This window comes from Uloborus diversus, chromosome 4 (genome assembly GCF_026930045.1).
Source record: "Uloborus diversus isolate 005 chromosome 4, Udiv.v.3.1, whole genome shotgun sequence".
Classification (NCBI taxonomy): domain Eukaryota; kingdom Metazoa; phylum Arthropoda; class Arachnida; order Araneae; family Uloboridae; genus Uloborus; species Uloborus diversus.
Window position 1 is genome coordinate 191316935 of NC_072734.1, and position 72089 is coordinate 191389023.

Genomic DNA, 72089 nt, shown 5'->3' on the forward strand with positions numbered 1-72089 from the left:
GAAATTAAAACTTTACCCCAACATCCTTATTCTTTCCGTATTGAAATCACTTTCCTTTCCAAAAATGCGTTTCCCTCCTCCCTTTAATAGTAAATATTTTTGAAAAACATTCAACTAAGCATTCCGTAGGGGAGGGGGCACGGGGCGGTGCAACCATAAGGGTGCCTCTTTCTTTAATTTGATACATAAATAGTTGAAGAAAAATGCTCAACCTTGTGACATTACAGACATAGCAAAATAAAATTCATGGCTCCACACATGAAGAAAAATGCTAATGTATGCATTTATTAGTATCATGTGCTTTCAGTGTAAAAGATTGCGCTTTTGAATAGCATATTTAGACACAACAAGGCAATAATTTTTTCCTTTAAATAGGCAGCAAGAAGGATTTCTTGTTTTAATGAGCAGTATAATTCCACTGCTACCTGTTTTCCGAAAAGTTCATTTTTATTTTTTTAGTTGGAGATTTTTTTCTTCCATTTGGAGCATTTTTGATTGGTAGAGCTCGGCGCCTTTTTGAATCTGGCGCCGCTATGCGCCGCACGACCTTACACATAGGGACGGCGCGGCCCTGGACCTCCCCCCTACCCCCTGCATTCTTTGCGTTTGTGGTATAAAACGAATAAAGGAGTTGTTATCGCAGGGTCACTCAAGGTCACTGTCCAGTCTTAGAAGTTGAAGGAAGAGATGGATGACTTCCAGTGCCGTGATGGTTCCCAACCGTGATGGTTGAATTAGAATAATTTTTGAGATTTTTTCATTTTTTTTGTTTTTTCAATTTTGGTTCTTATTTTCTGCTTTATAACATTTGAATAGATAAGCAACAAGATGCTGTAGAAATTAGAATTTTTAGTGAAAATGAAAAATAAAATTCAAATCAAGGACATTCACTACCTTTGATTTTTTTCTTTTTTTTTTCCAAAAAAGGAAAGAACGCGGTTTTATTTTAAAACGAAAAAGTATTAGTTTTTCGTATGGAGTATGGAGTTGTTTTTCAGTGGTTTCAAGACGAACTTTAATGTAATTTGGTGAAATCAAACCAGTTTATACAAAAATGTTTGATTGAAGAGTTGAATAAGGGGGAAATCATAAAAACAGGGTTTTCTTTAAAACGCTTAACATACATAATTTTAAAAATGCAGTAAAATGTATTTAAAGTAGTACACTAGCGCAGCCAGAATTTTCCATCGGGGAAGGTCATGTCAAGTCTTTACACAAAGTACTAGGATTGAGATTTGAGAATATATCTGAAAATTTTTAGTTCTGCATGGTCACAGATCCTATCCTATCTTAACCCCTTCTTTACCGTTTACCGTAAAATGAATGTGACTCCAAGACTTCTATTCCGACTCGGCAGTCGTGGCTATACGCAGAATTGTTGAATACATTAGTACATAGCAACGATATACTAAGCAAACCAATTAATTCACAATATTAATTGCATTACCTAATCTTCTTAACAATTAAGAGCGCATACATAGGCGGCTCGTAGTCGTAAGGGAGAGGGGGGCAAACACAGACTTTCAAAAGAAAAGGGGCAATGCCACTTGCAACAGATACTGAAGTAGGGAAAAAAAATGTTTAAACTTATCCACAGGTCAGAAAAAATATCCTTCAAATTCGTGTTAGAAATATGAGAATTTAAATTTAGGTGTCATGATGGATGCCTAAGTGGGCGCTATTTTCAATGAGTCAATTACATGTCACATCCAAACATAAAATTTGTTGTGAAACACGCTGCCGATAGGATATTTGTAAAATAATCAAATGGAAATGATTTTCAAGGACAAAATTGATTTGCCTTTGAAAATTACTTTTACAAATTCATCAATTGAGTCAGTCACGGGTATTTTTATCTTAATCACAATAAGACAGGAAATAAAAGCTTCAACGTGATCCAAAACGCTCTGGCCTGGCACATAGAATTAGAAATCTAGGCATCAAGTCAAAATTTTTGGTCTAAAAATGAGACTAACAACCGCTTATTTCAAAAAATGCTTCAAATTGATTTTATCAACGAACTTTAAGAAATTGATCAGACATACATTTTCTTAAGATAAAAATGTCTGATTTGCAAAATTTCTTTAAAGCTAGGGCACAGAGTGCAGTTTAAATTTCCATTATAGGTACCGTTTTAAAAGAGTTTGCACCAACCAATAATAATAATTTAATAAATAAATAAATACAATAATAATCTTAATATATAAAAATCAATGTCCTGAGATAACATAATATATATATATCAACGCACAGCCAATACTGCTGAAGCCTCAGACTTGAAATTTGGCAGGCATCTCCACATGATTATGAAAGTATCCACTAAGAAAGGTTTTTTCGAAATATCGATTAGTTCAGGAGAAATTAATTAAAATCCCTTAATTTCTGTGGAATTAAAACCTGTCATTGAAATTTAAATCCCTTATTTTCGGAGGCTTTCCTCCATTCAAATCATTATTCAGTACTTCATCTCAACTTTTGGCCGAAAGCGAATTTTAAATTTGATATTGTTTTTGTTTCTCACGTGATTCTTCGAGGCTTTTCTCAAGTCAAATAATAATGATTTTGTCTTTTGCTTTCATTTTTTCAAAACTAGAAGCGAAGTTTTTAAGAACATCATCACAGGCGGACTATTCTGTTGAATTTAGAAGAGTGCAGTTTCCTGTAATAAGTCACACGGACAGACATTAAAAGTAGCAGGTATCGATTTTGGAGACTACTTTTTTTCAAACTCGGCCAATTTTATGTAGCTTACTCCAAAGTCAGTTCATCAAGCAGCTTAATAGTTTTAGCACCAGGAAAAAGAAACTAAAAATGTTGTATACAAAGACGTTCTTGCTTAAACATAGGTATAACAATAAAATGTGGATGGCCTGTGTTTGCAAAGATAGTCAATACTTTAAAAAGATCGTTAATAACAGTTGAAGATCGGTTAAGGACAAAGGCATATATATATGGAGTAAATTAGAAAATTAGAAAAAATTATAGGTAATAAGTAATTATTATTTTCGAAACTAGGTGCACCAAGCACTGTTAACCCCTGCTAATTCCATTACCCTAGCAATGCCGGGTATGGGAATGCTAATAATAAATAAATAAAGTCTAGCTATAATTTTATTCCTAACTCTAATGTAAATTTTTATTCTCCCTGATCATTAGCATTTATAAAGTAAAAATTGACCACCAAATTTTTATTTAAAGAAAATGAAATTTTAAGGAAATATAAACTAACAAAATTCTCACCACCATGTCTTTTTTCAGAAAGAGCTGAACTCATTCCCTTATCCCACAGTTTAACTTTTTTCCCCCTTATATAAGAATTTTTATTCACAGAGCTTTACCCATCAAAAAATTCAACAAGAATAATAGAAAAATATCAAAATGTATTTTTCAAACAAAATATTTCTAAACAATATAACGTGCAGCGGCTCATGCGGGGGATAAAGGGGCGACTGCCCCGTTACTTTTTCCAACAACAAAAGGCCCTTGCTCCTCCACTTTTTAAGTTAAAAATTATCGATCGATCAATTAATGCTAGTATTGGTGAATTCACGTGTTGAAATAAAGAATTGCCTTATAAGTGTGTGTCGGTGGCGCAGAGGGGAAAGGGGGGGGGTACACCCACCAGTGGTGTGTATTGTTGTGAGCTTTGATCCAAAAAAAAAACCCTCCAAAAGAAATTCTGGCTGCGCTAATGGTGTGCGTTTTATATATTTTTCTCACGTTATTATTTTCATAAAAATTGCCAACTTAGCCCAATGGAACTTTGAATTGGGAGGAGGAAGTCTACTGTGGCCATCTGTTTCGATTTTTGAGAGATCATTTTAGTGAATAATTGCGTTGAAACTCTCTCTCTCTGACCGTCTATGCATCCAGCATTTGTATGAATTTAAAACCTTGAGTTCAAATTATGTTTTTCGCAATCACGAATTGCGACAGCACCCTACTCGTTGAGTTTCTTTTTTCTACAAATAGAATGAAATGGAAACGGACAAAAAATGTACACCCTTCTTGTTACGATTGGTGATTTGCTAGAATAGGGCATGAGGCATATCCATAAAATGAGATACAGCAGTCACAATTGACGACAAAAAACGTTCTATAGCTCAACCCCCGTTTGAGTTATTGACACCAAAATTGAATCAGCACCTGTTCCTGTTAATGGCAACATAGGGACCAAATTTTGTTTGATTCCGCCAGTTACTTCCTGAGGAATAGCAAGCACGCATAACTCAAAAAAGTCCCATTCCTCCACCCCCCTTGGAGGAATTCGCGCCAAAAACCAATGGGCACAAGTTCACATAGGAGCACATATATGTACCAAATTTCGTTCGATTTCGTGCGGTAGTTTTTGCTGTAGAGCGGCCACAAAAAACTGGTCACACACAGACGTGACACACACACGGACACACACACACACGAACACACACACACACGAACACACACACACACGAACACATACACACAGACAGAGAGACATTTTCCAAAAATAATCGAAATGGACTCAGCACACCTCAAAACGTTCAAATCCGTCAAAATTCGAAAATTTGCACGAATCCAATACTTTTTTCTATATATTAGATATAGAAGAAAGTAAGAAGAAATAGTGATTAGGATGCGGGGAAAAAAATAGAGATTTTATGGCCGATATCCACGAGTACACTTATCATAAAGATTATTTACAGGGTATAACGTGTGTATTTTTATTTCTTATCAATCATAAATGATGAGAATAAGTCATTTAAAAATTTTGTATTTAGATGAAATTTATTTGTTTAAAGTTCATCTAGGTGCTTTTCTCTAAAACAAAAAAACTTAATTTCACACAAAGAACCCTTTTTACTTTCTTCTATATCTAATATATAGAAAAAAGTATTGGATTCGTGCAAATTTTCGAATTTCGAATTTTGACGGATTCGAACGTTTTGAGGTGTGCTGAGTCCATTTCGACTATTTTTGGAAAATGTCTGTCTGTCTGTGTGTGTGTGTACGTGTGTGTGTATGTGTGTGTGTGTATGTGTGTCACGTCTGTGTGTGACCAGTTTTTTGTGGCCGCTCTACAGCAAAAACTACCGCATGAAATCAAACGAAATTTGGTACACATATGTGCGCCTATGTGAACTTGTGCCTATTGGTTTTTGGCGCGAATTCCTCCTAGGGGGGTGGAGCAATGGGACGTTTTTTGAAATACACGTGCTTGCTATTCCTCAGGAAGTAACTGGCGGAATCAAAAAAAATTTGGTCCATATGTTGCCATTAACAGGAACAGGTGCTGATTCAATTTTGGTGTCAATAACTCAAACGGGGGTTGAGCTATAGAACGTTTTTTGTCGTCCATTGTGACTGCTGTATCTCAAGAAATAATGAACGGAATGAAAGAAAAATTTATCGGCAAGTAGCCCTTAGTGGGTATAAGAGCTGATTTTATTTTGGTGTCAACAGCTAAAAAGGGGGTAGCGCTATCGGGCCAGTTCTTTTTTTCCATTGTGAGTGCCCTATCTCAAGAAATAATGCTACGTTCTGGTTGAAATTTGGAATATATGTTAATCCATATGTAAACAGGCTTTGGTTTAATTTTGACGCCAATCGCTCCAAGAGGTGTTGATTTTTTTTTTTTTTTTTTTTTTTTTTTTTTTGCGAATAAAAATAGCTTTATTAATGCAACAATAAGAAAGATAAATCGTAATAGATTGTCGTCTGCGTATTTCTCGTGATTTTAATTGTATGGAAATGATAGGAACTATTATCTCAATGATTTAAAATTTTTAACTGTTGCCATCTTATGTTTGTTAACAAACAAAATATTTGTAATTAATTCAAGCAAGGCTTTTAAAATAACTTTCAATTTTCGCTCTTTGCTTTGCTTTTGCAATAATTCAGACATTGGGATGGTCGTCTAGTTTTTGCATGTGTAATTTTGTTTTTGTTGGGAATATTGCATATTGTCAAACATGGGGAGGGATCAGAAAAATATAGAAGAAAGTTTCGTGATGGCCACAACATACTAGTTTTTGGTCCGGATTTCAGTCAGCACCTTCTGCAAAAACTCGCATGAATATGGGCGATCGACGACCCCCAAGCTTTCTTCATCTTTTCTTGCCTCTATTTACAATAAATAACATGAAAAAGGACAAAAGTATCCCTACAGAGAATAAAATGAAGCTCCAAGCCACTAAAAACCGTAAAAAATTGGTGGCCCATTGTTGTACCCCAACATTCCCATTTCTGATAAATGTTGAGAGCTTGTGAAAACTATAACACATTTTAAGTCAGCAAGCGGCTTAATTCATTACTGAAAAAATAGTTAAGCAAATCTGAACTTACCAGATCTTGGAAAAAAGTATGCAGAAATTTTCGGAGCTTCCAAGAAGCTCCGTCTAGAACTAAACGAGCCTACTTTCCCGTATACCCATACTACTTTCTAGTACCTGACCAATATTCTCAAAAATAGCTAAAGTCGCAAATTGTGTCAAACATTTTTTTTTTAAATACTTTAAGCTGATTTCTAGAAATAAAATATTCCTTACTCATCTTTAAAAAAAAAGCAGCACTTTTTAAACAAAGCAGCTAATACACTTTTTTCCATTAAAAAAATTCTTTAACAGCTTTCAAAACGAAAAAATAATAATTAAAATTAATAAGCTCATTAAAATAAATACATCATATCAAAAAAAAATCGTTTTTTCCCCTGTTGCCCCCCCCCCCCCCAATCCCAGATATCATTTCACATTGTTCTTTAACTTGAATTTGCAATAATTAGTTTTATATTTTAAAGAAATTGTCTGCTTGTATTTTTACATTTAAATGAAAATTTGTTTAACATCTTTTATGTGCCTCTCTTTTTTCAAAAAATACTTGCCTTTTGCTTTAGGCGGGGGATGGGGGTGCAAGCCCATTATTTCGTTCTTTTTCCAGTTGTGGAAGAAGGTGTATACTCTTCAGAAATTTTATAGAAAACCAACTAAAACCACGGCCTTTCGTATGTAAAGACATAAATGTTCTTAAATCGGGGGGGGGAGGTCAACCCCCATGAATGCCCCCCGTAAATGACGGGCCTGTGAGTGTGACTATACGCATCAAAGTGGGAAATTATGGTGGTAAGATTCTGAAGTAAAGTAAGATTTGACTAAATCTTATAAAATACAGTCGAACCTCGTTAAAACGAACTTTAACGGATCATTAAAAAATAGTAAAGCAAATCTGAACTTACCAGATCTTGGGGAAAAAAGTATTCGGTCTGCCCAAAGGAGACTTTTGGCTCTTCCACGGGCGAGTCGAATCACGCATACGACAACAACGGCAATCTCGGATAAAGCGTATTCAGCTACCTAAATGGTTACACTACCTGGTGAAGTTTTCGGAGCTCGTAAGTTCAGAAAGATGCCACTAGGGAGCAAAGTAGTCACCATGGCAACGGTTGCCCATTGTTGCCCACTTGGCACAAAATTGTACCATTTTACGGTATTTGCATTGCATTTGTAATATTTTTCCAATAATGAAGCAAAACTTATGTTTTTTTTTTTTAATAAATGATTTGATTAATTTTCCTTTTATTTTTTGTATCACGTCATTTGAAGCCCTCTCCTACGTTTGCTTTGGAAGAGAGAACATCGTCTGTATTCATTGAGGCGTGTGCCTAACCCATACTTGCCAACTCTACTGTTTTTAACGGGAGACTCCCGTTTTTTGCTTCCATCTCCCGATTTCCCCTTTTTTACGATTTTCTCCCGTTTTTTCAGGCAATCATCAAAAAGTTTCACTTTTGTCTCAATAGATGGCGCCCCTTTCTATTCCACCAATGTCAGGGAATAAGAATTTTTCCAATCAATAACTCCTTTAGTAAAAATTAATTTTTTGGAAGCTTTCCACATACATGTTCAACGAAGCACGTGCTCTGCTGAAAATTGCAGCAGATTTCAATCTTTTTGTATCTTGAAAATATTTCAATTATTGTGAAAGTTTGAAGTTATTTTAACATGTGCTACCGTATATCTACTTATTATATATATTATTTTCATCTTAATATATAAAAATCTTCTGTGCGGACGTTTGTCACTATAAGGCTTTTAAACGGCTGGACCGATTTTGATCAAATTTTTGTGTCTAAATAAGTTGTAGCAAGCATGGTTTTGAAGCGCGATGGATCGAATCGGAAACGTTTCTGTTGATTAATTAATTAATTTAAACATTGGATGGTTATATCTCCCAAATGATTAATATTTATTTTAATCTATTGTTGAGCGAGAACTGAAATAAATATTTAACTCGTTGCCAAAGGACAATAAGAAAGCCAGCTCTGCTTTTTGTAATGAAATTTCCTACTGTGATAATGACAGAGAGTGAAGCCTTCATTTCATCATTTCATGAAAGCAACGATTTTAGGTCCAGTGATATTTCAAAGTAAAGTACTGAAAGAAATCGGGTTTCTTTCACAAGGTTCACGCAAAACGTGTGTTTTTCGTCGTAGTTAAACCATGTGACCGGATCGGTGCTTTAGGTTTTCCTAACTAAAATGATCGGAAAGTAACGTACATAACAACATTTGTTTCTCGATTCAAATCCATCTGAGTTTTGGCACCAATGGCAGGAATACTTTAAGGATTATCAAACTAATTAGTACATTATGAAAAGGAAAAAATGGTGGAATTTGAAGACGAAACAAATTTTATTTTCGTCCAGATAAATTACAACAGGGTAATTCTGTACAAACAAGATCAGTGCAGTGGAAGATTTTTAGTTTTGGTGGAAAGAACAAATTAGGCAAATATATGAAGTTTTCGTTCAAAAGATGGGACTGCTAATCGGTCAGAGTTTGCTTCGCTCACTGATCGGCTGGATTACAGGAACGTGGTGGCTTGGCGACATTGGCCATAACAATACAGTTGCGTGATTATTTGCTTACTACTGTTAATGTAATTTATTGTATTTTTTGTTCATTTGGTGAACTATTTCAAATTGCAAAGAATTGTTGTTTGGGTTTTGAAGAGTGTTTAGTCATTTTAGTTGAAGAACGTGTTTATTTTACATTTTAAGGGAGGAGGGGTGATTTTCGCTTATTCAGGGAACTGTTTTTACATTTATAATTTTTTTTAAACGATATCAATTGGATTGTTTTATTCTTTTTCATATGGGGGACGTTGCAGCTGGATTTCCCGTTTTTTCTAGATGGGTAATTAGTTTTTTATACTTAATATCTGAGGATTATTTTTATCCTTTGAGTATGTCTGAAGGAACAAACCATACAATCTACGAAGATCTTTCAAGTTCGTGAGGAAAAATAGTTGATAAAACAACTGATCAGTGGGCACTAGATAAATCAAGTTGTAATAAATATACGCATTCTGACACCAAGCAGCTTAAAATATTTTCTATTTATTTATTTTTTTCAACAAAACGGTTCAAATACTTGGTAGTTTACTGAAATTTTTCAACTTTTCAATTTACAAAGTTTGAACAGAACAACGTCTGTCGGGGTCCTCTAGTTATTTATATATATGTATTGATTTTTTTTTTTTTTTCGGATTTTAGGAATTAAATTTTGGTAGCTACTTTTCTGGAAGAGACTGGGGAATGTATAAAACTTTTTAAGCAAGTTCACTACTTATTATTAGGTTTTTCTTTGCAGTATGTTTTTCTTACCAATTAGCTTACATCTGCGAAAAATCCCCATTTCACTTTAAATTTAGTATTCATGTTATTTAAAAGCACAATTAATAATTACGTTGTGAAGATATGTCGCTGGTGAATCACCTATATACCTCTAGTGGAATCTCCTGTTTTTTTTTTTCTTCGAATGTTGGCAAGTATGCTAACCCTTTTTGTTTTGATATTAATTAGCTTTAGACTTCATTAATAAATTTATTTTAATTTTAATGGCCTGAATTCATTGCCCATTCACCACCACATTCGTTTTCAATAAAAAAATCAAATACTTCAAGGGATTCAACCCCCGCTCCCCAACTACAGCTCTTACTATGTAAACAGAGCTGTTGACTGTTGACCATTTCGCCAGGAACCTGAGAGACCATTTCGCCAGGAACAATGTGCTGGAATATCTCCTTTAGCGCAGCTTCATTCAATAACCGCCCCATCATAGTTCACACGATTTTTGTCAGTATTCTAGATTCAGAGCAAGGTTTGATTTTTTTTTGTTCTAATTCTAAGCAAATATAATTACAAATTTGAAACTTGCGTTGTGTTATCACGATTTAAAACAAGCTCAGCAAGGTGAGGGAATCCATCAAACATTTATTTTCTTTTATACATTGACTACAAAAAAAGACAATGAGGGTTCAACGCTACACAAATTTTACAAAGGGGGCAATAATTCAGGATTCAATTGAAGGCAGTTCAGTTTTTCAAGCAGTTCATTGTTCTTAATATTATAATTGGCAAACCTCATACCTCTTGAGGAGGGTTCCGGTCGTGTAAGGAGGTAACATATGTGGATACACCAGAGCACGTGACACATTCCACTCTATGGCCATTCTAGCTTCCAGCGTTCCACTCCGCAATCAGACTGCATCTGGATAATTATCTTGCAAGGGGGCCTTTCAGATTCTTGTTCAACCCTCTTATGCTTTATATCTCCTAGCTTCTTGCATATTTTTCTCTTGGCTAGGACACTTATCCTTTTCAAGCCTTCTTGGGATTCTCATACAACACCCCACATCGCCTTTTTTCTCCTTTTTTTTCCAGCCTCTATCCACCTTGTTGTTTCTCCTCTTTTTTCTGTTTCCAAAACCAAAAAAGAAAACCCTTTCCCAAAAATATCACCCTCAGACCAACCAGTGCAAAGTTGAGTTGAAGAGAGTGGATGGGGAAAGATATGTTAGAATTTGATATCAATAAATCCCACAAGTTGCATAGCAAAATATAATTGAGGAACAATTTCCTACAGCACAAAATAATTAAAGTCTTAAAAGAGGTCAAATAATGCTCTAATATCTAAATTTTCAAATGATTCAGTGTTATAGCTAACTGTAACTGTCAATTCACTGTTTACCCATAGTTGCTACCTTAAGACATACCAACAATTTAAAAAAAATAAATTTTTTTATTTAAATCAGATTTTTTTTTTTTTTTTTTAATTTTCAAAAGTTTGTAGATATGAATTACTTTACATTCATTAACATAATATATTTCTTACATTGGTGAAAAAACAATTTTTTAGCTATTTTTATTTCATGGCAGTTGTTTTTTGTTTTTTTTTTTTAATAATAGCTATAGGTAAACCAGTTTTAATACAAATGAATGATTCAAATTAATTTATTGTCCCCCCCCCTTCCCTTCGCCCAGATACAACCACCAATCCTTGAACTATAATTCTAGAAACCTGGGGGTACCACTATTTCATTGAAGAAAAATTCTTTAAATTTGGCAGTTTTCTATGTTTATCGCCTTAGAGTCAACAAAAGTTCTGAAATGGATACAATTGTTAAATAGGGATGAAGAAGGCAAAATACCTTGATAATAAAGCAATCTGAACTAATGAATCCATTAAGCTTTCTCTTAAAAATACGAGGGCAAATCAAAAAGGCTTTGTGCCTATTTTTTATTTGCCAAAAACAGGTACATACAGGTATTTACAAATATACGTAGTGCACTACGTACCTTACGTTATTTCTCCACATAGTCACTATCCCGGTTCAGATATTTGTCCCATCGCAGCACTAAATTAGTGATCACCTTTTGGTAGAATTCTTCTGGCTGCCTGAGGAACAGCCCTCGAACCTCACTCTTCGCTTCTTCGGAACATATGAATCTCTGTCTCACCAGAAACTTCTTCTGTGAAGTGAAAATCATTGGGACAAGGTCTGTACGGGGCCAGATTTAGGGGAGGGCAGGCGGGGCTACTGCCCCTGGGCCTCCACAACAAAGGGGCCCCATTATGCATTTTTTTTCAAAATGTCCTAACTTTCACGGGTCAGCAAATTTTACGTTTTTTCTCCCCTATTAATTATAATAATTATAATATAAAAAATAAATAGCAGTAATTTCAGGATGTATTTACTATTAAAGTGCTGATCTAAAATATCGGTTATGTACATATATATCAAAATATTCGGATATATATCAAAGTATCGGATATTTTCGAAAATAGGATGATCTTTTCGAAAACTGATTAGGGGCCTCCATTCCTTCGTTGCCCCGTGGCCTCCACACTTCCAAATCCGGCCCTGAGTTTGTAGGAGCATTTCCCTGTGAATTGCTATGGCTTTTGTCCATTGCTCTATAGAAAAGGAATAACACTTCTCTGCTCGTGAGCTGTGGACGTCTAAAGAACGACCGCCATCTTAAATGACTGATTGCAGCGCCGCACGTCGGAGCAAAGGGCAGACGTGTGGTTCAAGGGACGTTCAACTGCTGGGAATGTATATGTTCGCTTTGTACTCACAGCCTTGTTTTGGCCTTAGAAAACTAGACACAAAGACTTTTTGATTTGCACTCGTAGAATAAATTCTCTTATTATTTTATTCAATAATTTTTTTAAAGATTTTTAAATATGTTATAATGTTTAGATAGGATGTGATTTTGTTTTATGCTTTTCTTAAAAATAAGGTTTCCATCATCATTGAACGTCTTTTTTTGTGAAATACAGTAGAATACCTTTATAACGCCAAACTATATAACGCAATTCTCTATAAACCGCACAACTTTTCAGAAGTAAGCAATAGGTTTTTAAGTTGAAAAAATCCCTCTGTTTTGCTCGGCTAACATAAAAATTGTTAGGAAAATTAAATTTTGAAACAGTTTTTCATCTTTCCAGCTTAATTCAAAGCTTTTAATTGAAAATCAATATTCACAGTAAAGAGAAAATATCAGATGACTCTTGAAAATGCAGCTGTTATGCAAACTAATGAAGCTGGCAGAAGTGAAGAATAAATTCACTTTCTTTTAATTGTAAAGCATATTTATTTACGAATGATTAGTTTTATAATTACTGTTTTAAAACTCATTGCAGATAGAACTCATTCTGAAGTGCTAATATATGTATATTCTGAATATTAGTTTCAAAATTTGTGAAATGACCTATATAATGCCAAAACCTGTATAACGCAAAAGCTCTTGTTCCAAGGTGTGCGTTATAACGGTCTTCCACTGTCATAGTGTATGAAAAAAACTGCAAGTTTTTATTCTGTTCTGAACTAATTTTGGAGAAAAAAGCAATATTGCAAGAGTCTAAAAATCTGTTACACACACAGAAAGAGGAATCTATGTGAAGTTTTTCCAGTTGAAGAGAAGATTGTATGATGCAGTAGGGGAAGGTGGAGCACCTTGGGACATGGCCCACCATGGGACACCATAAATTTCAGCTTTAACACTAGAACCGCGGAAATTTCCGTATACCTAAAACCGCGGGCAGGGGTCAATTTGACCCACAGCTTAAAATGGGTTCGTTGATGTTTAAAAAGAGTCAAAAAAATATTTTTTGATGAACAAGAGTAATACTACTAAGATTATACAATATAATAGTAACAGCTCTTGCATGTATTTAAGAGCTTCCTTGACCGAAAGCAAACGACGTTTTCTTGGCATTTTTCTGCCGAGACAAAGAATAGCAACTAGCAGTATAAACGCAAGTCTGTCAGATAAACAAAAGGAAGAGAAAAAGCTAATTTTACTTATCAGTAACCTGTCTTGTTCTATGACCTTGACCCATTTAACCTTCAGTGTCTTGTCTACTGTAGGTCCTTTTCATACCGATTCGGGAGCAGTTTTGACTGTTACCGATTCCAAGAATCGTTTCGTTTTGCATCTACTAAGCCAAGGGTCATTCTGACCCTTACCGCGGTTTCATGTATAAGAACTAATGCCTCGGAAATAAAAAATTCTGAATGGCTAATTCTTTTACAGGTTAATATTTATACAATTTAAGAAAGAGTCAAAAAGTTTCAAGTCATTCCGCTTGTAAAATCTCTGAAAAAATGAAAATGAAATTTGATTTGGGTTAGATTGACCCCTACCGCGTTTCTAGAGTCAATTTTGTAAACAAAAATTAGTTCTCTTAGGACATCATCAATGACAGCAGGATTTATGCTTTAGCGTACTTTGGAATTTCTCACATGAAAAGGAAAAGACTGATCTAATTTTCTTCGTTTTGAAAGGATAGGTGTTAACATTAATATGTGGTTTCATTATTAAATATTTTTTTAAACTAAGAAATGGAATAATTTCAATCATAGCAAGTGGGAATTAAAACATGGCCTTTCACAATAATTTTAAGGTTAAAAAATGTATTATGCTGCTAAGTATAACTTTTAAAAAGTTGATATTCTTACCGATCCGGTGCGACTTCCAACTTTCTTGAAAGGACGACACAGTTCTTGAGAAAAAAACACAGGAGATTTATTTACACTATGTACAGGAAAGATCCTTAACAACTGCTAAATTAATCATCAGCAATTAAGCAAATATCAATCGACACCGTAAACTCAACGATTACACACGTCTTTACTTCCAAATACGAAAAACAACACAGCGAAATGCCTCGCAATAAACAGAACTAATACGCTCTCAGTACAACTTCCCAATCGAGACTGACTTTTTATGCCGCAGAGGCTATTTATAAATCCTTGAAAAGTTTCCACAATGTTCCATTGAGAAGTTTCGATAACATTCTACAAATATCTCCTACTTTCTTTTTATTCATTCACAAATTTTATGAATGAAAAAATAGGGGGACCTTATACTTCAGTCGAATATCAGGGGGTTGTATATTCATTACAAGAAACTATTTACAGGTTACGTTACTAAAATAATTTTAGATGAAAGACAGTGGAATGAAAGACAGTGGCCCAAATTTAGCTAGTTTACGACAAATTAAACACAAAAATAATTAGAATACAGAATTTGTAACAATATATAATAACAATCTTAAATGTGGCAGGTTGGGACACTGTCTCAAGCTGCTCCACAAATGTACAGTGCAGAAAAAGCTCATTTCAAAAGTATTACAATAATAAAATTACAGAAATTGTGAGATCTAGAAAAGAAAATAGGAAGTTCCCTGCGGCTGATGCGACTGTTGTTGAAACTGCAGCAGAGAATGTTATTAGTAACGAGATTTCAATTATTTAAGATGACACTTATTGGGATTATTGCTTGTGTTCCAAGGTGCGCCTCACCTACTGGGGTAGGTTGAGATGGTGTAACGACTTTTTAATTTTTTTAATGAACATTTAATTTGATGAAATAATGGAGTAAAATTAATTTTTATTGAAGCAAAAATTTCTAAATTGCATGTTTAGCTAAGTTTGGTGCAAATTGGGTTGAAAGTAAAATTTCTAAAAATCTTTACCGAAAACGTGTCCCAAGGTGCCCCACCTTCCCATAGTTAGATTTAGAGCAACACATTCTAACTAGTATGTTGTGGCCATCACGAAACTTTCTTCTATATTTTTCTTTTTTTTCTCTGATCCCTCCCCATGCTTGACGAGGAAGCAATATTCCCAACAAAAACGAAATTACACATGCAAAAACTTGACGACCATCCCAATGTCTGAATTATTGCAAAAGCAAAGCAAAGAGCGAAAATTGAAAGTTATTTTAAAAAGCCTTGCTTGAATTAATTACAGATATTTTATTTGTTAACAAACATAAGATGGCAACAGTTAACTAGTATGTTGTGGCCATCACGAAACTTTCTTCTATATCTTTCTTATAATTCTGATCCCTCCCCATGCTTAACGAGGAAGCAATATTCCCAACGAAAACAAAATTACACATGCCAAAACTTGATGACCATCCCAATTCCTGATTTATCTCAAAAGCGAAGCAAAGAATGAAAATTGAAAATTATTTTAAAAGTCTTGCTTAAAATAATTACAAACATTTATCTGTTAACAAACACAAGATGGCAACAGTTAAAAACGAGCTGAACGCAGAGGACAGTCTGTTACGATTTATCTTTCTTATTGTTGCAATTAAAAAGCTATTTTTATTCACACAAATAAAAAAAATCAGCCCCCCCATGAAGCGATTGGCGCCAAAATTAAACCAACGCCTGTTTACATATGGATTCATATTTATTCCAAATTTCATCCTGAACGTAGCATTACTTCTTGAGATATGGCACTCACAATGGAAAAAAAAAAACGTTCGATTGCGCCACCCCCTTTTTAGCTGTTGACACCAAAATAGAATCATTTCTTATACCCTCTAAGGGCTACTTGTCGAGAAATTTTTGTTTGATTACGTTCATTATTTATTGAGGTAAAGCAGTCACAATTGACAGCAAAAAACGTTCTATAGCTCAACCCCCGTTTGAGCTATTGACACCGAAATTGAATCAGGATCTGTACCTGTTAGGGACAACATATGGACCAAATTTTGTCTGATTCCGCCAGTTACTTCCTGGGGAATAGCAGTCACGCAAAACTCAAAAAACGTCTCATTGCTCCACCCCCCTTGGAGGAATTCGCGCCAAAAACCAATGGGCACAAGTTCACATAGGGGCACATATGTGTACCAAACTTCGTTCGATTTCATGCGGTAGTTTTTGCTGTAGAGCGGCCACAAAAAACTGGTCACACACAGACGTGACACACACACACACACACAGACAGACAGACATTTTCCAAAAATAGTCGAAATGGACTCAGCACACCTCAAAACGTTCGAATCCTTCGAAATTCGAAAATTTGCACGAATCCGATACTTTCTTCTATATATTAGATATAGAAGAAAGTAAAAATGCGAAATTAATTTATAAAAAAAAATCAACTGATTTAAATCAACGTTCCCTGATTTAAAGCAGGTCCTTCGGTATGACACGGGGCAAGTACATAACAGTCAGAATGTTTTAGAGGAATGTGTTTTTCTCAAGGCATTTTAAAAGTTAGCTTTATGAAGGATAAAAATTTTATTTGTTTTGAAAACTGAAAGCATTTTGCTTTTTTTTCCATTAGAATAAAATAGTTTTCTATTTTTAGATTGAAGTTCAATCAAGGGAATGCATGTGAGCTTAAAGTTAAGTAGTGCAGTCTTGTGAATCCAAACTTAAAGCTTAAAATGCAAATGAACGTCCAAGACAAATCAGTCTTCCGAATATTGTGAAAAAACATTTAATTACATTTCACATCTGAAAGTACATTTGAGGACTCATACTAAAGAGAAACCATATTCTTGTGAAATTTGTAAAATGTCATTTTCTGAGCGTGGAAGTCTAAGGAAGCATTTGAGGACACATACAAAAGAAAAACCACATTCTTATGAAATTTGTGGAAAGTCATTTTCTCAGAGTGGACATTTCAAAATTCATTTGAGGACACATACTAAAGAAAAACCATATTCTTGTGAAATTTGTCAAAAGTCATTTTCTGAGAGTGGAAGTTTAAAGAAGCATTTGAGGACACATACAAAAGAAAAACCATATTCTTGTGAAATTTGTAAAAAGTCATTTTCTCATGGTGAAAGTTTAACGGTGCATTTGAGGACTCATACTAAAGAAAAACCATACTCTTGTAAAAGTTGTCAAAAGTCATTTTCTGAGAGTGGAAGTTTAAAGAAGCATTTGAGGACACACACAAAAGAAAAACCATATTCTTGTGAAATTTGTAAAGAGTCATTTTCTGAGAGTGGAAGTTTGAAACGCCATTTGAGGACACACACTCAAGAAAAACCCTATTCTTGTGAAATTTGTCAAAAGTCTTTTTCTGAGAGTGGAAGTTTGAAACGCCATTTGAGGACACACACAAAAGAAAAGCCATATTCTTGTGAAATTTGTAAAGAGTCATTTTCTGAGAGTGGAAGTTTGAAACGCCATTTGAGGACACACACTCAAGAAAAACCATATTCTTGTGACATTTGTAAAAAGTCATTTTCTCTTGGTGGAAGTTTAAGGGTGCATTTGAGGACTCATACTGAAGAAAAGCCATATTCGTGTGAAATTTGTAAAAAGTCATTTTCTCAGAGTGGAAATTTGACAAACCATTTGAGGACACACACAAAAGAAAAACCATATTCATGTGAAATTTGTAAAGAGTCATTTTCTCAGAGTGGACATTTAAAAATCCATTTGAGGACACATACAAAAGAAAAACCATATTCATGTGAAATTTGTAAAAAGTCATTTTCTGAGAGTGGAAGTTTGATGAAGCATTTGAGGACACATACAAAAGAAAAACCATATTCTTGTGAAATTTGTAAAGAGTCATTTTCACAGAGTGGAAGTTTAAAAATGCATTTGAGGACACATACTAAAGAAAACCCATATTCATGTGAAATTTGTAAAGCGTCATTTTCTCAGAGTGGACATTTAAAAATCCATTTGAGGACACATACTAAAGAAAAACCGTATTCTTGTGAAATTTGTAAAGAGTCATTTTCTGAGAGTGGAAATTTGAAACGCCATTTGAGGACACATACAAAAGAAAAACCATATTCATGTGAAATTTGTAAAGAGTCATTTTCTCAAAATGGAAGTTTAAGGAGCCATTTGAGGACACATACAAAAGAAAAACCATATTCATGTGAAATTTGTAAAAAGTCATTTTCTCAGATTGGACATTTAAAAATCCATTTGAGGACACATACTAAAGAAAAACCGTATTCTTGTGAAATTTGTAAAGAGTCATTTTCTGAGAGTGGAAATTTGAAACGCCATTTGAGGACACATACAAAAGAAAAACCATATTCATGTGAAATTTGTAAAAAGTCATTTTCTCAGAGTGGACATTTAAAAATCCATTTAAAGGGTCATTCAAGAGAAAAACCACATTTTTGAGAAATTTAAAAAGGCATTTCCTCAGAATAGAAATTTAAAGAGCTTTTCGAGGAAGCACACGAAAGAAAATCGGTATTCGTGTGATGTTTGGATACTTCACATTTGTAATACCATTCGATTACACATGCTAAACAAAAAACATATTCTTATTATTACTGTACAAATAATTTAAATTCCAGTTACTATTTAAAAATACCCAGGAAACGCGTTGACAAACAAAAAAAAATTAATTAATTAACCTTGTGATCTTTTCGAGGAATAAAAAAGTTTAAGACATTTATGAATGCTTACTAAAGGACCAGATTTGTGTTTTTCTTTTCTTATTAATTATTTTATAAGAGCACATGTTGAAAAGATGTTTCAGAATAAGCACCAACGCAATAGCAGAGTGTTGTGATTTTTGTCACATGACCTTTGTGAGTTTTTTTTTACTGAAAACTACTCTTGAGAATGCTTTCTTCAAAGAAGCCATTATTGTTGTGATAAAATGAGCATTGCTGTAAATTTAACTATGAAAGTATGTCCGTGGATTATCATAAAGAAAGATCTTGTTCCTACTGATGATTGTTACACATCATTTACTTAGTATGCGTATGAAATGGCAAATGATATCGGAGGAGATCCCAGCGGCCTTAAAGACCCTTTGCCTGTTTTCCCGAATTAAGTTCCGGCAACGCAAAAGAGCCAATTTGGAAATTCCCGATCGGAGGTCCGGCAATTGTATAGTTTGTGTTTCCATTTTGTGAAGCCCAAGCTCGGTTCGTCCTACGTACAATATGTGACTAACCATTTTCTTCGCCGAGATTACCCTTCCATCAACCACCAGTGGGTTTAACAGTTGGAACTTCTACTTTAATGGGAGAAGAACAATATTTTGAACGACTTTTTGATGACAATTTGATTCACACCATCATGGAAGAGTCGAATAGATACGCGCGATAACGAATTGAAAATGAACATTTGAATTCAAAAATTGCATCAAAACTTGCTGCCTACAAAGAGGTAATGAGTTGAAATGAAAGAATTTCTTTCACACACTCCATGTTTTGATCAGGACAGAGCAGTCTTGAAACACCATTCTTGGACAATTTTCTGACCTGTGACAGACTAATGTTGATGATAAAACAAATATTAAAAACTGATTTTTTTTTTTGACGTGCTATTCTCAAATCTATTTCACAGGCATGCAAATAAATAAATTTGCACAAAAGCTTTCGGCAACACTGTTGGTTCATTAGAACATGATCTCCTTTCTGTGATTCCTGCATGGAGGAAAAGGAAGGTTTGCAATCGATGTAAAAAATACTAAAAATGACAAGTGGTGCAAAGTTGCTCCAACAATTAAGGAGTTTACTTTCAAAACAGATTATATCCACTTTTTAAAAAAAAACCTTTATTTTATTTTTTATTTTGAGCAATCACGATTGCTTATTGTTCTCACTTGACTGTTTTTGGCGTTCCTATGATTTTATCTTCCCACCAGCACCCTCCGCAGCAACACTGTCGACCGGCTCATCACGATGCTGCACCTCTAGCGAAAACCGTCTCCAGGTTGCATCCATGTCTACACACATGCGCATACATACACACACACATACCCACATCCACTCATGCCTGCACACAGACAGAAACACAGGCCTGTCGAGCGGTTTGAAGGCGAGGGTGTTTCGTATTTCATTGAAGACTAATAATGTAAGCACATAGATGTTTTATTACTGGACGGAGTTACAGCAACACACAAGTACACGGAAGCGCGAAAAACAGAACAACAGTATAGCCACGCACTCAGATAGCCTGAGCATACATAACACAGAGCGGGGCGCCGTCTAGCGGCCAAAGCTCCCGCGACATCCCCCCCGACGAAGTTCGGAAAAAGGGATTTAAAGATCTAAACGTTCTGGTGGTTTGACAACACTATCAGAACGAGTTTGTTTATGGGTAATAGTCTTTGGTGTAGGACAGTCCTGAATTGGAGGAGACAGACGGGGAACGCAGCTATCTATGTTTTTACCTCCCGCGATAATTGCGTTTAATACATTGATATCTAAGATTAATCAGAAAATGTCAGGTTTCGTCGACCGGCCCGTGGTCAGTGTCTCCGAGTGGTCTAAGGCGCCAGATTTAAACTCTTGTTCTCATCTGAGAGCGTGGGTTCGAATCCCACTCCTGACAGACGGGGAACGCAGCTATCTATGTTTTTACCTCCCGCGGTAATTGCATTTAATACATTGATATCTAAGATTAATCAGAAAATATCAGGTTTCGTCGACCGGCCCGTGGTCAGGGTCTCAGAGTGGTCTAAGACGCCAGATTTAAGCTCTGGTTCTCATCTTCAGTGTCTTGTCTACTGTAGGTCCTTTTCATACCGATTCGGGAGCAGTTTTGACTGTTACCGATTCCAAGAATCGTTTCGTTTTGCATCTACTAAGCCAAGGGTCATTCTGACCCTTACCGCGGTTTCATGTATAAGAACTAATGCCTCGGAAATAAAAAATTCTGAATGGCTAATTCTTTTACAGGTTAATATTTATACAATTTAAGAAAGAGTCAAAAAGTTTCAAGTCATTCCGCTTGTAAAATCTCTGAAAAAATGAAAATGAAATTTGATTTGGGTTAGATTGACCCCTACCGCGTTTCTAGAGTCAATTTTGTAAACAAAAATTAGTTCTCTTAGGACATCATCAATGACAGCAGGATTTATGCTTTAGCGTACTTTGGAATTTCTCACATGAAAAGGAAAAGACTGATCTAATTTTCTTCGTTTTGAAAGGATAGGTGTTAACATTAATATGTGGTTTCATTATTAAATATTTTTTTAAACTAAGAAATGGAATAATTTCAATCATAGCAAGTGGGAATTAAAACATGGCCTTTCACAATAATTTTAAGGTTAAAAAATGTATTATGCTGCTAAGTATAACTTTTAAAAAGTTGATATTCTTACCGATCCGGTGCGACTTCCAACTTTCTTGAAAGGACGACACAGTTCTTGAGAAAAAAACACAGGAGATTTATTTACACTATGTACAGGAAAGATCCTTAACAACTGCTAAATTAATCATCAGCAATTAAGCAAATATCAATCGACACCGTAAACTCAACGATTACACACGTCTTTACTTCCAAATACGAAAAACAACACAGCGAAATGCCTCGCAATAAACAGAACTAATACGCTCTCAGTACAACTTCCCAATCGAGACTGACTTTTTATGCCGCAGAGGCTATTTATAAATCCTTGAAAAGTTTCCACAATGTTCCATTGAGAAGTTTCGATAACATTCTACAAATATCTCCTACTTTCTTTTTATTCATTCACAAATTTTATGAATGAAAAAATAGGGGGACCTTATACTTCAGTCGAATATCAGGGGGTTGTATATTCATTACAAGAAACTATTTACAGGTTACGTTACTAAAATAATTTTAGATGAAAGACAGTGGAATGAAAGACAGTGGCCCAAATTTAGCTAGTTTACGACAAATTAAACACAAAAATAATTAGAATACAGAATTTGTAACAATATATAATAACAATCTTAAATGTGGCAGGTTGGGACACTGTCTCAAGCTGCTCCACAAATGTACAGTGCAGAAAAAGCTCATTTCAAAAGTATTACAATAATAAAATTACAGAAATTGTGAGATCTAGAAAAGAAAATAGGAAGTTCCCTGCGGCTGATGCGACTGTTGTTGAAACTGCAGCAGAGAATGTTATTAGTAACGAGATTTCAATTATTTAAGATGACACTTATTGGGATTATTGCTTGTGTTCCAAGGTGCGCCTCACCTACTGGGGTAGGTTGAGATGGTGTAACGACTTTTTAATTTTTTTAATGAACATTTAATTTGATGAAATAATGGAGTAAAATTAATTTTTATTGAAGCAAAAATTTCTAAATTGCATGTTTAGCTAAGTTTGGTGCAAATTGGGTTGAAAGTAAAATTTCTAAAAATCTTTACCGAAAACGTGTCCCAAGGTGCCCCACCTTCCCATAGTTAGATTTAGAGCAACACATTCTAACTAGTATGTTGTGGCCATCACGAAACTTTCTTCTATATTTTTCTTTTTTTTCTCTGATCCCTCCCCATGCTTGACGAGGAAGCAATATTCCCAACAAAAACGAAATTACACATGCAAAAACTTGACGACCATCCCAATGTCTGAATTATTGCAAAAGCAAAGCAAAGAGCGAAAATTGAAAGTTATTTTAAAAAGCCTTGCTTGAATTAATTACAGATATTTTATTTGTTAACAAACATAAGATGGCAACAGTTAACTAGTATGTTGTGGCCATCACGAAACTTTCTTCTATATCTTTCTTATAATTCTGATCCCTCCCCATGCTTAACGAGGAAGCAATATTCCCAACGAAAACAAAATTACACATGCCAAAACTTGATGACCATCCCAATTCCTGATTTATCTCAAAAGCGAAGCAAAGAATGAAAATTGAAAATTATTTTAAAAGTCTTGCTTAAAATAATTACAAACATTTATCTGTTAACAAACACAAGATGGCAACAGTTAAAAACGAGCTGAACGCAGAGGACAGTCTGTTACGATTTATCTTTCTTATTGTTGCAATTAAAAAGCTATTTTTATTCACACAAATAAAAAAAATCAGCCCCCCCCATGAAGCGATTGGCGCCAAAATTAAACCAACGCCTGTTTACATATGGATTCATATTTATTCCAAATTTCATCCTGAACGTAGCATTACTTCTTGAGATATGGCACTCACAATGGAAAAAAAAAAACGTTCGATTGCGCCACCCCCTTTTTAGCTGTTGACACCAAAATAGAATCATTTCTTATACCCTCTAAGGGCTACTTGTCGAGAAATTTTTGTTTGATTACGTTCATTATTTATTGAGGTAAAGCAGTCACAATTGACAGCAAAAAACGTTCTATAGCTCAACCCCCGTTTGAGCTATTGACACCGAAATTGAATCAGGATCTGTACCTGTTAGGGACAACATATGGACCAAATTTTGTCTGATTCCGCCAGTTACTTCCTGGGGAATAGCAGTCACGCAAAACTCAAAAAACGTCTCATTGCTCCACCCCCCTTGGAGGAATTCGCGCCAAAAACCAATGGGCACAAGTTCACATAGGGGCACATATGTGTACCAAACTTCGTTCGATTTCATGCGGTAGTTTTTGCTGTAGAGCGGCCACAAAAAACTGGTCACACACAGACGTGACACACACACACAGACAGACAGACATTTTCCAAAAATAGTCGAAATGGACTCAGCACACCTCAAAACGTTCGAATCCTTCGAAATTCGAAAATTTGCACGAATCCGATACTTTCTTCTATATATTAGATATAGAAGAAAGTAAAAATGCGAAATTAATTTATAAAAAAAAATCAACTGATTTAAATCAACGTTCCCTGATTTAAAGCAGGTCCTTCGGTATGACACGGGGCAAGTACATAACAGTCAGAATGTTTTAGAGGAATGTGTTTTTCTCAAGGCATTTTAAAAGTTAGCTTTATGAAGGATAAAAATTTTATTTGTTTTGAAAACTGAAAGCATTTTGCTTTTTTTTCCATTAGAATAAAATAGTTTTCTATTTTTAGATTGAAGTTCAATCAAGGGAATGCATGTGAGCTTAAAGTTAAGTAGTGCAGTCTTGTGAATCCAAACTTAAAGCTTAAAATGCAAATGAACGTCCAAGACAAATCAGTCTTCCGAATATTGTGAAAAAACATTTAATTACATTTCACATCTGAAAGTACATTTGAGGACTCATACTAAAGAGAAACCATATTCTTGTGAAATTTGTAAAATGTCATTTTCTGAGCGTGGAAGTCTAAGGAAGCATTTGAGGACACATACAAAAGAAAAACCACATTCTTATGAAATTTGTGGAAAGTCATTTTCTCAGAGTGGACATTTCAAAATTCATTTGAGGACACATACTAAAGAAAAACCATATTCTTGTGAAATTTGTCAAAAGTCATTTTCTGAGAGTGGAAGTTTAAAGAAGCATTTGAGGACACATACAAAAGAAAAACCATATTCTTGTGAAATTTGTAAAAAGTCATTTTCTCATGGTGAAAGTTTAACGGTGCATTTGAGGACTCATACTAAAGAAAAACCATACTCTTGTAAAAGTTGTCAAAAGTCATTTTCTGAGAGTGGAAGTTTAAAGAAGCATTTGAGGACACACACAAAAGAAAAACCATATTCTTGTGAAATTTGTCAAAAGTCATTTTCTGAGAGTGGAAGTTTAAAGAAGCATTTGAGGACACATACAAAAGAAAAACCATATTCTTGTGAAATTTGTAAAAAGTCATTTTCTCATGGTGAAAGTTTAACGGTGCATTTGAGGACTCATACTAAAGAAAAACCATACTCTTGTAAAAGTTGTCAAAAGTCATTTTCTGAGAGTGGAAGTTTAAAGAAGCATTTGAGGACACACACAAAAGAAAAACCATATTCTTGTGAAATTTGTAAAGAGTCATTTTCTGAGAGTGGAAGTTTGAAACGCCATTTGAGGACACACACTCAAGAAAAACCCTATTCTTGTGAAATTTGTCAAAAGTCTTTTTCTGAGAGTGGAAGTTTGAAACGCCATTTGAGGACACACACAAAAGAAAAGCCATATTCTTGTGAAATTTGTAAAGAGTCATTTTCTGAGAGTGGAAGTTTGAAACGCCATTTGAGGACACACACTCAAGAAAAACCATATTCTTGTGACATTTGTAAAAAGTCATTTTCTCTTGGTGGAAGTTTAAGGGTGCATTTGAGGACTCATACTGAAGAAAAGCCATATTCGTGTGAAATTTGTAAAAAGTCATTTTCTCAGAGTGGAAATTTGACAAACCATTTGAGGACACACACAAAAGAAAAACCATATTCATGTGAAATTTGTAAAGAGTCATTTTCTCAGAGTGGACATTTAAAAATCCATTTGAGGACACATACAAAAGAAAAACCATATTCATGTGAAATTTGTAAAAAGTCATTTTCTGAGAGTGGAAGTTTGATGAAGCATTTGAGGACACATACAAAAGAAAAACCATATTCTTGTGAAATTTGTAAAGAGTCATTTTCACAGAGTGGAAGTTTAAAAATGCATTTGAGGACACATACTAAAGAAAACCCATATTCATGTGAAATTTGTAAAGCGTCATTTTCTCAGAGTGGACATTTAAAAATCCATTTGAGGACACATACTAAAGAAAAACCGTATTCTTGTGAAATTTGTAAAGAGTCATTTTCTGAGAGTGGAAATTTGAAACGCCATTTGAGGACACATACAAAAGAAAAACCATATTCATGTGAAATTTGTAAAGAGTCATTTTCTCAAAATGGAAGTTTAAGGAGCCATTTGAGGACACATACAAAAGAAAAACCATATTCATGTGAAATTTGTAAAAAGTCATTTTCTCAGATTGGACATTTAAAAATCCATTTGAGGACACATACTAAAGAAAAACCGTATTCTTGTGAAATTTGTAAAGAGTCATTTTCTGAGAGTGGAAATTTGAAACGCCATTTGAGGACACATACAAAAGAAAAACCATATTCATGTGAAATTTGTAAAAAGTCATTTTCTCAGAGTGGACATTTAAAAATCCATTTAAAGGGTCATTCAAGAGAAAAACCACATTTTTGAGAAATTTAAAAAGGCATTTCCTCAGAATAGAAATTTAAAGAGCTTTTCGAGGAAGCACACGAAAGAAAATCGGTATTCGTGTGATGTTTGGATACTTCACATTTGTAATACCATTCGATTACACATGCTAAACAAAAAACATATTCTTATTATTACTGTACAAATAATTTAAATTCCAGTTACTATTTAAAAATACCCAGGAAACGCGTTGACAAACAAAAAAAAATTAATTAATTAACCTTGTGATCTTTTCGAGGAATAAAAAAGTTTAAGACATTTATGAATGCTTACTAAAGGACCAGATTTGTGTTTTTCTTTTCTTATTAATTATTTTATAAGAGCACATGTTGAAAAGATGTTTCAGAATAAGCACCAACGCAATAGCAGAGTGTTGTGATTTTTGTCACATGACCTTTGTGAGTTTTTTTTTACTGAAAACTACTCTTGAGAATGCTTTCTTCAAAGAAGCCATTATTGTTGTGATAAAATGAGCATTGCTGTAAATTTAACTATGAAAGTATGTCCGTGGATTATCATAAAGAAAGATCTTGTTCCTACTGATGATTGTTACACATCATTTACTTAGTATGCGTATGAAATGGCAAATGATATCGGAGGAGATCCCAGCGGCCTTAAAGACCCTTTGCCTGTTTTCCCGAATTAAGTTCCGGCAACGCAAAAGAGCCAATTTGGAAATTCCCGATCGGAGGTCCGGCAATTGTATAGTTTGTGTTTCCATTTTGTGAAGCCCAAGCTCGGTTCGTCCTACGTACAATATGTGACTAACCATTTTCTTCGCCGAGATTACCCTTCCATCAACCACCAGTGGGTTTAACAGTTGGAACTTCTACTTTAATGGGAGAAGAACAATATTTTGAACGACTTTTTGATGACAATTTGATTCACACCATCATGGAAGAGTCGAATAGATACGCGCGATAACGAATTGAAAATGAACATTTGAATTCAAAAATTGCATCAAAACTTGCTGCCTACAAAGAGGTAATGAGTTGAAATGAAAGAATTTCTTTCACACACTCCATGTTTTGATCAGGACAGAGCAGTCTTGAAACACCATTCTTGGACAATTTTCTGACCTGTGACAGACTAATGTTGATGATAAAACAAATATTAAAAACTGATTTTTTTTTTTTGACGTGCTATTCTCAAATCTATTTCACAGGCATGCAAATAAATAAATTTGCACAAAAGCTTTCGGCAACACTGTTGGTTCATTAGAACATGATCTCCTTTCTGTGATTCCTGCATGGAGGAAAAGGAAGGTTTGCAATCGATGTAAAAAATACTAAAAATGACAAGTGGTGCAAAGTTGCTCCAACAATTAAGGAGTTTACTTTCAAAACAGATTATATCCACTTTTTAAAAAAAAACCTTTATTTTATTTTTTATTTTGAGCAATCACGATTGCTTATTGTTCTCACTTGACTGTTTTTGGCGTTCCTATGATTTTATCTTCCCACCAGCACCCTCCGCAGCAACACTGTCGACCGGCTCATCACGATGCTGCACCTCTAGCGAAAACCGTCTCCAGGTTGCATCCATGTCTACACACATGCGCATACATACACACACACATACCCACATCCACTCATGCCTGCACACAGACAGAAACACAGGCCTGTCGAGCGGTTTGAAGGCGAGGGTGTTTCGTATTTCATTGAAGACTAATAATGTAAGCACATAGATGTTTTATTACTGGACGGAGTTACAGCAACACACAAGTACACGGAAGCGCGAAAAACAGAACAACAGTATAGCCACGCACTCAGATAGCCTGAGCATACATAACACAGAGCGGGGCGCCGTCTAGCGGCCAAAGCTCCCGCGACATCCCCCCCGACGAAGTTCGGAAAAAGGGATTTAAAGATCTAAACGTTCTGGTGGTTTGACAACACTATCAGAACGAGTTTGTTTATGGGTAATAGTCTTTGGTGTAGGACAGTCCTGAATTGGAGGAGACAGACGGGGAACGCAGCTATCTATGTTTTTACCTCCCGCGATAATTGCGTTTAATACATTGATATCTAAGATTAATCAGAAAATGTCAGGTTTCGTCGACCGGCCCGTGGTCAGTGTCTCCGAGTGGTCTAAGGCGCCAGATTTAAACTCTTGTTCTCATCTGAGAGCGTGGGTTCGAATCCCACTCCTGACAGACGGGGAACGCAGCTATCTATGTTTTTACCTCCCGCGGTAATTGCATTTAATACATTGATATCTAAGATTAATCAGAAAATATCAGGTTTCGTCGACCGGCCCGTGGTCAGGGTCTCAGAGTGGTCTAAGACGCCAGATTTAAGCTCTGGTTCTCATCTGAGAGCATGGGTTCGAATCCCACTCCTGACAGACGGGGAACGCAGCTATCTATGTTTTTACCTCCCGCGGTAATTGCATTTAATACATTGATATCTAAGATTAATCAGAAAATATCAGGTTTCGTCGACCGGCCCGTGGTCAGGGTGGCCGAGTGGTCTAAGGCGCCAGATTTAAGCTCTGGTTCTCATCTGAGAGCGTGGGTTCGAATCCCACTCCTGACAGGCGGGGAACGCAGCCATCTATGTTTTTACCTCCCGCGGTAATTGCGTTTAATACATTGATATCTAAGATTAATCAGAAAATATCAGGTTTCGTCGACCGGCCCGTGTTCAGGGGGGCCGAGTGGTCTAAGGCGCCAGATTTAAGCTCTGGTTCTCATCTGAGAGCGTGGGTTCGAATCCCACTCCTGACAGACGGGGAACGCAACTGTCTATGTTTTTACCTCCCGCGGTAATTGCATTTAATACATTGATATCTGAGATTAATCAGAAAATATCATGTTTCGTCGACCGTCCCGTGGTCAGGGTGGCCGAGTGGTCTAAGGCGCCAGATTTAAGCTCCGGTTCTCATCTGAGAGCGTGGGTTCGAATCCCACTCCTGACAGACGGGGAACGCAACTGTCTGCGCTTTTACCTCCCGCGGTAATTGCATTTAATACATTGATATCTAAGATTAATCAGAAAATGTCAGGTTTCGTCTACCGGCCCGTGGTCAAGGTGGCCGAGTGGTCTAAGGTGCCAGATTTAAGCTCTGGTTCTCATCTGAAAGCGTGGGTTCGAATCCCACTCCTGACAGACGGGGAACGCAACTGTCTACGCTTTTACCTCTCGCGTTAATTGCATTTAATACATTAATAGCTAAGATTAATCAGAAAATATCAGGTTTCGTCGACCGGCATGTGGTCAGGGTGACCGAGTGGTCTAAGGCGCCAGATTTAAGCTCTGGTTCTCATCTGAGAGCGTGGGTTCGAATCCCACTCCTGACAGACAGGGAACGCAGCAATCTATGTTTTTACTCTTCGTGGTAATTGCATTTTATATATTAATAGCTAAGATTAATCAGAAAATATCAGGTTTCGTCGACCGGCCCATGGTCTGGGTGGCCGAGTGGTCTAAGGCGCCAGATTTAAGCTCTGGTTCTGATCTGAGAGCGTGGGTTCAGATCCCACTCCTGACAGACGGGGAACGCAGCTATCTATGTTTTTACCTCCCGCGGTAATTGCATTTTATATATTAATACCTAAGATTAATCAGAAAATATCAGGTTTCGTCGACCGGCACGTGGTCTGGGTGGCCGAGTGGTCTAAGGCGCCAGATTTAAGCTCTGGTTCTCATCTGAGAGCGTGGGTTCGTATCCCACTCCTGACAGACGGGGAACGCAGCTATCTATGTTTTTACCTCCCGCGGTAATTGCAATTAATACATTGATATCTAAGATTAATCAGAAAATATCAGGTTTCGTCGACCGGCCCGTGGTCAGGGTGACCGAGTGGTCTAAGGCGCCAGATTTAAGCTCTGGTTCTCATCTGAGAGCGTGGGTTCGAATCCCACTCCTGACAGACAGGGAACGCAGCAATCTATGTTTTTACTCTTCGCGGTAATTGCATTTAATATATTAATAGCTAAGATTAATCAGAAAATATCAGGTTTCGTCAACCGGCGCATGGTCTGGGTGGCCGAGTGGTCTAAGGCGTCAGATTTAAGCTCTGGTTCTCATCTGAGAGCGTGGGTTCGAATCCCACTCCTGACAGACGGGGAACGCAACTATCTATGTTTTTACCTCCCGCGGTAATTGGGTTTAATACATTGATATCTAAGATTAGTCGGAAAATATCAGGTTTCGTCGACCGGACCGTGGTCAGAGTCTCCGAGTGGTCTAAGGCGCCAGATTTAAGCTCTGGTTCTCATCTGAGAGCGTGGGTTCGTATCCCACTCCGGACAGACGGGGAACGCAGCTATCTATTTTTTTACCTCCCGCGGTAATTGCGTTTAATACATTGATATCTAAGATTAATCAGAAAATATCAGGTTTCGTCGACCGGCCCGTGTTCAGGGTCTCCGAGTGGTCTAAGGCGCTAGATTTAAGCTCTGGTTCTCATCTGAGAGCGTGGGTTCGAATCCCACTCCTGACAGACGGGGAACGCAACTGTCTATGTTTTTACCTCCCGCGGTAATTGCATTTAATAAATTAATAACTAAGATTAATCAGAAAATATCAGGTTTCGTCGAACGGCCCGTGGTCAGGGTGACCGAATGGTCTAAGGCGCCAGATTTAAGCTCTGGTTCTCATCTGAGAGCGTGGGTTCGAATCCCAGTCCTGACAGACAGGGAACGCAACTATCTATGTTTTTACCTCCCGCGGTAATTGCATTTTATATATTAATAGCTAAGATTAATCAGAAAATATCAGGTTTCGCCGACCGGCCTCTGGTCGGGGTGACCGAGTGGTCTAAGGCGCCAGATTTAAGCTCTGGTTCTCATCTGAGAGCGTGGGTTCGAATCCCACTTCTGACAGACAGGGAACGCAGCTATCTATGTTTTGACTCTTCTCGGTAATTGCATTTAATACATATATAGCTAAGATTAATCAGAAAATATCAGGTTTCGTCGACCGGCCCATGGTCTGGGTGGCCGAGTGGTCTAAGGCGCCAGATTTAAGCTCTGGTTCTCATCTGAGAGCATGGGTTCGAATCCCACTCCTGACATACGGGGAACGCAGCTATCTATGTTTTTACTCTTCTCGGTAATTGCATTTAATACATTAATAGCTAAGATTAATCAGAAAATATCAGGTTTCGTCGACCGGCCCATGGTCTGGGTGGCCGAGTGGTCTAAGGCGCCAGATTTATGCTCTGGTTCTCATCTGAAGATCAGTAGAGTAGGTCCAAATTCACCTGCGGCATTGATGCAAGGTAAAACGGTGTGAGTTTCAGCCTTGTCAGCAATTACTCGATTATAGACGAACCTCTTGCCTATTCTTGTAACAACTCGTTCAGACTTCACAACGTAGCACAGCCCCGTTTCGTCGCAGTCCCAAATTTGTTGAGGTTTGATGCCTTCTGGAAACTTTCCATAAACCTCAGAGAGTTTGTCGTAGAAATCATTGAGTAACACCCTATTAGAATTGTTTGCCCGATATTGGGACAAATTTTCGGGTGTTCTTAGGCCTAAATTGTATCTGCGACGAAACTCACGCCACCACTTCCAACTGGCACATTTTTTCTTGTCGCTGAATGGAAACGGTTTGTTGTTTGAAGCACACTCCTTCTCAGCAGGGGAGTATGCTATGTGCCTGATTCGACTGACCGTCAAACCAAACCCTAGCTCCTGCATATTAATGACAAATTTCACTAACGAAGTTTCAGTTGCTGGGCCTAGAGCAAACGGTCTCCCCACTTTTCTCACATCCACACTGTCACTGTCACCTTCACAGCGTGTTATGTAGTCTTTCAAGGTGCTCCATGGGATGAAAATTTTTTTTGCAGACTTGTACACTGACCAATTTTCATCCACTACCTTCCTCACTGCGAGTTGAAGTGTTTCCTTTGAGTATTTCTTCCGTTTGTTCCCACCTTTCTCTTTTTTCCCACCGGCTAGCTTGCTGTAAATAGGCGCCCTCTGTCTGAAAGTAGCAAAATTTCATAAGAAATAACTGTGTTTTTGTAAGCCTCCGTTACGATTATTACACACAAAAACAAGAAACTAATATAAATACCACATTCATTATAGTATTAATTTAAATATTAGTGTAAGAAATATTAATTTTCTTAAGAGATTACATATAAAAACTTACATTAATTATTGCAAGGAGTCACACCACGTGCACACTGTTCTCTTCTAACTGACAAAATGGCTACACAATAAACCAGTTGCCGGAGACCTCCAAAGCTTTGCCTGGGTTTGGACAACACCCTGCCATCTATGAGGAACATGTCAAATTAAGTGTACACAACCTACCTAACTCCGTGGTAAAATAAATGTTTCGTATCACAGAGTAAGGTATGTCACGAAATAAGGTAGGTTCACCTTATATATACATTTTTTTTGCCCCAGCAAAATGTCAGCATGAATAATCAAACTGTCTATAACGATAACCTGTCTATTACGATATTTTTTTAATGTCCCAATAGTATCGTTGTAGACAGGTTTTACTGTACATAATTTCAAGAATTTTTGCTTAAGATTGTGTTTTTAGATTAATAATACGTAACAAACTCAAAAATTTTCCAATGGGACCTCCTTGAACACCTCTATTCCCTCTTACTGCAGTATCGTTAAAGATAATCTACAGTTTTATTTAAGGCTTCAACTTTAAAAAACTGCCTGTAGAGTCCTTTTGAACCCAAATTTTTTCCTTTAACCTTCCCTAAGATAGGTTGCAATCGCGTTCTTTGACTTCAGTTTCACCAAATGATGACCTCCGAATTTTCTCTTCCTACTATCACCAGGAGTCGTTAGACGTGAGTTTTTAGTATTGAAATATCTAAAATTTTCCGGGGGTTATCCCCCGACCCCCCTCCCTTTATATCGTCCAAACATTGCGTTTTTGGATTTAGAAGTTGAAAATGTGTAGTAACAGAAAGACGAGGGGTATCATAAGAGGGTCCTAACCGTCGTAAAGCTCTAAAATTATATCCACATTTATGTATTCATGCGTGTTATAAGTGCACCTCCCAGCTGCATGAAGAAGAGCTCTATTGTTTACTATATCATGCAAAAATGAGGGCCCCTCGGAAACATTTTCTACGGGCCCCGTGCTGGCTTAATCCGGCCCTGTGCCTAGGGTCTAAGAAAAAGAAAAATATCCCTCCCACCAGTTTTTTTTTTTTATTTTTTTTTAAAGCTTTATAGTTTGAAGGAACTCTTTCTCCTAGAGATTACAAGTTTTCAATCTTGCAAGTTCAAAGTGAGAAATTCTATTTGTCCTTATCTTCATAGCCCTCTATCGACTCCACCAACCCAAAATAAATATGATTTTTTTTTTTTGTGTAAATTGCAAAGTTAAAAAAAAAAAACGCTCATTTTTGAAAGATTACCAGAACTTTAGGGAAATGAAAGAGGGGCAAAAAATTAAAAAGCACTTTCATTTTCAGCATTTGAAACTTAAAGCATAGGCAAATGGCTCGTATTGATGAAATATTTTAAAATATGCAATGATTTGGGTTTTAAGTTCAGTGATACAAAATTAAATTCTAGTGTTGTTTCAAGAGTAAAAATGGTTACCTAATTTGGGGAAGCATTTTGGATGAAGCACTCCTCACTTAATGTCTAAAAGGGTCACTGTTATGTCACTCAAGGGTGCCCACCTAGGCATGGGCAGATCTAGGGTGGAAGACATGCCCCCCCCCCCTTGAGAAAATTTCAAGAACAGTTAAAATCCCCCTTTTTTGAGCAAAAATTTAAAAAAAAACTTACAACAGGGTTGTCTCCCTAAGAGAAAGGGCACACCCCCTTAATATTACGAAGACCCCCCCCCCCCAAAGTGAGTGTCCCCCAAATAAGAAAAATACCCCCTTAACCCCCCTTCCCCCCCCCAAAAAAAAGGAAAAAATTAATGCCGCAGTTTATGCCATGCCCTCCTAGGTGGGCACCCCTGCTAAAATACATACAAAGTCTAACAATAAGGAAAATTATTTATCCTCATTATTGTCCTTATTATTCCTCAAAGTCTAACATAAATATAAAAGCAACGCTGTACAGTGGGGTAGCCCTATAGTAATTTTGGACACTGTCCAGAAAATTAAACCATTTAATATTGCATTTTTACTGTTGTATTGATGAACTAGGAACATATTCAAACTAAACTAACAAGGTTTTAGCATTATTACCCGAATATTATGCCTTTTATTCGAAGAACTAACTTGTTACTTCGTTAGTAGACAATTTAGTAAAGGCCTTTGTACACTTGACGTAACTACGCAACGCAACAGATTAGAACCCACTTCATTAAACCTCATTAGATGCGGGGGGGGGTACACAAATCACCAGACAAGTTCCAGCGTGAAATGTTCTGGCAACATCAAACGGGGAGGTAGCTCTGCCTTGAAACAGAGCATTTATATGTGTTATGAATTTTCTACGACAAATTTGCAGTAGTATTTTAAATGTTGGTTCATATTTAAAGCATGTCATTATTTATTTATTTCAATAAAATTGTATATATATAATATATATATATGTATATATATATATATATATATATATATATATATATATATATATATATATATATATATATATATATATATATATATATATCGGGTACCATACTTTTCTGGCGTTTAATCGATTTAAGCAGTAATTACTATTTTTTTTTTTTTTTTTACATTTTAAAATATAAAACATATTTCATAGCTTCAACAATACAACTTATTGTTTCATTCTGAAAAGTTACACTGTCTACAAAGAGTTGCACTGTAGAGATTGCTGGTTTAAAGTATTTTTCTGTACTCGTGTTAGTCTGACCTGTTTTTTTTTGCAAGAAAAATCAGTGTGTTATGAACATGATTAAAAATATTCATGTTACATGAATATTTTTAACAATTTTAAATTTTATAAGAACTTGTTTTGTATTAATGTAAAAAAAAAATATATTATATTTTTTCAGCTTTTTTTTTTCTATGAAAGTGCTGGTTTATGCCAAGTTCAGCTCCGTGTAATGGGACGTCGCCTTGTTATCATTAAGAGAGTCTGTCCGATTTTGATGTAAGCGATTTTTGAACGTTGAACAGTTTTTGACATAGGTATGCTGTCTCAACATATTTTTGAAAGAAGTCATTCATTATTGCACTTATAATGTAAAATAATATTTTGCGGACTAGAAGTTTTAAAATTTGCAATTTAAGATTAAGTGTTAAACATTGCTTTTGAATAAAAAATCCCTTACACAGAATGCAGTCTGCCAAAATCTTATATTTATCTGCTTTTATGAAAACTTTCTTCTAAGGTGTAAAGTTACAGTCATCGGGAAATACATTCCTTTGACATGCGATGTTTTCATTAGATAGTCAAAAAAAAAAAAAAAAAACCTGTAATCTTGTGATGATTCTCAAAGAACATTGTTCAGCAAAGGAAAAATAATACATTTTTTCTGAACACAGAGTGTGGAAGTATTATTGCTGCTCTGGTTAATGTAAAATTTTGCTTTTTACAAGCTAACTGACGAAGTTTTTAGTCTAAACTAAAAACAAGATTATTCATATAACATTTATGTAAATGGAATGGCATACTACTCAACTTACCTGAAATCAAAATTTGCGCTACTGCTTCATGTAGAAAAATAATCTTCAAATTATTTAGACTTCTCAAAGTCTATAAATACAAACTCAAATTTGTGTGAAATATTGTGAATAAAACAAAACCCATACGCTCGTTGTGAATATTGTAAAATCACATTTTCTAAAAATTCTGAACTAATAACTCACTTCAGAATACACACGAACGAAAAAATATTTTCTCCTGAGCACTGTCTACAAATGTTTTCTCAAAGTTTGAATTGGAAAAGCCATTTGAACATGCACACTCTAAAATACCTACATTCTTGTGAACATTGTAAAAAGACATTTGAGGATACACACTAATGAAAAACCATATTCATGCGAGCATTGTAAAAAGACATTTTCTGATAAATCAAGTTTAAAATCCCATTTGAGAATTCACACTTCTGAAAAACCATATTTTTGCAAGTATTATAAGAAGAGATTTTCTGATAGTTCAAATTTTATAACACATTTAAGGACACACACTAATGAGAAACCATATTCATGTGAGTATTGTAAAAAGACATTTTCTCGTTCAAGTTTTAAAAGACATTTGCGGATACACACTAATGAAAAACCATACCCTTGCGAGTTTTGTAAAAGGACATTTTCCTATAGTTCAGGTTTGAAAAGACATTTGAGGATACACACTAATGAAAAACCATATTCTTGCAAGTATTGTAAAAACACATTTTCTTATAGTTCAAGTTTGCAAAGACTTTTGAGAATACACACTTATGAATAACCATATTCTTGTGAGCCATTGTAAAAAGACTTTTTTTAATAGTTCAAGTTTCAAAACACATTTGAGGATACACACTAATGAAAAACCATATTCTTGTGAGTATTGTAAAAAGACTTTTTCTCAGAGTTCAAGTTTTAAAAGACATTTAATGATACACACTAATTAAAATCTATATACTTAAGAGTATTGTTAAAAATACATTTTTTCAGGTCGCACATTTAAAAAACACAGTTGAGGATAGGCACAAACTGGGGTGGAAAATCTGCACCAAATTTCAATTTTTGGTTTAACAAAATACAAAATGGCCAAATTCGCAAGTTTTATGCTAAACTGCTCCAAAAATGCAACTTTATTATCCAAAAATATTTACTACAAGAAATAAATTAGCATTTACATTTGTACTTCGTCAATAAAAGTTAAAAAAAGGTAAAAGAGTAAAAGAGGATAAAAATAACACTTTATATTTCTCATATTCTCCGAAAATGATGTGTTGTGCTTTGAGTTTCAATCGTTTTGCGTCCTGTGAATTGTTTAATTATTTTGAAGAATAAAAGTTATTTTAGCCTATGCTACTTTGAATTGACTTATTTTATTTCTTATTTTCTTAGTTATTTCATTTGAAAATAAAATTAGGTTTTACTTTTAATAAATAATTTATAGGTGCAGAAAAACTCTTAAGAATTCAAAAAAGTAAAACATGGGATGCATTTTAAGAACATTTTAAATATAAATTCAAAGATATTGAAAGAAAAATGAAAGAAAAAATACTAAAGTGTATTTTAATGCTAATGTGTTCTTGCTTTTTGCATTTTCCAATTTATTTTGTTTATTCATGAATATATATATATATATATATATATATATATATATATATATATATATATATATATATATATATATATATATATATATATATATATATATATATATATATATATATATATATATATATATATTAGGGTGGTCCTTATTTATATGGGGGAAAAAAATTTCGGAATTCAACAAGTGACGCCCCCTAGTTTTGTGACACTATAATAAAAAGTAACGTGTGCAAAATTTGAACTCGATCGGTCAATAATAACACGTGCCCCTAGGCCGTTGAACTTTAACACTTTTGATAATTTTCTCACAAATCTTCGAAATTTTACTTCAGACTCAGTACATCGTTTCTCCTAGGTTTGCAAAATGTTTTTACAGTGAGGTAGCATTAAAATTAATCTTTATAATTAATTTATATCATCTAAAGATTTTACGTTGAATAAGAATGAAATAAGGCTTTAGAAACTTACCTTAATCGTACGTCTTTCTCAACGTATCTCGACAGTGTGTATTTTTTTTCCGATAGTTTAAACGGTCTGTAAAATAAATTGTTTTTGTGACTCATATTCGGTAAATTAGTTGCAAAATTCGTCGATTAATTGTGCTCCTCTTTCAGTTGTATCATTCACAATTTTCAATATTCTGACGATCTTTCTTCACTTTAAAGAGTTTTCTTTATTTTGCCGTGAATCAGGATCAGATAGAAAAAAATCTTCTAGTATTTGTAACTTATCAAACAGTTTTATTGACTCGTAATTGATTCTATGAGGAGGAAGATTTTTACCAAGAAAGTATTCCAGATCATCTACAGTTATCTGAAATTTGTTAAACAGTCATCAGACACGTCTTCCATATCACAAGCATTTTTTGGAATAGTGTTTTCCTATCTTCAAAGTTAATTCCTTCATCCAATACGGATAAAGTTGCTAGTTTATCCCCTAAAACCATAAGTGATTTATAAATTTTCCTATCACTGCTTCTGCTGCATGTTTGTCATCATTTTGTACGCTGCTAGTTTTTCAGACATATTATTCAAAGTAGCCTCGATTGGGTTGCTGCGAAAAACCATATCTTCATACAGCATTTAATTGTAAAACAGCTTTGTAGAACAGCATTGAAGGGCTTTGCTTTGTTTCCATGTAAGGTCAATTTAAATTGTTTCCTAAATATAAAAATTTTCGAACGAAAATTCCTTTTGCCACCCATGTGGCTCAGGGATAAGCTCCAGGATGCCGAAAACATATCCCTGTAGGAGGAAATTCACCAGGAAATATTATTACAAGTTATGAGAATTATCTGTAATCTTTCTCAATTCCGCTTTTTAAGAAAACAATAAATAATATGTCATCAACTTCGTCTTTTAGAATTTAAGTGGTATGTGTACTTGATTGAAATGTCATAAGTTCTGAATGATGGAGATCGTTCCACAAAATTTTAAAGCGCTTAAATAATCGAATATCTGATCTGGAACTAAGAAAGGCAAGAACTTCTTTAAGGACACACTCTGCAGTACGATTTCAAGTGCATGATGATGGCAATCCTAATGTAATCTATCACCGTTCAGTATTTGCTCTAAAAAATTGCATGCACAATTCATTGGTATTGCAAGTCGTTGTATCAAACACTACAGCTAGAACAGTTAGTAATAAAAAGCTATCATATAAGATATCATAAGCAACTGAAGAAATATCTAAGGAATTCCTTGTAGCTGTTCAATATTAGAACCTGAAGCTATCATGGTAATCCTGTCGGCGATCTTGTTCCAGTTACATTTGGATGTAGCTTTGAATCCCTTTGTATCCACTAATTCATGAAATTTAATTTTACGTCACGAAGATTTTCTCTTGCTCTCTTAAGGAATGTACCATTGATCACTAGGTCATTTGGATTCAAATTTACTGCATCTATATAGGCTGTAAATAAATGAACAACATCTTAATCCCTAATATGGCATTTGTCTAACAGCGATGAAAGGCGAGCAGATATCAATAGTTGTCAAGCTTTTTTGCATTGAGGTAGACCAACTATAGAAAACAAAAGTTCATCCATTTTGATTTCTAAATCTTGTGAATCGCAAGAATTTGATAATAATAAAGGACTACGGGGTACTGAAGTAGAAGAAAATTAATTTAAAGTATAGATTTCTACATTGTTCTGATCTGGATATTTTTTTTAAATTTGTATTTTAGCTATGGAAAATACAGTATATTTTTATGTTAGGAGTAATCGAGGATTTTTTGAAATTTATATTTAAAAAATTATAAATTGTATAAGCATTTATGTATGTTTATAACTAAAGAACAGGGAATTAAAATATAATTGCAATTACTTATATTTATAGCATTGAAACCTTGCGACTCAATTTGCCACACCTATTACATACACAGGGAATTTTGTAAATCAACACCCTCAAAGCCTGGAGGAGGCAATTTGTTGCTGTCAAAGATCATTCATTAATGGCCTAGGCCATTCATTAATGGCCTATAGAATCCTTTGTGTCTATCTTGGTGGGAAGAAACGTTCCCCTGCTGCTTGGTTCGAACAAGCGCAGAAGAGCGGTACGCTTGACCCAAGGGCATTGGTGTACATGTACCCTCTGTAATATGTTAAATTTTACAGAATGAAGGTGAGAGAATGGTCGGTCTGGAAGTAGCAGCACCTATTGAGGTTCAAAATTACTTTAAATATAAAACGTTAGAATTATTTTTATATAAAAATGAGAAAATCCGCAATTTTTCCTTCGAAACTCAAAAAAGGAGTCCCCTGGGGCACGTGTTAATATTCATGGATTGACTTAAAATTTTGCAGCGATCATTTATTTGTATAATGGAACAAATTGAGGGGGCGTCGCGTAAAATATCTGCAACTTCAAAAATAAGGACCACCCTAATATATATATATATATAATATATATATATATATATATATATATATATATATATATATATATATAATATAAGTGAAAAATATTGAAAAGACCACACCAAAAGCCCATACATGCGCAACGCAGCAAAACTAAAAAGCCAAGTGAATATAAAATATGCAAGTCAAATACCAAATATTAAACAAATTATTTAAAAAAATGATGATAAAAAGGAAAATTGCAAATAGCTTTTTAATAGAAAAAGACAAAGTATGAATCCAGAGCTCATCAGCCGTGGAGGATTCAATAAATATGGTCAAAAGACCAAAAAATTTAACTATGAACTAAAAGAGAATGTTTAAGCTCCAGTACATGCAATATAGAGTAACATTGGGCAAATGCACCACATGTTAAACTATAAACAAGAACTCAAACATAAAACTAAAGGCAGGGGGTTTCGCCTTGACTAATTAGGAAGCATTCTCTGAGAGCTCAAATTTAACACGTCATTTAAGCATTCAAAACAATGAAAAACCATTTTGTTCTGGATACTGCAAAAAGACATTTTCTCGGAGTTTTTCAATCACATTTGAAGTAAGGAGAAGCAAAGGGTTGTAAGTGACAAAATTAAAAATTTGGAAATGACCTGTACAAATGGTAGGTGAACCTCTCCTCTGTCGTGGGGCAAGAGATAGTACTAGTAGCCCTGGTAGGTGCTGCTGTCCAGCATGATTTAGAATAAAAATTTCAGTGAAAGTCTACCTAGGATATTTACTTTAAATGCATTTTACTCAAAACTTGAAAATGTCCACTTACATCCCTTTGCTTCTCGCTGCTTCATGTGAGGATGCATAGTTAGTAAAAAACGGAATGTTTTGAATATCGTCAGAAAACCTTTTTAGCGTTCAGCTTTGAGTAGAGATTTGTGAATAAACAATGTAAAGAACTCATGGTTTTCTGATGACTGGCAAAAAATACTTTTTCAAGTATAAGAACAAATCAGTATTCATTCTGATGAAAAACAGAATTCTTGTGTTTGTCCAAAAGCTTTTCTGAGCGCTCTGCTATGGCTACGTTTTTGAGAATAGGTTCCAAAAAAAACTTGTGGTTATCACAAAGAAACTTCATTGAATTCAACTTTGAATTCCCTTGAGGATTCAGCTTTAGAGAAACTGTTCTTGATGTTGTTGTGAATGTGTGTTCCTCAAAGCTCAGACCTATGACACGGATTTTGATATTAAAGTCCCAAAAACGCAATTTTATGGTGCTAGAAGTAAGAGAGCTTTTCCCTGAAAATCCCTCCTAAATTTAAGTCTTGAAAACGCAATCGTATCCCGTCTCTTATTACTTTGGAGATAGGGACCGGAGCTTTCTACAGGATTTTTTTCGAAATTGAAGTTCCAAAATTTTAATTTTAGACGATCTTAGATGATATTAGGGATAGGTTCAAAGACTCACTCCGGATATTTTTCGAAAGAAACACAACTACTTTGAGACACCTTTAATTTCATAACGGTAAGCAGATGGGGTTCAGTACACTTCTTCGAAAGTTTTCAGAAAGTTCTAAAGAGTAGAGAGTAAAAATCAATCACCCCGTCCTTGAAAATTTTCTAGATCCGTCCTTGCTAGGGATTGGTGAAGAATTCAAGCATAAGGATTTGAAACACATCGAAGAGTTTAGGTACAATTTAATCTCATGATTGTAATTTTCTATTTTGAATGTTGTATTTCAAAGCGTATTATTTGAAACCTGATATGTGTAATACAGTGAAATATCGTTGCAATGAATGCCAGTACAACGAAATATCCATTTTAGCGAAACAAATTTTTTGTCCCAATTTTAGTGCCATTACAATATGCCCCATTACTACGAAGTTTTCGTTTCTGCTAATAAAATTCGCTGTGCCTTGGAGTTTGTTGTAACGGGATTTCACTTACCTAATAATCAAGAGTTGTTTTGTCTTTACTTTTGTAAAATAAAACAACCTGTCACAAGTGCCTGTAATGGTCAGTTCTTTGATACAGTAGAAGACCATTATTATGCACACCTTGGGACCTGAGCTTTTGCGTTATACAGGTTTTTACGTTATATAGATGATTTCACAAATTTTGAAGCTAATATTCAGCATTTATCTATATATTAGCATTTCAGAATGAGTTCTATCTGCAATGAGTTCTAAAGCACTAATTATACACAATTAGTCATTCACAAATAAATATGTTTCACAATCAAAAGAAAGTGAATTATCCTACAATTCTGCAAGCTTCATGGTTTGCATAACAGCTGCTTTTGTAAGAGCCATTTCGTATATTCTGTTTACTTTGAGTACTAATTTTCATTTAAAAGCTTTGAATTCAGATGAAAAGATGAAAAACTGTCTCAGAATTCAATTTGCCTAACAATTATGTTTGCAAAGAAGAACAGAGGGATTTTTTAAACTACAAAACCTATCGTTCACTTCTGAAAAGTTGTGTGGTTTAAAGAGAATTGCGTTATATAGGTCAGCGTTATAAAGGTATTCTTCTGTATAACCAAATTTGTAACAGTAAATGAATGTATCTTCATCGTTAATTTATCCAGAGACTTCACATTTGTTCTTATTGGTCGATAAATAGATGTCTCTTGAAATGCTGGATGCGTATTTTGTGTGCACATGATATGTATGCAAGTCGTATGTAATATAAATATTATAAAAGCATAAAATAGAAAGCAAAATTATTATTGGAAAAAAAAACTTACTGTATTCATTTGAATTTTGACGTCTATAATTATGTTTTTCGCAAGCACGAATTGCGATTTCTTGTTTCTGCAAATGGAATGGAAATGGCTAAGAAATTCGCACCGCTCATATTATGATAATTTTGCCCTGGGCGGCATATCAGCAATAAGCACACTTCTAAACTTTTAATTATGCTTTTAATCTACGCTATAACACACTATGTACAATCATCCTATTATTAGGTGGATAACGTCGTGCATTTTTATTTCTCATCAATCTTAAATAATGGCAATTAGTAATCTGGAAATTTTGTATTTGGATGAAATTTTCATTTTTTAAGTTCATCTATGTTGATGTTTTTCCTAACACCCACCTCCCTTTTTAAAAATGAAATTTGCTTGAGTTGAGCCTTGAATGGATGTTAAGCGATTCGTAACCAAGGCGACGAAATTTTGTCAGTTTAATAAATATTGAAACAGCGAGTTAGCTAATTCCATGCAATTTAAAAAATCAGAGCAACATCAACTTTGGACAAGTTAGAAAAATAAGCCATTTGTGATTGGCAGCGATCAACACATTACGTCAACAAACGTTTTGGGGCACTTTCAGAAATTCACATTTTTACGGATTTCTCGGAAAATAAGAGACCAATTATTCAGTAACTTTTGTCACTGCTATCTTTCACGCATTCCCAGTGAAAATATAACTGCTTTATACGTTCATATTTCATGAAATTAATTTTTTAATTAAAAAAATTTAGTATGATGTTTCTCCTGTTTGCAATCAAATATTCTGAAATTCTGGTGAGATTTGATGAAAATCTCTGTGTGTTATGAACCAAAATCCTTCCAATACAATTTTTTGAAAGAAATGCTTATATCTGCGTGAATATAAGTGATACTTTCATGAAAATGTAAAAATAAACTATGTATTGTTTGTAAACTTGTTTCTGCAATATATAGCTTATTCCCAGCTGTTTACGATGAAGGAGAAGATAGCAAAAACCTTTTGCTATTTTTTCCATATGTTGCTGGTACCCTAAACGCATGCTTGATTTAATTTTTATTGGAAAATGACAGCTGGAGTGTGCATTTTATGTGACAAAAGTTACAAAATAGTTAGTCTCTTGTTTTCCGAGAAATCCGTTAAAATATGAGTTTTTTTTAAAAGGGTCCCACTACTCAGGGACGTAACTAGAGGGGGGCCCCTAAAAATTTTACTGGCGCAGTATGTGCATGTCCCTTCCTAAGTGTGGCACCCCTGTTTATTGGCACCATATTGGTCATAATCAGTATGAAAGCTCGTTGTGAAGCTTGTATGGCAGTGCAAGGTGATTTATTTATCTATAACTAAATAATGCTTCACATAGATCGAGGACTACGTAGAATGCGCCTTGCCTCCGGATAGGAAAGATTTACACCACAAGTGAAAAAAAAAAAACACCCAGGCAGGGTTCGTACGCTCCGGGAAAACCTGGAATTGTCAGGGAAAATAACATAGTCAAAAATGTCGGGGAAAAGTCAGGGAATTTTCCTAATGTGCCCCAAAAAAATTTTTTTCCCAATTTTTTCACAGGGAATTTTGTTGTATGCGATCTAATCTTCATTTCTATCGATGTTTCTTAAAAAAAAACTTTAAAACTTTGAAGCAAAATGACGCTAGCATTAAAAAAAAGTGGCGATCCAACAAAACTTCCGCAGCCGCCATTTTTGACCCTCAATAGTTCCCAAGGAAAAAATTCCTCGGGTCAGCAGGAAATATGCACAAACTCAAAAGGGGAAAATACAATTTACTGCTTCAACATGAAGATGGGAGGGTCTTTCAGAAAAAATCGGATTTTTTTTTTTAATCAGAATATTTTTCCAGTTACGTGTGAAACGTAGTCGCCATTTTTGTCATTCACAAGATGTTAGTAGACACGATCTTAAGTGCCTAAGTTTCAAAAAACAAAGCAGAATTGGATGTTTTCTTTAATTGCAAATTAATGAAAATAACACTAAATGGCAGTTTTGCCAGATGGTCAAATCCATATTTCCCCAATTCCCTTCCAACTTTTCCCCAAAAAGCGATGTTTTCTATCAAAATTCCACAAATTCAAAAAAAAATTTTCCACTAATATTTTCTTAAAATGAATCGACTTCCTTTAATATTTTTGTCTCTGGAAATTTTTTTTTCCCCCAAATAGCCAAATTGTCTCATAAAATTCCCCAACTTTTTTTCCCCCATTTTTTTTTTGTCTTCTTTATCTTTATCTTTCTTTATCTTTATCTTTACTAATAATAAAGCTGATGAAAGTCTCTTTGTCTGGATATCTCTCTGTCTGTCAGGATCTCTGTGACGCGCATAGTGCCTAGACCGTTCCGCCGATTTTCATGAAATTTGGCACAAAATTAGTTTGTAGCATAGGGGTGTGCACCTCGAAGTGATTTTTCAAAAATTCGATTTGGTTCTTTTTCTATTCCAATTTTAAGAACATTTTCGCGAGCAAAATTATCAAAAGATGGACGAGTATCATAACGTGGAACCGTAACATGGGCAAGCCAATTGGCGAGAAATTCATCATGCATTATATGTAAATATACAGGGGAACCAAAACACCCTTTAATTTTCTACTGCGGGCAAAGCCGTGCGGGTTCCGTTAGTCATAAATACAAGCGCCTGACTGAAAGTTAAAAAATAGCCTAATGTTTTTTTTCTACTTGCATTTACTACTCTGCTTCTGTATGTACATTTTAACTATGATTTTTGTATATAGTTATCCAAGAACGTTCTTCATCACTTATTTTTATCTGTTTCACTTATCAACTAGTTACTCACACAGAACAATAATTCGAATTCCATAGCATAATATTTCACATAGTGCGAAATGCGAATTCCATAAAGTTAAGCAAAGCTAAACCAACGCTATTTGATACAAACAATGTAACTACTACTTCTTTTCGTGAATCTAAACAGGAAAAAAAAAATTCTTTTTTCCCCGAGGTTTTTTCTTTCCCCAGGTTTTCCCCAAGAAAAAAATTTTTCCCCAAAGAATTCCCCTCAAAACTCATTTCCCCAAAATTTCCCCAGAGAACACAAGATTTCCTCAAAATGGGGAAATTTCCCCCAATCTGGCAACACTGCTAAATGGGCTGCAAAATGTTTTATTATTATTATTTTAAATAATTTTCTTGAGAAATGAAAACTTTTGTTTTTAAAACTCAATCTTATCCTCATTGCCTTGGACCCGAATGTGATAAAAACTTTTCAACTGAATTGTAGTTTCATAAATATTTATTATTTTTTAATTGTTTTCATACGAAAAATTCAAAAAATTATTTCTTATTTTTGGGCGTGGCAGCCATATTTGGTCATTCCCAAGATGGAAGTACACAACACTTTTTAAGTGCCCGCAAGTTCAAGAAAAAGGCAATGGATGTTAATTGCAATGCAAACTGTTGAAAACAACGCAAAATTTGCCTTTTTTTTCCCGGATAATTCGTAATTATTTTCTGCAAAAATACAAAATTTAATCTTCAGCACATTTTTTTTATTCTAATTAATTTAGACGCTTATGTGCTAAAAAGTGACTATTTTGTCTTAATTGTAGTTTTTTAAGGATTATTAATTATTTATAATTACTTTTATGCTACAAATTCAAAAAACTACTTATTAAAATTTTCACTTAGTCACCATATTTGATGGTTTGCATGATGGAAGAAGACGTAAACTTCCAAAAACAGAATTGGATGTTTATATCAACACGTGACATCGAAGAAATCTAATAAAATAAGTTAAAATCACTCTATTTTCAACAAGTAGTAAACAAATTAAAACGATTTTTTTTTGACCACAAGTGTATGAACCCTGCCAAGGCAGCGGCGGGAATCGAACTCGCAACCGGCTTATTAGAAGACGAAGCTTCTACCACAGCGCCGCGGAGACCTCCTGTGCAAGGTGATCACGCTTCAAATTAGGCAGGCTTTTCCCGAGATGAATGCCCAATTAAAATGGTTTCCCACGTTGTTATGTTTCTATGTTATTTCTCCCATTTTGCAGATTTTATGTTTGCGCCCTTTTGACCATGAATCTAGAAGTATTCGAAGATGGTGTTGAAGAGGAGGAGCTGTTGCTTGTATTGTCTTCCGTTGAGAGCATGGAGGCGGATGCCAGATATTGAAATGAATTTAAACTTAACTGTGACCGATCGTCATTGTTGACTTGACGCTCCTTTTTTATTGTTGACATTTTTGTCTTGTTTTTAATTTCATTATTGCTTCCTATTTAGCTATATTGTTTACTCTTTGTGTCGCTACTATTCGTTTTTAGTATTATCTTTTGTATTCAATGCAAAACCCCCGTCAGTTAGAGTGTTGAAGTTTATCTTCGAACGTTGGCAGAAGATAATGGATCAGTAATCCGCCGAACATTTCTCAACTGCATCAGTATTTTGATGCCAATGAGGGAGTGATCGTGAGTATCTAATCTTTTCGGGAAATAAATACCAAATTTTTATGTGTATACCTTCTAAAGTGTTTTGGGGGCTGTCCATAAAAGATGACATTTTTTTTAAACGTATTTGAACCCTTTCTCCCTTTACCACACCGTGTCCTTCAGCCATGGGATGGAAAATGGCCGTTTCTGCAGATATGAGTTTTTTAGGCATTTAAAGAAACGTGTTCTGGATCTCATACCAGGGGAAGTGTTGAAATTTGACTTTTTTTGCGCTCTTAAGGTAAACTGCAACAGATGACAAAAATGCAAAAAACAAAAAATAAATAAAAATAAAGAAATAAAAAAAATTAACTTGGATTTTGACATCTTGAATTCAAATTATGTTTTTCGCAAGCACGAGTGAAAGGATGTAGGTGTGTGTGTGTGTTTGTGGGGGGTATATGTTTGTGTGTACGGGTTATGTCTATGTGTGTGTAGGCATGTGTGTTTGTGTCTGTGTGCTGGCATAAGTGTGTGGGTAGTTGTGTGTGTGAATGTGTGTGGGGGGGGGGGGTATGTGTATATGTGTGTAGGCATATGTGTTCGTGTCTGTGTGCAGGCATGAATATGTGGGTAGTTGTGTGTATGTGTGTGTGTATGTTTTTGTTTGTCTATGTGTAGGTGTCTGTATGTATGCGTGTGTGTATGTGTTTGTGTATGTGTGTAGGTGTATGTGTGCATGTGTGTGTGTGCAGTTGTGTTTGTGTGTGCGCGTGTGTGTAGGATATTGACTCAACTGGGAGACGGTTTTCGCTAGAGGAGCAGCATCGTGAGGAGCCGGTCGACGGGGATACTGCAGAGGGTGCTGGCAGGAAAATAAAATGATAGCACATCAAAACAGTCAAATGAAAGCAATAAGCAATCGTGATTGCTCAATAAATAAAATATTAATTTGAATTTTGAAATTTTGAATTCGAATTATGTTTTTCGCAATCACGACTGCGACACGACCCTACTCATTGGAGTTATTGTTTCTACAAACGGCTCCTGTCCACCCAAACCTGCCCCTCCTCCCAGGTGGTTACATGTGTATAATGGTGTGTGTAAGCGCATGTGTATGCTTTTGTGTGTGCGTAGACCTGTGTGTATGCACGTAGGCGTGTGTGTGAGTTTTGTGTGAATGTGTATGAGCATGTATGTGTCTAGGACATGGGCACCACCAACCAGGAGCAGCGGATTCCGGGGGACAGTGCTTAGGACCAGAGGACGGTGGTGCTGCAGAGGCCCCTGGTCCAAGCTGAAAAAGGAACCAAACCCCAAGGACGATCAAGTGAGAACAATAAGCAATCATGATTGCTCAAAAAAAAAAAAGAAAAAGAAATGTGCAGTATAGACTCTTTTATTTTCCCCACTGCAGTTGACTTCACCCTTCCCTTGTCACATGGGGCTATTTTGTTATTTAAAAAAAAACATCTATTTCAACCAAATGTGAGATCAATCTTCTTGTTTTCGCCTCCTTCGCTCTTGTCCAGAGTTGGATTTTTGAGTTTCAAAACCTGTTTTAGACCAGCCATGTCTAAAACCTGACAAAAAAACGCAAATACCTGTAATAACTCAAAACGTGACATTTTCTTCAAGTGCAGTGACTATTGATCATTTTTAAAAGAGCAATCGGGCAATTCCATGATAAGGTCAACCAGATGATCAAATTTTCAAAATTAAAATTTTTAAACAAATGAGGTGTCCTTTTTAAGGTAAAGAGTTGTATATTTTAAAATGCCTGTCCAAAATTTGATCACTTCAGTTATAAATAAGTTACAGGAGGTTAAACTAAGGTCAACATCTTGAGTATTATCAAACCATATTTATGGACTCTCGAAGAAATTCTGTTTTTTCCAAAAAATACATACTAATACAGTAAAACCTGTAAAGTTGACCACCTGTCTATGTTGACCGCTTTTGTCAGGAACTGAATTAGTCCTATGTTATATAATGAAGGAAAACCTCTGTAACTTGACCACCTCTCTATCTTGACCACCTGTCTATCTTGACTACTAATGAACACCAAATTTGGTTTGGAGCATTGTAAAAAGCCCTTTGTAAGTTGACCACTTGGTTTATTTTTTAAAATTTTACTTAGCAAATTGTTTTATTTTATTATTTTTTTTATAGCTTTCCAAGAACATTTTTGATACCAGACCAGCGTTTTACTAACAAATGAAACAGTAGCATAACTAAACCTCCTTTTGAGTTTAACCACATGGGGAAAACTATTAAGAACCCTTTTATTCCCCAAACTTGTTTTTCTTTATGAAAACATGTGTCAATAGAAAAGTACAAAGTATTTTTTTCCAGTTGTAAAATTTTGTGACAACAATGGAATTGTGCTAAAGAGTAAAGTTACTTGTGCATTGCAGTATTTCTGGTGCAAGGGATTAAGAGATACGACATTTTCATTCTCAACTGCTTTTTTAAACTATGAGGGTCCAGCTTGTTGCTCTTTGTGTTATAGTTTTACATAAAATGGCTTCAAAAAGAAAGTTAGTTGAACTTGAGATTGATAAAAAGTATGAAATATTGAAACTAATTGAAAAGGGAGAAAGCTAGAGAAAATTAGCTGACACATGGAATTTCTAAAACTAGTGTCTAGTAAGTGTGCCAAATTCAATAAGGAGTTATTTTGTTGAAAAGTAGATCATCATGGAGGTATAAATGTATATGAGAAAAATTTGCAATTTGAGAAGCTATGAATTTTTAGGAACTATTAATATCAAATGAGTAACTTTTCATAAACAATAAGATTTTTTTTTTTGATCAATTTACTGAAATTTAAAATTTGCATGACACATTATACGTCATTCTGGGAAAATAATCTCTAAAAATATTTGAATAACATTTTAAAATATTGTTTCAAAGTAATGCTAAACAATGAAAGTGAGTTAAACAGAAAGAGTAAGTGTCTGTCAATCATTAAAAAAATGAATACATGGTGCAAGAAATGACAAAAAAAAAAAAACATTACTCCCTCCATAAGTTGACCACCTGTCTAAGTTGACCAGCAAAGGACTGCACCGCAAGTGGTCAACTTACACAGGTTTCACTGTATTATGAATTTAAATAAATAACCATTTAAAGATACAATGTGTTGCTGGTGATGTTGCAAAAATGTGTCAAAATATAATTCATTTTGATTTGTAAAAGAATTTCTCTGGGGTACATTAAGTGTTTTACGTTCGACACCAAAATGCACAATTAATTATGCTGAGCCAATAATTTTAAAGCTACATACATGTATTTTTGGGTACAAAGTAAGATTTTCAATCTAATTGATGTGAGCTATTTTCATTTTGTAACAAATGAATATTTTTTACCAAAATTTTGGTGTCGAACGTAAAAATTTTTTTACTTCCGACAAGATTTACGTCCGACACTGTTACATTCCTTTAAATAACATATGTTTTCAACTGTGTTTCTCCTTTTTTTGCCTTTAATTTCAAAGTTAAAGGGAAACATGCATAAAAAACAACTTAGTGAATTTACTGTATATACATTTAGGGTTGATAGGGGTAAGTAGGACCTCTTTTGAGAAAAGGTGTGTTGAATGAACGTAATACAGTTGATTAAGATCAATTTTGGCAAATTTGCGAAAACTAAAGGTGGAAAAAGATATTGGAAACACTAAATGACTGCATCTATGTAAAGTTGGCTAAGGAAGAACCATTATCAACATTCAACCTATAAATCTTGATGGTTTTCCTTCAGATAAGTTTCAGAAATAACTAATCACCAGTTTTTGTAGCTGAACTATTAATTCCTGGTAAGTCATCATAGTTGTCTTGTATTTCACTAATACAAATATTTCATCAGAGTTGCTTTTGATTTTCAAATTTTCACTGTTATGGGGGGGGGGGAACCACTTACCTCATAGTGTGGGGGTCCTCTTATAGCTAAATTTTATGGGATAAGTGGGGCCCCTCCTCTAAAACAGTTTTAATAATACTTTACTCAAAAATTCTGATTTCACTATACACTTTAAGTTAAACTGTACATGAATGTTTAATGATCATAAAAAAATAAATGCTAACCAGGAAACACTTCTTTGAAAAATGCTGCTTAAACTCGCCAAAAAATATTGTTTACATATTTTTTTTTTGACTAAGTTTTCTGACCTAGAAAATGTAACTCAAATATATGCAAAACTAATCACTGTGATGAACCATGACATGATCAACATAAAAAAGTATAAAAACCATATGGATATTTCAGTTTTTGGGGGTGACCCACTTACCTCTGTCCCCCACTTCCCCCAATCAACCCTACTTTTGAATTTACTTGGTAAATTTTGTTTCAGTATATGTAACCTATAATTTACATACTTATAACTGTAATCGTCGTTATTTATTTACATTTAAGAGCAATAGTTTACGCCCAATATGAACAATTTACGTCCGACACCGAAAATTTACGTCCGACACCAAGCTAAAAATATTTTTAAAATAATTTTAATCCTTATAATATCATTTGAAAACTAAAATATGCTTCAATCATAAGTGTACTTTTGAAGTATGCTGCTTTTAAAATGAAAATGTAAGCCAATTCACAGACTTTTAATAATTTTTAAGTGAACCATCAATTTTACTATTTGTGTGTTTACGTCCGACACCAACTCTTTAAATTTTTTAAATTTATACTTTAGGAATCTATTTTGAAAAACTAGCTTTTTTTTTTATTCAGTGGGCTGTAGTAAGTATCTTGTAAATAAATTTGATCATTTTGGAACAGTTTATATTTGGTAAATGGAATTAAAACTGAGAAATTTTTCTTCGTTTTTTACGTCCAACACCATGGAATTGCCCAATCTCGTTTCTTCACGGTGAAAAATTATTTACTATAATTTACATATTGCATCAATAAAAATAATTGGATTTTTAATTAATAAATTAGTTTAAAAATTATATGGTGTAAAGTAAATTTTAATTGATGCAAAAATGTGTAAATAGTGTGTTCAGCTAAGTTTGGTGAAAATTGCTTTGAAAATAAAATTTGTAAAAATCATTGTCTAAAAAATGTCACAAGGTGCCCCAACTTCCCCTATATTTTATTTTAATTTTCCTTTAAATTTATATCTTATGCTGTAAAAAGGGCCAGGGCCAAGGAGAGGTTTTGTCAGCCCAGTCAGAAGCTGAAGGTTTGGCTTCTACTCACAGTAGCATATAAGTTTAGCATGTTTTTTGGCAGTAAGCAACCAAATTTACTAGGCCTTGGCTTATGCCCCATTTCCCTTTACAATCTATTATACTATTGTCAAAACATTTATTCAAACTTTTTTTGTTTGTTTTGCAGCAGTTGATTTTTATTCCACTTTTTAAGGAAATTGTTAAATGCAAGGTTGGCTTTTGGACTGTCAGAAACTGGTTTAGGACAGGACAGGTGGCTTTTACCATCTTAAACTGTCCTAAAGTATGTTAAAGCTTAAGGGGTATAATCTAATCAATTCTTATTTACTGAAATATTCATATGGCATAAATATAGATATTAATGACAGGGTTCGTACGGGTCATGGAAATCCTGGAAAGTCATGGGGGGAAAAAAATCTAATTTCAGATCTGGAAAAGTCATAGAAAATTGAAATTTTTATTCAAAGTCATGGAAAAATGTCCTGGGCAAAGAGAAAGTAACCGTAGCTTAAAGAGCATTAGAAATGAGTGATTTGACAGTAAAAGCTATTAAAACTGGAAAATTGAACGATTACAAAAACAAATCTGAATTTTGAAATCTCATTGCAATCACTTCTGTAGCAGCCTCGTGTCTTCTTTTTTTTTGCAATGTAATTTTACTGCTTGGACATCCCTCATTTTGAATTTACTATTATTTCCAACACTTTATATTTTATATTCTGTAGTCTTAGCAAACTTGCACGTTTTGATTTTGCCACGTCCACTCAAAAAATGCAATGTTAATTGCCTGTGAGTTTGTTTCCATCACTTGTAAAAACTTTATTATTAAATTTATCAGAGTTTATCTTAATACAGTGGGCTCTCTGTTTAACGACGCTCTATTTAACAACTTTCTCTATTTAACGATGGTTTTTAACTGTCCCAGATGGTCCATTATAGTGTTAAAAGCATTCTATTTAAGGACACTTTCTACTTAAGGACAATTTTTTGTGGTCCTTTGAAGGTCGTTAAACAGAGAGCCAACTGTATGTTGAAAGTTTTAGAAATTGAAGCTCTTTAATTAGGCAATAATATACAGAAATAGGGAAGCTCTAATACTCTAAAACACAGCCTGCAAAACTGATCCATGCCACCCACTGCTACATTCAACATCAGGTTCTAAAATTGTTCAACCTATTAACTTATATGCATTTAAAAATGTGCAAATTCGTTAACAAGTGCATTTGAATCTAAAAATTTATTCACTACTGATTTTTTTTTTTTTTTTTGAAAATAAAATAGCTTGTTTAGAAATATGAATTTTTACTAAAGAATGTGACTTTAATTTAAAAACCAAAATACTGTCAATTTATGTGGACAATTAAATGCACTGTTGACACTAAAAGGCAACTTTTGAGCAAATGTTTTGAAACTTAGTAATGACTCATTCAACCTTTATTCCATTCATTATCATTCTGTCTGTTTGTAAAAAAAAAATTCAAAGTATCAGTAATTCACTGTATTTTTACTTTACCTAAATTTACATGATGAAGACAAATAAGAATAATTTAGTTTTTTAGGTGCACGCTGATATTTTTTCAATCACAAATAAGTGCTTCGATGAGGTGGTGTCATTCATGTAGAAATTTTACTAATGCTCATTTCCAAAAATTAGCAAGTTTGGTATTAAATGCAGTAGAAGACCGTTATAACGCACACCTTGGGGCCACAGCTTTTGTGTTATACAGGTTTTTGCATTATATTCACAAATTTTGAAACTAACATTCAGAATATATCCTGTATATTAGCACTTCAGAATGAGTTTTATCTGCAATGAATATTAAAGCACCAATATTACAATTAGTTTCTTTCTTTTTCTCTTTCACCCACACAGATTGAGGTTTCTGCTATTCCACTAGGGAAGCTTATACCTCTATTAATCCACAATGTTTCCAGGATTTTGTTTTTCCAGGACAGCACAAAGACAGCACAATAGATGGTGGTGCCATCTAATGGACAGTTCGAGAGACAATTTAGAACCAGGCCAGGAGCCGAATAACTTCCTAGTCTGGCACCCCCAGAGGTATCGTTTCACTTGGAGGACATTGTGACCACGAGCATATTTAACGTCGCCCAGTCACCATTAATGATGACGGTTAGTCTTCGACCAGTGAGGATCGAACCCGAGGCCCTCCGGTCCCGAGTCCAATGCCTTACTGATCAGGCTACCACGGCCCATACAATTAGTTATTCACAAATAAATGTGTTTCACAATCAAAAGAAAGTGCATTATCCTGCACTTATGCTAGCTTCATGGTTTGCATAGCAGCTCCATTTTAAAGAGACATCTGGCATTTTCTGTTTATTATGATTTCTAATTTAAATTTAAAATCTTTGAATTAAGATGGAAAGATGAAAAACTTTATGAAAAATTTAATTTGCCTAACATTTTTTACGTTTGCAAAGTAAAACAGAGATTTTTCAAGCTTCAAAACCTATTGATAAGTTGTGTGGTTTATAGAGAATTGCGGTAAATAGGTCAGTGTTATAACGGTCTTCTACTGTAGCACTATCCTACCATGGTAAGAGCAGGAGTCGTATCTGTATCTGATTTCAAAATGAAAAATTGCCGTTTAAAGTTGTGCCTCAATGTATTTGATCCACATGCAACTTTTTCAGAATTTTTAAAAAATATTTCCCATTGACAAATGACCGTAGAATGTTGTATTTAGCTAAAATATGTTACAAAGAGCCACATGGGAAAAGTAACTAATTTTGACGAAAAGTGCAGATACAACTTTTGTGCTTAGCACGGCAGGGCAGTATTCTCCTCATGTAACAAGGTCATGAAAATTTTTATGAAGTCATGAAAAAGTCTTCGAAAAATCATGGGATTTTTTCATCCAAATAGAGTATGGTAAAATAGCGTTAAAATCATAGATTAAAGAACAAGAAGTTGATGATTAAACACACTTATGTTTTAAAACTTGTGCTATTTTTTTTTAGTTCATATTTTTAAACGAATACATTCTGTGACTACAAAAAATTGTGGTTTATTGCATTTAAGTCAATTATTGCATAGTAAATGTCAAAAAATTTGGTTTATGGGGGAAAGAAAAAAAAACCTCATGCATACAAATTGAAATTTTTTACGAAGAATTTAAATTCTACGTAACTATTTTGAAATCGGCTGTATAAATAAGTTACATATATATTTATACTTGAATGTTCCCATTGAATAAATATATTAAATAGTCAAAAAAAAAATAATAATTTTGACACATTTTGTTTTGTTTTTAATATTTTCTCACAAAATATATTTTCTCAAGAAATAGTTTTAGAAGCAGGACGGTAAAAACCTTGCCAACCCTGCTTTCATTTGCACACATGCATAAACATAGAGAAATTCGGTTACTATTATTAAAAAATAATAACAATAAAATAAAATAAAACACTTTTTATTCTACAATTTAACTTCTCTGTAACTAGATTAAAATCAGCTGCACAAATAAGTTAAATGTTCTCATTGAATAAATGTTCAATGTGAAACATTACTTTGATACATTTTATTCTGTTTTTGATGTTTTCTCACAAAATACAATTTTTCTAAAAATATAGTTTTGAACACAGCGGTTTTGGTGAGGACAGTAAACACCAGGGGGTTTTACTGTGTAGGACAATTCCACCGTTACGGACATAACAGTCAGACTTTAAATACACATAATTTCAATTTGGTTTCATAAAAAGCTACAATTTTTTTTTTCCGGTTGTATAGTTTGGTGTTATTTATGCTATCAAAAATTTGGATGCAGATTGCTTGATTACAAAAAGTAACAAAAATTAAAAACTGCCTGTTACGGACGTAACTCAGAAAACAGCAGAATGTGTACATTGTCATACAATTGCCAATATTCTTGTGAATTGTTCATTAAAATTTTCTTTGAAATACTTGTTCTAGAGACTTCAAGCTTTCTAAAACCATGAAGTTTTCATGGATATTGTTTGTAAAATTTATGATAAAAATTACTATATTTGTTACGGACATAACACCTGATTTACTAATTGCACAAAGCAAATAAAAGCTCATATATTCTAATCATTTTTGTTCAGAGTGCAATAGTCTAGATTAATACATTATTTTGACACTTTAAGTTATACTTAAATAGTTTTCAAAGACTTGGGAAGGTAGGGAGCAGTCCCCTTGCTTATACCACCTTGTAAATAAATATAAAAAATAAATTGGTGCGTCATAAAAAGTAAAATTATCTGAGGGGGAAGTTAAGCAAAAGAGGATTTGGATTATTTATAGTTAAATTTGGGAGTTACTCTTACCAGTTGACTACAATTGATTGGTTATAACTCTTTGCTCTTAGCCAATTTTCAATTTCAATTAACTAGACTATAAAAATGCACTTATTTCAAATTACTTCTAAACGTGTTTCGCTTGGACAAACTAAAATTTCCGACAGCTTGTTCCAGAATATTCATTTCTGCTTTTTCCTTGTCTAAAATTTAAATTCTTTTCCATTTGTCACTATCATCCCGTACAGCAAAGTACAGTCGAGCCCGCTTATTGGAATATTGGATAGTAGAATATCCCGCTTAATGTAATAAAATTTCAGTGCACTTCACCGTTGATGCGTGCTATTTTTATCCCGGATAATGGAATATCCCGCTTATTAGAATAATTTTTCGTCGCAAATTGCCTTTTCCATTGAGCGGGCTCGACTGTATATCTGATGTTCAAGTACAGAATGAATTCAGTGTTAGCTCCATCTTTTAACACTTTTAAAGCAGGAACGTATTTGCAATTGCGTAGTTGCAAATTCCTCCCTCTTTTTGTTCTCATAAACAGTTTCAAAATAAGCTCATTTTGCATTCAGAGATAGTCAATATCGGCTTTTTCATGTACTTTTATTTTTTTGTAAGCAAGATTTTTCATGATGTCCATTTGTACATTTGATTTCTCTTCTACTTTTTCTCTTGCACTTACAAGATACGTACAGTAAAACCTGTGAAGTTGACCACCTGTCTAAGTTGACCGCTGTTTTCAGGCACGGAATCAGCCCTTATCATATAAATCAACCTCTGAAAGTTGACCACCTGTTTAAGTTGACCAATAAAGTAGTGCACCGCAAGTGGTCAACTTACATAGGTTTCACGGTCCTAGAGTTTAATTTATTATAATTATGGAATTTGTCTCTTTATATGTTACTCTAGGGATTCATACTAATTTTTTACTTATTTTGGTATTTGATGTGTGCCATAATTGCATGCAGATGTAATTTATCTTCAAAGCTCAAATTGATTTGTTAGCCAAAAGGGCATGATACTTCAGCAGCAATTGAAAATGATACATCATTCAATGTTGCACTTTGAGCATTAAATTTCCTTTTGAGAGAGAGTTTGGCATAGAAAAGGATAAGTTAAAGTTAGTACTGATATTATCTGCATAGAAATAAATAAGAAAAACATCTGAAACATCAGAAAATATACTGCTGACCAAGAATTACCCCGGTGTCCCAGAATTACCCCACTAAACTGAGGTATAAATCAGTATACTTTTTTAACAGCAACTTTTTTCAAAAAAGAGAAAAAATATATTAAGGTATGAAAAGCTTAGACCTTTTGCTATTAAAAAACAGCACCAACAAATTTGTTTTTTTAAACGAGCAGATGTGTGCATCACATGACTGCCTTTTACTCCAATTTAATGTCATTTTCCCCATTGTTGGTAATTTTAATGTGATTCAATAGTTGACTCTCTAAATATCACCAACAGTGGACCAATTGAAACCAGATTTAAAAAAAAAATTAATTTGAATTTTGACAACTATGAATTCAAATTATGTTTTTCGCAATCACGAGTGAGTGTATGTAGGCGTGAGTGAGTGTATGTAGGCGTGTGTGTTTGTGTGTGGGGGGTATGTGTGTTTGTGTGTAGGGGGTATGTGTGTTTGTGTGTAGGGGTATGTGTATGTGTGTGTAGGCATGTGTGTTTGTGTGTGTGCTGGCATAAGTGTGTGGGTAATTGTGTGTATGAATGTGTGTGTGGGGAGGGGGTATGTGTATGTGTGTGTAGGCATATGTGTTTGTGTCTGTGTGCAGGCATGAACGTGTGGGTAGTTGTCTGTATGTTTTTGTGTGCGTGTATGTGTAGGTGTCTGTATGCATGCGTGTGTGTATGTGTAGGTGTCTGTATGTATGCGTGTGTGTATGTGTTTGTGTGCGTGTATGTGTAGGTGTCTGTATGTATGCGTGTGTGTATGTGTGTGCGTGCATGTGTGTGTGTAGTTGTGTATGTATGCGCGTGTGTGTAGGACAGGGATGCAACCTGGAGACGGCTTTCGCTAGAGGAGCAGCATCGTGAGGAGCCAGTCGACGGTGATGCTGCAGAGGGTGGTGGTGGGAAAATAAAATGATGGCACGCCAAAAACAGTCAAATGAAAGCAATAAGCAATGGTGGTTGCTCAAAAAAAATTCATATTCGTGAAAGAAAATGGCAACAGATCTTTCTTCTGTGATCTTCTTCACATTTCAAAGTTTTAATAAAAGCATTGCGACGTAAAGCTGAGTTGAGGCACTGAATAACAATTTGAGTGGAAGAAAGCCTTCGAAAAATAAGGATTTTCAATTCCTCGCCAATTTGCTATGTTAATTTGCTCGCCCATGGTCGCATGTGGTAGTTTGTTCGTCCACGTTATGATAATTTTTTCGATAAAATGTTCTTTTAAAATTGGAATAGAAAAAGAACAAAATTAAATTTTCGAGAAATCGCTTTGAGGTGCTCACCCCTATGCTACGAACTCATTTTGTGCCAAATTTCACAAAAATCGGCCGAACGGTCTTGGCGCTATGCATGTAACAGACACAGGGCCAGACACAGACTTTCAGCTTTATTATTAGCAACAATTATCTTTTCTCACTTTTTTAAAGACTTCATTCCTAAATTTGCCCCATTACTCAACAAATAATCAGTAATTATGATTATATTTAACACTTTTATTAAAATTTATTTTTTTGATTGTGTTGCTTATCTTTATCTTTACTAATACAAGGGTCTGGCCAGAGGAAATGTAGGTCCTTTTAAGGACCTTTCACAAAAATCTAATTTGTTAAAAAGGACCCTTCACAAAATTCTGATTAGTTAAAAAGGACCCTTCACAAAATCTCGATTGACCAAATGGGACATTTCCTGGACTAATTTTTTAATAAATGAGTACGTAAATCAGAAATCTAATCTATATTGATGGATAACTTTTGGTTTACAAGTTAAATTTCACAAAAAGATTTTATTTTTCACAATATTTTCTTTTAATTTCACAAAAATAGGACCCTGTGAAAATTCCTGGACAGACCCCTGTAATAATAAAACTGAAAGTCTCTCTGTCTGTCAGGATCAATGTCCAGATCTCTGTCTGTCTGTCAGGATCAATGTCCGGATCTCCGTCTGTCTGTCAGGATCTCTGTGACGTGCATACCGCCTACACCGCTCTGCCGATTTTCATGAAATTCGGCACAAAGTTAGTTTGTAGCATGGGGCTGTGCACCTCGAAGCGAATTTTCGAAAATTTGATGTGGTTCTTTTTCTATTCCAATTTTAAGAACAAAATTATCATAAGACGAACGAGTAAGTTACGAAATTATCACAACATGGATCCGTAACCTGGGCACAAGCTAATTGGCGAGCTACGAAATTATCATAACGTGGAACCGTAACATGGGTACAAGCCAATTGGCGAGAAAATTCATCACACGTTACTTGTATATACTTGCGAACCAAAAGCATTTTTAATTTTTCTATTACGGGCAAAGCCGTGCGGGTACCACTAGTAATTTACTATTTTAAGATGTTTCCTTTTTTTGTGTGTAGGTGCTTCTTCATGCCCAGTTCAGCTCTTTAAACTGGACATCGCATCATAGACGTCAGGAGATTCAGCTTCGATGCAAGTGATTTTCAAATGTCGGAACATCTTTCGGTACAGGAATGCTGTCTGAACATATACTTCTGAAAGAGGTTATTTATCATTGCTCTTCACTGTACTGTAAAATAATATTTTGTTATCTTATACGAGAATTTCTTTACATTTTGAATCCGAGAATACATGTTAAACGTGGCCTGTGTATAACACCTCTCACACAAGTTCCGTCAAATTGAGGAATACAAAAGTCTTATTCATATGTTTTTATGAAAACATGCCTCTTAGGGAATGAATTTAGAGTCATCGAGAAAGAGGTGCCTTTTACAACTGACGTTTTCTTTTGATTGTTGATAAATATATCCATAACCTTGATAATATTCTCTAATGCTGAGCAAAAGATATGTAATCCATTTTTTTTTTCTTTTACTTGTAACGCTTGTAACGCTGTAATTTTACTTGCTGTACGCAAGTAAAATTTAGAGGTTTTTTAGCGGAACTAAACCAAAATTAGATGCATATAGCATTTTTGTAATGAAATTGAACAGGCTTTAGGATGTGCTTTTAGGCTGCTGCTTTACGTAAAAAATTATCTTCAAATTAACTGAGAAAAATAAGGTGACGCATTTAGTGTTTGTGTAACGATGCAGCATATTATTGAACTTGCCTTAAAATCTGCCTTTGAGCTACTGCTTCATGTGAAAGATAATCTTCAAATTATGTGGACATGTCTGTTCCTGTAAAAACAAACTCAAATATGCATGAAACAGTGTGCACTGAAAGGAAACCATATGCTTGAGGTTACTGTAAAAAATCATTTTTTCGAAATTAAGAATTAAAAACTCACTTGAGGATACACATGAATGAGAAACAATATTCTTGTGAATTTTGCAAAAAGACATTTTCTCAATGTTCCAATTTGAAAGTACATTTGAGAGTACACACTAATGAAAAACCATATTCTTGTAAGTATTGTAAAAAGGCGTTTTCTCAGAGTTCCAGTTTGAAAGTACATTTGAGGGTACACACTAATGAAAAACCATATTCTTGTAAGTATTGTAAAAAGGCATTTTCTTTAAGTTCAAATTTGAAAAATCATTTAAGGACATACACTAATGAAAAACCATATACTTGTGAGCATTGCAAAAAGGCATTTTCTGTTAATTCAAGCTTGAAATTACATTTGAGGACACACACTAATGAAAAACCATATTCTTGTGAGTATTGTAAAAAGACATTTTCTCATTTTTCCAGTTTAAAAACACATTTGAGGATACACACTAATGAAAAACCATATACTTGTGAGTATTGTAAAAAGGCATTTTCTCAGTTTGTTCATTTAAAAATACATTTGAGGGTACACACTAATGAAAAACCATATTCTTGTGAGCATTGCCAAAAGGCATTTTCTTTTAATTCAAGCTTGAAATTACATTTGAGGACACACACTAATGAAAAACCATATTCTTGTGAGTATTGTAAAAAGACATTTTCTGATAGTTCAAGTTTAAAAACACATTTGAGGATACACACTAATGAAAAACCATATTCTTGTGAGTGTTGTAAAATGACATTTTCACAGAGTTCTAATTTGAAAACTCATTTGAGGAGACACACTAATGAAAAACCATATTCTTGTGAGCATTGTAAAAAGCCATTTTCTGATAGTTCAGCTTTGAAAACACATTTGAGGAGTCACACAAAGGAAAAACCATATTCTTGTAAGTATTGTAAAAAAGCGTTTTCTTTTAGTTCTGCTTTGAAAAAACATTTAATGACACACACAAATGAAAAACCATATACTTGTGAGTATTGTAAAAAGGCATTTTCTCAGTTTGTTCATTTAAAAATACATTTGAGGGTACACACTAATGAAAAACCATATTCTTGTGAGTATTGCAAAAAGGCCTTTTCTCAGTTTGGAAATTTGAAAACACATTTGAGGAGACACACTAATGAGAAACCATATTCTTGTGAGTATTGTAAAGAGTCATTTTCTGATAGTTCAGCTTTGAAATCACATTTAAGGATACACACTAATGAAAAACCATTCTTGTGAGTACTGTAAAAAGACAGTTTCTCATAGTGTTTCTTTTAAAAAGCATTTGAGGATGCACACTAATGGAAAACCATATTCCTGTGAATGTTGTAAAAAGACATTTTCTTCTATTTCAAATTTGAAATCTCATATGAAGAGACACACTAATGAAAAACCATATTCTTGTAATCAGTGTAATAAGACATTCTCTCAGAGTTCAAGTTTAAAATCTCATTTGAGGACTCACACTAATGAAAAACCATACTCCTGTGTGTATTGTAAAAAGGCATTTTCTTTTAATTCAAATTAGAAAACACATTTGAGAACACACACTAATGAAAAACCATATTCTTGTCAGTATTGTAAAATGGCATTTTCTGATAGTTCTGCTTTGAAAACACGTTTGAGGATACACACTAATGAAAAGCCATATTCTTGTGTGCATTGTAAAAAGACATTTTCTAATAGTTCAAGTTTAAAAACACATTTGAGGATACACACTAATGAAAAACCATATTCTTGTGAGTGTTGTAAAATGACATTTTCACAGAGTTCTAATTTGAAAACTCATTTGAGGAGACACACTAATGAAAAACCATATTCTTGTGAGCATTGTAAAAAGCCATTTTCTGATAGTTCAGCTTTGAAAACACATTTGAGGAGTCACACAAAGGAAAAACCATATTCTTGTAAGTATTGTAAAAAAGCGTTTTCTTTTAGTTCTGCTTTGAAAAAACATTTAATGACACACACAAATGAAAAACCATATACTTGTGAGTATTGTAAAAAGGCATTTTCTCAGTTTGTTCATTTAAAAATACATTTGAGGGTACACACTAATGAAAAACCATATTCTTGTGAGTATTGCAAAAAGGCCTTTTCTCAGTTTGGAAATTTGAAAACACATTTGAGGAGACACACTAATGAGAAACCATATTCTTGTGAGTATTGTAAAGAGTCATTTTCTGATAGTTCAGCTTTGAAATCACATTTAAGGATACACACTAATGAAAAACCATTCTTGTGAGTACTGTAAAAAGACAGTTTCTCATAGTGTTTCTTTTAAAAAGCATTTGAGGATGCACACTAATGGAAAACAATGTTCCTGTGAATGTTGTAAAAAGACATTTTCTTCTATTTCAAATTTGAAATCTCATATGAAGAGACACACTAATGAAAAACCATATTCTTGTAATCAGTGTAATAAGACATTCTCTCAGAGTTCAAGTTTAAAATCTCATTTGAGGACTCACACTAATGAAAAACCATACTCCTGTGTGTATTGTAAAAAGGCATTTTCTTTTAATTCAAATTAGAAAACACATTTGAGAACACACACTAATGAAAAACCATATTCTTGTCAGTATTGTAAAATGGCATTTTCTGATAGTTCTGCTTTGAAAACACGTTTGAGGATACACACTAATGAAAAGCCATATTCTTGTGTGCATTGTAAAAAGGCATTTTCTAATAGTTCAGCTTTGAAAACACATTTGAGGACTCACACAAAGGAAAAACCCCTTTTCTTGTGAGTATTGTAAAACATCATTTTCTTATAGTTCAAGTATGAAAAATCATTGGAGGATACATACTGAAGAAAAACCATATTCTTGTCATTAGTGCGGGGCGATGCTGTAGATTTGACATTGCGATACATCGGCAGTGAAATATTGCGATGTTTTGCTATGTTTCCTTTTTCTTAAATCAAATGTGTCCTTGGTGGGCGGGCAGGTCAGGGGAAGTTCATGGTTCATGCTGCTCTATTGAAATTTTTTTAGAGGTGTTGGGTTTTTTTTTATTTTTTGTAGTTTTGGTTGGACCCTCCTTAATAAATATAAATTCAAGATATTGTGACAGAAAATCATTTCTGTAACAACAGTAACAATTTATTTCATATGTTTTTTGTAGAAGTTGACTCTCCCCCCTTTCATCCTCCCCTCATCATTATGAAATAACAGGTGTGTGATATGATTATCAACTGAACATTATATTTTTGATTGTATTAATTAAGTTTGAATATACAGTTGACTCTCTGTTTAACGATGCTCTATTTAACGACTTCTCTATTTAACGACGGCTTTTCACGGTCCCAGATGGCCCACTGTAGTGTTAAAAGCATTCTTTTTAAGGACGGTTTCTACTTAAGGACGATTTTTTGTGGTCCCTTGAAAGTCGTTAAACAGAGAGCTAACTGTAACTGCAAAAAAAAAAAAAAAAAAACTGAAAATACAATTATTTTAAACAATAAAATAGTTGGGATTGTTAATTTACATTAGCTTGAAAAAATCATGACTTCAATAAAGTGATTAAAAATGATTGAAATCTGTTTTTTGTTTAAAATTTTATTTTGCAGTTTTAGAGAATGTGACACTCTAGCTATTAAGTATGTTGTATATACAGCATCAGCTTCAATTAGAAAAGGTACAATTTTTTCGTGTGCATAACAGATTTCATTACTCCAGAACTTATTGTTATCATTTTTTTTTTTTTTTTTTTTTTTTTGTGAATCTTGCAATATTACCCCAATAGCGGGACGAAAACCTGAATTTCAGCGCAGCAAAGCAAATCTGTGCCAGTGGATTTGTATGAGGACCCCCCCCCCTTTTCCCAGGCTGCCGGTGTAGGGGGAGGGGCTGAAATTCCTAAAATTTTCATTATTTTATACCATACTTGCACAAATAAAGAATACTTATCCAAATAAATAGAACTATAACACAATGTTAAAAAATTATATATATTTAAACAATTAGTATTTGAGACATTCGTGAAAGGAATAATAAATAAATATATACTTTTAATTAAACAATTTATTAAGCAACACAAACAGTCACACCAGGTGTGTGACATGCCACGGAGGTGAAAATTCACATGTGAAACAAAAATATATTAAAATAAAAATCATTATTATAAAATTGTTTGCAGGTTTAAATAGATATATTTTTGATGAAATTTAAAAGCATTGTTAAATGAATTGTTCCTTAAAGTTTTTACTGTAAATGGCATTGGACAGAACAGTTATACTTTTCAAAGAATGACCCACGTGGGAGCGTCTCAAACATCTTTAATTTCTTTGAGGTTTAGTTTCTTTACCACTTGAGTGCAACGACTAGCTATTGCACTTCTTTTACGGTGTGCCGAAAATGCCTAAAAATGTGATCGCGCTGTTATCTGCTGCTATAATTTTCATAGTGCACTAGCTGTACCCGACGCGCGTTGCTACGCCAACAAAAAAATACATCATTATACTGATTTTCATGACAATCGGTTGAACGGGGCAGAAGTTGCTACTCTGCAGTGCCACCTGGTGGCGAGTGGCTTCAATGAGCATATTATGCACCTTCTCCGTGCAAAAATACATATATATAGCAATTTTCATAATAATCGGTCCAGGTATCAAGTGAAGCCGTGACTATACTCAAATTTTGTACTCACGCAGTTTGCAAGATCAATCAATCGCTAAAAATATCAAATAGAAAAAGTTTTAAATCCCCCCGTTGCATGAAAAGCCATAAAACAATAAAGAAAGAATTTATTTGTTCAAACTCAAGAAAAATGGCAACAGCTAACTCTTCTTATCAATGAGATTTTTCACGCGAATTAATTTCTGCAGCCGATCATTTTATTCGTATTTATCCAATGGATTGTGACTTGAATTGGAATAAAAAAGGAACCATCTATCGGATTTTTTTCGAACTGGTCTATAAACATTCCCAGTATCAAAAATAACAAACGGTGAAAGTTTCAGCCAAATCTGCCGGGTAGTTTTTGAGTTCATGGATGACATACAGACAAACATTCATTTTATATATATATAGATAGACTAGAATTTACTTCGAGATTTATTGTGTTAAAAGAATGGCTAGCAAGCCAAAAATACCACAGGAAGTATGGAAAATGAATGACTAGAGAAAATGTTTGTTTGCGAAGCTTGGCAGTGTGAGGTATATGCAGTAAATAAAAACATAATGCAACCATGTAATTTAATTTGCACCGGGTTTTGTTTTGGGTTTTAACCTGCAAGACCTCTATTTTCGCAACCGCTGCTCCTAGATGCATACTTCCAATTGCAAAAGCGTTCAAAATCAGATGCAGAGTTTAGGTATAGAAAGTTTGAAGCAAAAATAATAATGAGCCAAAAAATACAAATTTTAACTTTTTATACGGACTCTAGGACTCCTCCTAACTTATATTTTGGGAAATAATCTCCAATGAAAAATATTACGAACACTAAAAACTTGGTATAATTTTAAACCCTTGTTAGCCACTATATTCAGGGGCCTGCTTTGAGTTTTAGCGGCCCTGTGCGAAATTTGTTTTAATAGTCGATAAATATTCATTTTTGTTATTTATTCGCTCCTAAAACATAACCGGCTAGTGTGTCACCCAGCTGTATAAGTTATTTCGAGATTTCTTTTAATAACTCCGAGGTTAATGCGAAAAAATATGACATAAAATATGGTTGCAAAGAAAATTTTTTAAATCCCGAAAGAAATGTAATTGATGAAATAAAGACCGGTATCCAAATAGCGTTGTTTTCAGCTGGGGGGGGGGGAATACGAAATTGAAAGCTAACTTCAGAACAACGTTCGGAAAAAGAGTGAAAAAATTTGACCTTTTTCTACCATTTCACTTACTTTTACTACTAGCAAATATAGAAGAGTCATTCCGTGTCAAGTGACCTAGGGGTTCCCGCTCGGACAGCTGCGATTTGGATAATATTTTATAGAAGTAAAGAGATGCCTTTGAAACTAACCTATGCAAATTTTCAACTTCCTAGATTCAAACCCTGAGGATCTAGGATCTCCAAAAAAAGTGATCCAAAATGGCGGATCAACTTTTTATGACAAATTGCCAAATTTAGACCAAGTTTACAGAAAATTTTATCACACTGGAAACGTGAAAATTTTAGGCGCTTAAAGTACAGTTGGCTTTTAATACATTCAAGTATTTTTGGAAATTTGAGCTTATTCAATTTTTTATAGCGCGCCTGTGAACTCGGGGAAAAAGCGCGGCGGGAAATTTTTTCCTGGAATTTAGGTTGTCATAAAATCTGAAAAAAAAAAAAAAAAAAAATCAAAGGCTTGTACTTAGTGATTACATTGTAAAAATACTTGTTTTTAATGGGTTACAGTTTCAGAGCTTAAATAACAATTTTCTAAATTGAAATCTTAAAGACTCGGGGGAATCTTGAGTATTAACATTAGGTAACGATTGGTTCGAGATCCTTCCTCTTTAAGTTTTTTAAGCAGAAGTCCTAAAAATGCATTTTCTTCTGAAAATATAATAGGAGACGGGGTCGGGGCAGATCTTTTTTATTTTATTGTATTTATATATTTCTTTTTTTGATACTGACAATTAAAAAACGCAATTTTGGGCCATATTTTGAGACGCAATATGCGCGAAATCGACCATTATGACGGTCTGAACAGGCATCATGTTGGGTGGCCGCACAATCCTCCATGTCTTTGAGAGAGGCTCTTTGACAGTTGTGAGGAATAGAGATGAGGTCTTGGAGCCCTATTCTCACCTCTTGAGGGGTACTGTTAGTCCAGGGGTAATTTTAATGGATGTTAACTCAAGGCCACATAGAGCTCTTCTGATCGACGAATTTCTGGAAGGGGAGGATATTCACTGGAGGGTTTAGCCAAGCAGATCTCTAGACTCCAATGCTATAGAGCATGTCTGGGACGCTCTCGGGAGAGCAATAGCAACTTGCAACACCTCTCCAGGGACCATCCATATTTTGAGAACAGCGTTGTTGAATGAGTGGGAAAAAGTGCCTCAGCATCCCATAAACTGCTTCATTTCAAAGTAAGGAGTCACACTGCGAGGCCTATATGTCTGTTACAGGGGATCATATCCCCTACTAACCCATTTTGTTGTTCAATTTAGCAACCGCTGTTTCATGCTATATAACTCTAACGAGTGTTATTTATGATCATGAGTTTGCATTTCAAATCTTGGACGGTTATTTGTTTTACATTGTTTCAATCTATGTACATGCTAAATTTCATTAAAATCGACAAAGTAGTTCTGGAGATAATTGACCATGTGTGAAAATTCTCTTAATTTCTTACACCAGTGTAGTTAAATTGAAAATTCTTCAATGGAAACGATTTATTATTTTTAGCTAATACCAAAAATACTGGTATTTTACCTCAGCAAATACTGGTACAGTAAAACCTGTAAAGTTGACTACCTGTCTAAGTTGACCTTTTTTTTTCAGGCACGGAAGTAGCCCTTATCATATAAACGAACCTCTGTAAGTTGACCACTAAAGTAGTGCACCGCATTTGTCAAATTACAGATTTCACTGTATTACGAAATTGCTTGAAATTCGGATGTTTGGTAAACCGGCATTGGAATAACCATTCCGGATCAATTTACTTTTCAAATGTAAAAATCGTCTTTTTGCAACTTCTTTATTATCATCTAAATTTGGCGTCATCCCTTGTTTCCTAGGTAATTTGACTGTATAATGATTATTTTCACGATTGATAGTCGAATTAACAGATTCCATGATATCAGATTTGCTCGCTCTCACCTATTGTTACAAATCATCTAAAACTTCATTATTTATGGTTTCAATTTCAAAGGCAAAAGAGTCTCCATGATTAAACCGTTCGTAAAAGACCCTGAACCTCTCTTCATCCGAACATCAAAAGAGATCACGTAAACTGCTATTTTAAAAATACAATTTTAAAAAATTTCCTGGGGATTACCTTCTTAAATGTTTGACTTACGACTGTAGATCCATTTTATTCATTCTCTTTCTCAGCTTATGCAACGCAATTTCCTTAATTTGATTGCTCATATGCAGAGGCAGACTGGCTGACTTTGGCCCAGTCGGCAAAGGAGTACTTTGACCCACCTCTGTAAATTAAAAAAGTTAAACTAACCTGTACCGAATCTCGATTTTTCCGAGTTGAGAAAAGACATTAAACTACTGCTAGTTCCTATTTTCCTTAAGTTTATAAATCAAGTTGTAAGGTTCTAAAAAAGGAAAATTGTGAAACGTAAAATAAAGCTGACACTGACACATTTTTTATGTGCCTTCAAAGAAGGATACTGATGGTTATAAGTCTGAAAAGGCACATCTTTAAGCTCCTAATACTGACAACATAGGAAGGGCACGAGAAAAGGGAGGAATCAGATAAATTCCCCCGGAAATTTATCGAAATTGTTGGATCTATGTAGGAATAAGGAGAAAAGAATCGGGAGAAGAGGTTCTAGTTCCCTTCCAAGTAATATTTTCAAAGTTGATGTCAAAAACCGCAATTTTACAATTTTCGGTGAGGTTGAGGAGAGGGAAAAGAAGGGTTCCCTCACACAATTTTGTTTCCTTATTATTATTTTTTCAAAATTGCAGTCTATTTTCGTCCATTTTTGTTTACAATGTCGAGGGCTCTTTCCAGAAATTCTCCGAAATGGGAAGTTTTAAAAATGCAATTTTAAGTTACCTTTGGTAAAAGTAATGGAACAGGGAAGCATTGGTTGGGAGCTAGCTCTCTACGAAAACATTTCGACTTTGAATTATTAATAAGCGCAAAATTATCAGAGGAGCCTCAGTGGAAGCATTTAAAAACTGAAGTACCCTCTACACAATTTTAAGCTACTTTTAGTCAGAATACGTAGTCCGGGCGATTCTCCTTCGGAATTTTTCGACACTGAAATTTTAAAAACGTAATCGTGTAATATGTTTGAAAACATTAAAAGGAAAGGGAACAGGTTTCCCGAGTGTTTACCTCGAGATTTTTTTAAGGGGCGCCGTGACTCGCTTTTCAGCTAACCTTTCTCCCTTAACTTGATCAACCCTGCTCGCTCCTAAAAAGTGGCCTAAGAGCTCGTTATTTATTTATTTATTATTATTTTTTTTTTTTTTCAAAATCTGCTCATTTCCTCCTCTTTTTATCCCTTTCAGATTTCAGTTTCAATTTACATTTTCCCCGTAACTTTTATTATTCATTTGTATTTCTTTTTATTTTTAGTACGGGTTTCACTTATTGAACAGCACGCATTTTCGAATCCGCGTGCTTTTATCATTCAGAACCCGTTTCAGCCAATCTTTCCGCTCCCGTTTGCGACTATTTTTTTTAAATGAAACTCGAAAGCGAACAAGGAGCCAATCTTGCAGCTCGGCGGCAACCCTATCTTCCCCCTGTAACCGGCTGCGTTTTCTGAGCGTAGCTGTTGTCGCAACTATGAAAACTACGTTTTCATATAGGGACTCTAGTTTTTATCAAGAACTGTGTCGTCCTTTCAAGGAAGTTTGAAGTCGCGCCGGATCCGTTACAGTATTTAGGCAGTTATTTTCCATATGAATCAGCAAGAATGCAAGTGAAGGTTCTTTTTTTGCCACACAGAAAATACCGCAGATGAATAGTTATAAGGACCGTTTCCAAATCGAGAATAGGGCTCAATGGTGATTGAAGAGGAGAAACTATTCCATGATCATCTGCAGTGCGACCATGGAGGCGGTCGTCAGATATTGAAATGAAATGAAACTTAGGGCCGTGGTAGCCTGATCGGTAAGGCATTGGACTCGGGACCGGAGGGCCTCGGGTTCGATCCTCGCTGGTCGAAGACCCACCGTCGTCATTAATGGAGACTGGGCGACGTTAAATATGCTCGTGGTCTCAATGTCCTCCAAGTGAAACGATACCTCTGGGGGTGCTAGTACTAGGTAGCTATTAGCTCCTGGGCTAGTTCAAAATTCTCACTAACTGTTCGATCCGGTGATGGTACTGCCATCTATCGGTATATAAAATAATAGAGGCAAGGCACATAGTATGCAGTCCTCGACATAAATACAGTTGAAGTCAGTTGTGACTCTTGAATAGAATAGAATAGAATAGAAATGAAACTTAACTGTGACCAATTGCCATTGTTGACACCACAATCCACGTTTGCTTGCTTCTTATCTCGTTAAGCGTGCTATTGTTCTTAATTTTGCGCTTTTTTCAGTCGCTTCTTTCTTATTTATTGTCCTAAGTGCCGAACTATCTTTGTTTTCAGTACGAAATATCCGTTAATTTGTGTACTGAAGTTTATCGTACGAACATTGGCAGAAGAGTCAACAGTAGTCCTCTGAACTTTTTTCAACTATTTCATTGCTTTGCTGCGAATGGTAAAAAGATCGTGAGTATCATCTTTTCAGAAATAATTATTGCAAAAGTTTTATGTGCATCTTCTTTTTTTGGGTTGTCTATAAATGATGTCATCAGGCCCGGATATTTTGGGCAATTAACTGCCTACTGTATTGCTCACCCCCCTTCCCCAAATAATGAACAATTTTTTTTAAACAAGTGACTGCTGTTTGTTTTCAACTGTTTTTGCATTTTTACCGAAATTTTGAATTCATTTGTTTGAATCTTTTTGTTCAATATTATTGTTACTTAAAAATATTTTTAAATTATTACCAGGTTAGAGGCTTCTAGGTTGTTAGGTAGATTTTTCTATTCCGA

General features: G+C 34.7%; 1 protein-coding gene and 11 non-coding genes across 12 annotated transcripts; all 12 read left to right on the top strand.

Moving 5' to 3' along the window:
- Positions 1-17764: 17764 nt before the first annotated feature.
- LOC129221068 (zinc finger protein 271-like) lies at positions 17765-26207 on the top strand (the record flags this gene model as incomplete). Its single annotated transcript, XM_054855506.1, has 5 exons — positions 17765-17842; positions 18029-18180; positions 24800-24950; positions 25032-25816; positions 26069-26207. Coding segments are annotated over 5 exons (1305 nt in total), but the record flags the coding sequence as incomplete, so codon positions are not given.
- A 2624-nt stretch (positions 26208-28831) lies between these two features.
- Trnal-uaa (transfer RNA leucine (anticodon UAA)) lies at positions 28832-28915 on the top strand. Its single transcript has one exon. It is a non-coding gene; the product is annotated as a tRNA-Leu (tRNA).
- Positions 28916-29021: 106 nt separating this feature from the next.
- Trnal-uaa (transfer RNA leucine (anticodon UAA)) lies at positions 29022-29106 on the top strand. The gene has a single exon. It is a non-coding gene; the product is annotated as a tRNA-Leu (tRNA).
- Positions 29107-29213: 107 nt separating this feature from the next.
- Positions 29214-29297, top strand: Trnal-uaa (transfer RNA leucine (anticodon UAA)). The gene has a single exon. It is a non-coding gene; the product is annotated as a tRNA-Leu (tRNA).
- A 107-nt stretch (positions 29298-29404) lies between these two features.
- Trnal-uaa (transfer RNA leucine (anticodon UAA)) lies at positions 29405-29488 on the top strand. Its single transcript has one exon. It is a non-coding gene; the product is annotated as a tRNA-Leu (tRNA).
- Positions 29489-29595: 107 nt separating this feature from the next.
- Trnal-uaa (transfer RNA leucine (anticodon UAA)) lies at positions 29596-29679 on the top strand. Its single transcript has one exon. It is a non-coding gene; the product is annotated as a tRNA-Leu (tRNA).
- A 298-nt stretch (positions 29680-29977) lies between these two features.
- Positions 29978-30061, top strand: Trnal-uaa (transfer RNA leucine (anticodon UAA)). The gene has a single exon. It is a non-coding gene; the product is annotated as a tRNA-Leu (tRNA).
- Positions 30062-30168: 107 nt separating this feature from the next.
- Trnal-uaa (transfer RNA leucine (anticodon UAA)) lies at positions 30169-30252 on the top strand. Its single transcript has one exon. It is a non-coding gene; the product is annotated as a tRNA-Leu (tRNA).
- Positions 30253-30359: 107 nt separating this feature from the next.
- Trnal-uaa (transfer RNA leucine (anticodon UAA)) lies at positions 30360-30443 on the top strand. The gene has a single exon. It is a non-coding gene; the product is annotated as a tRNA-Leu (tRNA).
- A 489-nt stretch (positions 30444-30932) lies between these two features.
- On the top strand, positions 30933-31016 carry Trnal-uaa (transfer RNA leucine (anticodon UAA)). Its single transcript has one exon. It is a non-coding gene; the product is annotated as a tRNA-Leu (tRNA).
- Positions 31017-31123: 107 nt separating this feature from the next.
- Trnal-uaa (transfer RNA leucine (anticodon UAA)) lies at positions 31124-31207 on the top strand. The gene has a single exon. It is a non-coding gene; the product is annotated as a tRNA-Leu (tRNA).
- Positions 31208-31314: 107 nt separating this feature from the next.
- On the top strand, positions 31315-31398 carry Trnal-uaa (transfer RNA leucine (anticodon UAA)). The gene has a single exon. It is a non-coding gene; the product is annotated as a tRNA-Leu (tRNA).
- Positions 31399-72089: the final 40691 nt, after the last annotated feature.